At 32.2% G+C, this 68,666-nt stretch overlaps 1 protein-coding gene and 3 pseudogenes across 2 annotated transcripts; all 4 read left to right on the forward strand.

Moving 5' to 3' along the window:
* Positions 1 to 20,795: 20,795 nt before the first annotated feature.
* LOC134248468 (interferon-induced protein 44-like) lies at positions 20,796 to 26,133 on the forward strand. 2 transcript variants are annotated; one of them, XM_062730862.1, is made up of 6 exons: positions 20,796 to 21,321; positions 21,542 to 21,600; positions 21,982 to 22,179; positions 22,437 to 22,583; positions 22,932 to 23,103; positions 25,271 to 26,133. In XM_062730862.1, exons 1-6 carry the CDS (start codon positions 20,799 to 20,801, stop codon positions 25,573 to 25,575), a joined length of 1,404 nt encoding a protein of 467 aa, XP_062586846.1. In that variant the 5' UTR covers positions 20,796 to 20,798; the 3' UTR covers positions 25,576 to 26,133. The 2 variants fall into 2 exon arrangements, with proteins under 2 accessions (XP_062586846.1, XP_062586847.1); XM_062730863.1 differs by lacking the exon at positions 22,437 to 22,583.
* A 4,719-nt stretch (positions 26,134 to 30,852) lies between these two features.
* Positions 30,853 to 35,132, forward strand: LOC134248466 (angiopoietin-related protein 7-like; annotated as a pseudogene).
* Positions 35,133 to 44,138: 9,006 nt separating this feature from the next.
* Positions 44,139 to 45,369, forward strand: LOC134248469 (uncharacterized; annotated as a pseudogene).
* Positions 45,370 to 54,863: 9,494 nt separating this feature from the next.
* Positions 54,864 to 60,620, forward strand: LOC134248467 (interferon-induced protein 44-like; annotated as a pseudogene).
* The last annotated feature ends 8,046 nt before the right edge of the window (positions 60,621 to 68,666 follow it).

A 68,666-nucleotide genomic window follows, 5' to 3' on the forward strand; every position in this document is an offset into this window, starting at 1 on the left:
ATTATGTATTTTTTTTAATTTTGAAATCAGTGCTGAAATCGTTCTGAAATTTTTCTTTTTCTCTGAACGTGAACATCAAAACATAAAGATATCGTTCTTTGCAAAAAATATGTGAAGTTAGAGAGGCTTCGAATATAAGGGTATTTTTCGTACATTGTTGGATATCAGCCACTCAGAGAAATAGGAATAATTCAATTAGAAAATAAAAATTCCTTTCATGTCATAAGTTTATCGAAGCCCTAAACATGCTAAAATTCCTTTTCGACAATTCTCTGAAAATTGAAAAAAAATGAAGATCTGTATTGACTAAAAAATTTCGTACAGTACATTTGAAGCGGTAAAATACTGTTGTGTTAGAACTTATACATATTTTACTGTAACAAACTGAAATTCTTCATTATATTATAAATAAATCAACTTGGTTCAACCATCTGGTAACTTTTTAAATAACCCTGTGGGGAGCCCCTAGATTCCTTAAGTTCACATGGTAACATAGCAGTCCTGTGGGGAGCCCCTCGTTTTATTTTAAATAGAAATGTTGAAGCGTGCTCTGGGTAGTGCCCGGGAAAAACATCAGCCGATAGACGTGTTCGTCTAGTGCTACCAGCCGAGGGGCCTTTCATAAGACTACCACATGGGTCTTGTGCATTGTTTTCATGCCTCAAGTCTCTGTACAGAATGTTATAGAGTATGTTAACTGTCGGGTACTGAAATTCTTTATTAGAGAGTAGCCATTTCCATGAAATGGTGTGTGACAGAGACCATAGCGTGTGAGCGAACTATGGCGGCCCATACGACACATCTCTAAAACCAGTTCTGTGAGTTATATCATCGGGCGGTGACCCACGTTGAACATTTCATTATCTTATTTAAAGTCATTATCTGAACTAAACGTTATTAAAGTTTGAGAATTATAAATATTGTGAATTTGGAAATAATTCTGAATATATTATTTCATTGAAAGACATTCAAAGTGTTGAGCCTGGCGTCGGACCATTGTCTCTGGAACCCAAGAGGAACCCAGTGTGCCACGCAGCCCGTTATCTATTAACATTGTTCCGTGCAGCCATACAAACAAAAACTGTAAAATTCTATTCGCAAAGGATTTCCGCACTTACGGAAGAACATACCAAGGGACATGCACGCTTACTGAGGACCAGGACCAATTAACAGACATTTTCAATTTATTTAATTTTTGTACATTTTTCGGTTAATTTTCTTTCTTAAAATTTCTGTTTATTTTGTTCTTTAATTTTGTTAAAATCTTAAAGTTCTTTTGATTTCTGTAAGTTCATCAGGGTGTATAACCCACATTCTCACATTTGTTGATTTTAACTGGTTACCGTAATTTGACATCATTGTATTCTGAAACGAAAATAAACCGGAGGTTACTTTTCGGAGAACTCTTCATCGAGGTATGTCAATTTAAGTAATATCGAATAAATAAAAAAAATACACACCCCTTTCCATGTGACATTCTGTATCAGCCCGAGACACCAATCTCAGCCATAGGGCCCAAGGCCCGAGAGTTTATATTAGTCGATGGCTGATACAGGATGATATGCGAAAAAGGGTATGTTTTATAATAAATAAAAAAAAACCCCAGAAAAATCAACTTGAGAAAAAAATATAAATGAATAATCATAGTTACACAGACGTCTGAAATGTGCCTACATGTACAGGTAGCATATTGTCTAATAAGATTTGGGTACCGGTATGATTCTACTTCTTTTCAATGCGCCCGATCCATAGTTTAAAAAAGCCCTTTGTAAATTCGACGATCCTTAACAAATAAAATTTTCAAATATATGTAGTCACACAACACCCACAAAAATATACTAGGGATGTCCTGTACGGCTGATACGGTTGGCTGCTTTTCTGACATCAAGCATGACGTATATGCAAAAATTCTGTATTTATTACAAAATTACTAAGTATGTTTTAAGTAAAATTTAATATCTTGTTAAATCTAGATATTATCTCTGTCATACAGATTTATTTATCTTATTATTACGAGATTAAAATGAAACTAAAGAGACGCTATCAATAAGTAAAGAAATATAAAGTCGCATCTATCAAACAAATTGTTTGCAGTGCATTTGGATAGAATACGGATCATCATGCTCATTTATTGTCTAAGGCATTTCATGAGTGTTTCGTATTGAAAAAAAGATCAAATACAAACATCTTGTCCCAGGATCATGAAAAAATTTACATTTAAAGACCAATTTTTACTGTACGGTTAACGTAGGAGGGGGAGGGGTCTAAGTAATGTAGTGGTGTTATTTAACTGGAGAACTCCAATACTCTAGATGTCAAAAATCTACATATACGTACGTAGTGTTACACAAGAAGTCTGTGTTTAGTTATAAGGGTTAACATTACGTGTTTCTTGTCAAAATTTGAGTAAAACTATATAAAATGAATTCCTTATTTTAATATAAAATTTATTTGTAAACTTACCCATGTGAACACATTCATTTTAATCTTTTGAAGCCTTAGGAGAAAAAATAAATATATAGCGTATTATAAAATGTGTTCATTAAATTACCCCCCCCCCACACCCACCCCCCACCCCCCCACCCCCACACACACACACCAAAAAAGAAAAGAAATCACGAGAAAAAATTAAAAGCATGCAATCATATTCATATTTTATTCTTCAATAAAAGAAATTACTTTGATTAAATATGTATGAATATTTAAATAGATTTTTTTTAAATCCATTTATCTGTTGTGTAAACATTTTCCGTGTTATGATTTTTTTTCACTTACAATGTTGTCCAATGTCGTGTATTAACAAAATTTTATTGTTCGAAATTTTGGTGGGTTATATTAATAACTATTACTTTTCTTTACCTTTGCATTAAGTATATAGAAGACGTTAGAGAAAATTGCAGTATTCATTCTGATATTTATTTTAACATCATGTAGATTAATAGAAGTTTATTGTAGCCATTGTACAAAGATAAATCATCTTTTTAATCCATGCTGTTAATGCTCTATACATGTATTTCTTCTGATATCCCATTAAAACAATGATTCTAATCGGTGGATTTCCATTTACGACAAATAGAGTAATTTTATCTATATAACGCGTAAAAGTAAGAATTAACCATGAAGATTGAAAAGAAATATTTTATGATTTCAGTACAGTTCAGGTGACCAATAAAAATATCGACAATATTTTTTAATTAAAGATGCATTCATAATCGGGGCGGCGATTATTTTAGCATATTATTCATATTGGATAATTGTAATTTTGGTTGATAACTACATTGAATGATATTGAGGACAACTAGATTTGATATTTAGACTTCTCACGTGATGCAGCAGTCAGATTTTAGCACATTTGCTTTCAGTATTTAGGTTACCTTTAGGTTTCACTAATGTAGGTCATCACCAATTTAAAATGTCAGATTATGTTTAAAAATATTTTTTACATGCATTTAAGTTTCTTATCTTAAAGCTGAACATGATTCGTAAAAAAGAATATTTCCGCCATTTTTGTTCCCGGGACTCGCTACTCTGCAGACTGCTATAAGTAGGGCAGAATTTGGTCACTGTTCTGTGTAATCAGTCGACACCGGAAAAGACGGACGTATGCTATACAGAGCTCTGTAGCGAGAATAATAACGTAATACTTCGTCTAATGCAGGAAAATAAGATACCAAATTAGTTTACAATTAGAGTTGTATAAGTCAGTGCAGTAAACAAACAACATAGATGTACGTTACTGCAATAAAATATAAACAAAGGTAGTGCAAGATAACCAGCACCAACACGCGTCGCGATTCCACGCCGATACCCATGACAATAAAGCAGTCAGGTGTAACGAATGCGACGAGTATACCATAGTATTGATGTATCGTAGATAATTCTATAGAAAATGGCGTATGCCTGTTTACCAGTCGTGTTCAGCTTTAATTCTATATTAATTCTGCATTATCAAAATCGTTTTTGTTTTATCGGCTGCTGTATAGTTTGCTGGTCAATGACATGAAGCATTGACAATTAAAATTAAGTTTAGATCCACTCTTTTAATAGCTACACTAACATATGTCCTTGCACTAGACCGATTAATTATAAGAACTCGACATTACCCTCAAATGTAAATGCATACAAATACAATCACATAATTCATTAAAATCAATATCAATCAAGTATGCAATATAAAGCAAATGTATCAATAAAATTGTGAAGAAGACATTGAATCCGAGTAAATGGCCTTTAGAGTATCTGTATATAATATTTTATTTGATAATAGAATACATTTTTGTTGAGAAAATATTACTTGATCTGCCTCTCACTGCTTACAAACTACGTCAAGTTTTACGAAATGCCGTCATATCGACAAGTTGATTGAGATTAGTGACTTGTTTACAACTTGTTATATTGGATTTAAGTAGGGATGTCAACGAGTACCCGGTTCACCGGGTACTCGATCGAATGTCCGAGTATCGAATATTAGAACTGGTACTCGATTACTCGGAAGTATATTTTTGAATATTTCTAAGCTTATTTATTAAAGGTACTTGGACACAGATTTGAAGTTAATATTTTCTCATTTTTTCTGTATAATATCACGAATTATATATTTTAATAGCATTTCACACAAAAATTATTTAAAAATCTTGTTTCATTCAAAAGTTATCAAAACTTTAAATTTTTTGGCGGGTTTGATTGACACATCCTTGCACTCTCACAAATTTGAACTTTATTCTTAATCCTTAGGAAAAGTGGCAATTTTGATGTGTTTTAATGAGAAATATAAAAACTTTTATCAAGAAAAATAATTTTATTCAGAGTAGAAATGTTAGAAAGCAAAGCACCTTCACAAGTATCGTCATTCCGAACTAAGAGATGCGTACAGAGTTTAGCAAATCGAGCACACTCGTGTTATGTACACAGTTTTTGTAAACACGGCTCGAGTTCTGTTATTGTTTATATTTAGAATTCAACGGGTGCGTTTAATCTTCACAGTCTGCTTACCACAACTGCACGGACTGACAATATATTGTGTGTTTGTTTTGCTTTCGAGCGTGTCTACTCTGAATTTTCTGGATTATAGCATTAATATTTTTCATTTATACAAAACGAGATTGCCACTTTTCCTAAGGATTAAGAATAAAATTAAATTTGTGAGAGTGAAAGGATATGTCAATCAAACCCGCCGAAAAATTTGAAATTTCAATATCTTTTAAACGAAATAAGATTTTTAATTCATTTTTGTGTGAAATGCTATTAAAATATATAAGTCGTAATATTATAGAGAAAATAATAAATTCAAATCTGTGTCCAAGTACCTTTAAATGCATTAAAACATCGGTTTCGAATGGAAAATGTTCATTGCACTTGTAAGTACAGTAATTAGGGTTTCCTACCCCTCTAAATGACCGCTATCGCCTGTGGCAGTGTTTATACAGTAAAATTTTATCGTAACCAAGTCCCTGCTACCTGGCTTTTCTCATCTTTGGCTGTCTTCTACCCTTATTTTTGGTTTGATTTAATGATTTGTTTTCATTGAACATCATTTGACGTCAATTATAATTAAATATTATAATATAGATAAGTTTGGCAGTTCTCAAAGAAGCTGTAAATTCACGGGAAAAGAGACAGATGATATTACACGTGCGATTGTTGATATGGTTGTGTTTGTTTACATACCAATGCAAATGGCTGAATGCAAAGGCGTAAACAAACGATGTTCATCGTTACAACAACTTACAACAAACCGTCCCGTAGTACTGCGGATTCATCAATTTTCGTGGGCATCAAATTTCGTGGATTTTAATAAACAGATGTTTTCGAGGATACGTAATTACGTGGACAAAAGCATTGCCTATACAAGTGAATAGCCTATATCTTAATTCAATGAACATTTGAATTCGTTGATCTGTTAAACAACGAAATCCACGAAAATTGGTGCTCAAAGAATATTGATGAAACCACAGTAGTTTAAATTCTATGATCAAAAAAGTGTAAGAAGATCGCAAATCCGCTCTGTTTGAACTTGATAGTCGGATACTGTCGCTCTGACGACTGAAATTTGGAAGTCAAACGCAAATAAGAGTTACATATGTACATTACACGCAACTAAGTGTTACATTACAATTACGGAGCAGATTATTTTTCTAAACAAATACACTGTGAACCATTTGTGATTTAATTTCGTGTGTGTATCTGATAAATGAATTGAACTTAAATGTACTTATGTTATACATGTATTTAAAAAATTTCGTCGGGTAAATTGCTCATAATTGTTGCAACAGAAACACATTAACGGTAAATCTCCCATCAGAGCAAGTGGTTTTACTTCTACAAGAGATTACAATGTTTTACAGTTAACAATTTACTTGTTCATATCTACACTTTTACCGAGTACCCGGGTACTCGATCGGAAAAACGTCCGAGTAACCGAGTATTAAAAATTGACCGATTTGACATCCATAGATTTAACTGACGATAAAATAACATGCTGTAATACGTTTTGGTATGTTTTGATGCATTCCAACAGATAAATTAGCAAATCACCTCATTTTGTGGTATTCTAAATATATGCTAAATATATGCTGGTTTGTATGATGTCATAGTTAGATTTCGCGTACAAGTTAGGTTCCATTTCCTGTTTGTAATCTTACTGGGCTGCAATGTTAATGTTAATATTATATACTTTAAATTATTATTAAATTATTATTAGATTTAGTAAACTCAGTTGACCTATTGCTATCTCTTTCGTCCGTCGTCGTGTGTACTCAATCGTGTGTTAACATTCAGGGTTCTCCATCATTTGAAATGTTACTGTGTTGCAGAGTGAACGCAAAGAACAAAACGTTCGCGGTATTTTCGCGATCAAATTCGAAACTGAATCACTATTTGTGAAAATTACAAAAAAAAAAAAAAAAAAAACATGCACACACTTATTTAAAAATCGCTAATTAGTTACATATGGTATGGTCGTACAAATTGATAAAATTAAAAACACGTTCTGAAAAGCAGAGAAAATTCTGACCGATACAGTCGTACTACTTAACATTTTTGAAAGTAAATTTGCCTTGATTATTTATCAGTTTTCTTGATCGAGTTATCACATTACAAAAAACATAAAAACAAACAAACAAACAAACATCAGAACAGTAAAATATTTTAAGAGTTCCTTGAACATGTTCAAAATTTTATGCAATTTATTTATGTACACATCAATTAAATGACTTCGATACGACGACGTTATGTCTGACTTACAGTGCTAAAATAATTCTAGAGCCGTTGCTCTATAGAAAAAGACATATTTAAATATTTTTTAAAGAAATAATACAATGTATTTTATTGCAACTACCAATTAACCCTAACATGGAAGTGTGAAAACAATTATTTGTCTTTGCTCCGTCATGCGTAAAGTCCGGTGAGGGTCTAGAGGTGATAATTGATTATGTAAGGTGAAGCCGTAGTGTTTAAGTGCTCTTACTTTTATAATTGAAAGATGATATAATTGTTTAATTAAATTCTCAGAGAGAATTTGTTTGTTAAGATTTCCTAATTGTCACAGATCTTACTGTGTCGGCAAAATTTTTACTGTGTTGCATGCATAAAATTTGAATCGTTACTGTGTCGGAGAAAATTTTACTGTGTCGGGAGCAACACAGTAAAAGATCTCATGGAAAACCATGACATTTGACCATTTCCAGCTTCTTCTCTGAAACCACTGAACCAATTTCAACAAAATTTGGTGTACAGCATCTATGGGTGAATGGGGAACAAAAATTGTGACTTTTATTGTCCCCGCCTTCATAGGGCCTTAGTGTGGGGCCAAAACAACTACAATCAATGCAATCTTTAAAAAAAATCTTCTTTTTTTACTCCTGGACATCATGTAGTCAAACTGTTTGCATGATTGTAATCAGCATTGAGTCCTCTACCAAAATTGTGAAATTCATGGCCCTGGGGTCAGGGGTTCTAGTGCTAGGGCGGGGCTAAATAAGTACGTATATAGTGAAAAAGCATTATTTCTTTAAAATTTTTATTCTCTGCTCCTGGGGATGAAATAAACTAACTAAATACATAGTTATGATGCGCGAGAGTGTCTCTACCAAAGTTGTGAATTTATGGCCCCAGGGTCAGGGGTTCTGGTGTTAGGTCGGGGCTCTATTGATTATAAAGTAAAAAAATGAATTCTTTGAAAATCTTCTTCTCTGCTCCAGGGTATTAAATAAACCAACTAAATATATAATTATGAAGAGAAAGAGTACCTCTACCAAAATTGTGGATTTTATGGCCCCAGGGTCAGGGGTTCTCGTGTTAGGGTGGGGCTCTATTGATTATATAATGAAAATACTTGAATTCTTTGAAAATCTTCTTCTCTGCTCCTAGCTATCAAATAAAGTACATGTTAATACATCTCTCCTCTTCTAAAATTGTGAATTTTATTGCCCCAGGATCAGGGGTTCTGGTGTTAAGGCGGGACTCTATTGATAGTGAAATCACATGAATTCTTTGAAAATCTTCTTCTCTGCTCCTGGGTATTTAGCAGATGAACTACCTATATAGTTATGATGAGCAAGGGCCCTAAGAATAGTGCATTTCAAGGCCCCAGGGTCAGAATTACCATAGATGGGGGTACTGTAATTAAATACAAAAAATGAATGGTAAATGCTCCTTGGTATTAATTAAATATTTTGAAAAGCAAGGATGCCTTTTCAAAAATTGTGCAATGTGTGGATCTAAGCCTAAGGGTCAGGGGTTCATGTGTGGTAGGGGTACTACTGATTATAGCTGAATATTACTGATTAGTTGAAATATATTCTTTGTTCCCCTACCCTGCCTATGTGTATTAAGTAACCAAACTAAGCAACTGCTAAGTGTATAGTTATGATGATCAATGGTGCCTCTTAAAAAAGTGTGAATGCCATAGCATCTGGCTTAAAACATGAATCAAATTCAATCACTGGATAGTTGTTGCATAATTCTCAGGTGACCTATAAAGCCCATGGGCCTCTTGTTCCGCGTGTATGCTGTATACAAAGTGGGTGCATAAAAATGTCTTACGCGTGACTATGCAATTGCCCTCTAAACATGCAAACTCATATCATTAAGTATCAAAAGTCTTTCAATGCAGCAAGTTAACTCAGATTTTCAGGTAGCACATGGACCTGACCACTCAATCAAACCAAAGGCTTTTTTTCACGGATTAACAAGCGCCGCGATATTTTATTGATCTTAATCATGTAGATTTTTAATTTCAATTTTTAAATTTTTAAATTCTCAACCTTCGTAAAATAATTCTTTTTTTAATATCTAATTTTGAGGATGACAAGACTTTGCTTAATCAGTATTGTAAACTAGTTTGAATATAGTCTGTTTGTCTTCTACAACACTTTAGTACAACATACAAATTTTGACATGAAAGGCAATGGTTTTCAACCTGTCTGTTTTTCTCAGATACATATAAGTTTAGTGTGGAATAGAGCTCAATCTAAGTGGGTGAAAAGCCCTAAGGAAACGATGCTGGTTTGTTTAAATGCACAGGAATGTTACATGTTAACCTGAAATTTTTTTTTCTGCGATATAGTGAAAGGAAGTCTTTGTTTTTTCTTGTGTATGTCAATTGAAATGCTGACTGTAAAAAAACCTATATTCTAATAAATACATACTATTTGTTTTTATTTGAGACAGAATCCTATTCAACTATTTCTTTTGAAATTTTTAGATATCTTTCTAATTTGTCAATTTAGGTTACATGTTTACTGTGTGTTTTCAGCCCTCTTGTTTCGCGTGTATGCTGTATACAAAGTGGATGCATAAAAATGTCTTAGGCGTGACTATGCAATTGCCTTCTAAACATGCATACTCAGATTATTAAGTATCACAAGTCTTTCAATTTTTAATTTTTTAAATTCTCAACCTTCGTAAAATAATTCTTTTTTTAATATCTAATTTTGAGGATGACAAGAATTTGCTTAATCAGTATTGTAAACTAGTTTGAATATAGTCTGTTTGTCTTCTACAACACTTTAGTACAACATACAAATTTTGACATGAAAGGCAATGGTTTTCAACCTGTCGGTTTTCCGCAGATACATATAAGTTTAGTGTGGAATAGAGCTCAATCTAAGTGGGTGAAAAGCCCTAAGGAAACGATGCTGGTTTGTTTAAATGCACAGCCATGTTACATGTTTACCTGTAAACTTTTTTTTCTGAGACACAGTGAAAGAAAGTCTGTTTTTTTTTTTCGTGTGTATGTCAATTAAGATGCTGACTGTAAAAAAATCTATAATTCTAACAAATACATACTATTTGCTTTTATTTGAGACAAAATCCTATTCAACTATTTCTTTTGAAATATTTAGATATCTTTCTAATTTGTCAATTTAAGTTACATGTTTACTGTGTGTTTTTAGTTCACCTGAGCCAAAGGCTCAAGGGAGCTTTTCTGATCACATTTTGTCCGTCGTCCGTCTCTGTCCGTCTGTACGTCCATCTGTCCGTCCGTCCGTCTGTAAACATTTTCGACTTCTTCTCAAGAACCAATTAACCAATTTAACCAAACTTGGTACAAAGCATCCTTGGGTGAGTGAGGGGGGGGAGGTTAAATTGTTAAAATGAAGGGTCAAATTCTCTTCCAAGGGGAGATAATCAAGAAAAGACAAAAATGGGGTGGGGTCATTAAAAAATCTTCTCAAGAACTACTGCGCCAGGAAAGCTAAAACTTATGTGGAAACATCCTTGGGTAGTGTAGATATTTAAATGTTAAAATAATGACCTCCGGGGGTAGGGCGGGGCCACAGAAATATGTACAATAAATCTTTAAAAATTTTCTTCTCGAGAACCACTGGGCAAGGAAAGCTGTAACTTATGTGGAAGGAACCTTAGGTAGTGTAGATATTTAATTGTTAAAATCATGACCCCCGGGGGTAGGGCGGGGCCACAATAGGGAATCTAATTTTTACATTGAAATATATAAAATAAATCTTTAAAAATCTTCGCAAGAACCACAGGGCCAGGAAAGCTGAAACGTATTTGGACGCATCCTTGGGTAGTGTAGATATTAAATTGTTGAAATCATGACCCCCGGGGGTAGGGCGGGGTCACAATAGGGAATCCAAATTTTACATAGAAATATATAGAATAAATCTTTAAAAATCTTCTTGTCAAGAACCACAGGGCCAGGAAAGCTGACACTTACACTGATATGTGGAAACATCCTTGGGTAGTGTAGATATTAAATTGTAAAATCATGACCCCCGGGTGTTGGGCGGGGCCTCAATAGGGAATCAAAGTTTTACATAGAAATATATAGAATAAATCTTTAAAAATTTTCTTCTCAAGAACCACTGGGCCAGGAAAGCTGAAACTTATGTGGAAGCATCCTTGGATAGGATAGATATTTAATTGTTAAAATCATGACTCCCGGGTGTTGGGCGGGGCCACAATAGGGAATCAAAGTTTTACATAGAAATATATATATAGAACACATCTTTGAAAATTTTCTTTTCAAGAATCACTGTGCCAGGAAAGCTGAAACGTATGTGGAAGCATCCTTTGGTAGTGTAGATTCTAAAATATTAAAATCATATCAAGGAGGTGGGTAGGGGGCACGATAGGTATAACAAGAGGGGAAATCTGCTAAAGAACTGCATCACCAAAGTTACTCAGGTGAGCGATGTGGTCCATGGGCCTCTTGTTTTAAAAATAATTTTATATGTTATAACGAATATATGACAGAAATATGCCATTGTCAACTGCCGATACAGTGTTGATATCTATTACGTCAACTGCCATTTGAAGTATGCAAAACAGCCGGAATGTTTGTTAATTCAATAGTTGGTACGATCTCCAGACAAGTACAAAAGATATATTCAAGAGCAGAAACCTTAATGTTAATCAAATCCAACTATCCGATCCCAGATTATAGGCAGAGGTTTTAAGGTGGCTCATTACATCCACATGTTAATTTAGATTTTAATACAGCACCACTTATAATGTAGATGTCAAATATCCAGATGGGGGTATTGATATCATAAATATTTTTACAGATTTTTTTAGTTTTTGTATAATTTTAGTAAAATGTTTTATTTCAAGTTCATTATTAATATAATTTCAGAACTTTCAGTGTCAAATGATGGGCATCTTCTTAAGACAAGTACACACAGTGAAAATACCTCATAATGCCTAATAATAATTTTATTAGAAAAAATAATTTTCTTCTAAAATACAATTAATGTCATTATCTTTTTAATATATGCAAAACATTAAGAAAATGAGTTTTGGAGAGACAATGAATTTATTCAATGAATTACATGTGTCAAATTGAATGAAAATATTCAAATGAAATGAAAAATCCAATTTAAAAAATATTTGGTATAAAAAGTCCACTCTCAAGAGTTATCTTTCCTAATTACCCAAGACTCAAAACACTAAGGAACGTTTGACATTGCGTGTATATCTAAAATTCAGAACACAGCTTTAAATTGCCAGAGTATACATTCAAATCAATAAAGCAGATTAATAAATTAACCCAACACAGTAAATAGTTCAAGTAAATAACTTTTTAATTTTAACAATGTTGTAGATATTAACTTGAATTTCCTCCATACAAACATGCTTTTGATTGATAAGGTTCACTGCATGCATCGCTATGAAATTGACATTACTTGTTTGGTGAAGATTTGACTGTTGTTTTCCTTTTTTTTTTTGCTTAAAAGCTTTTCTTCTTGATTTATGCATAATGATTTCGTTACTTTGTTTTCACTGTTTATAACATGTTTCATCCATTTTTAATTTATTCAATCCCGAATGGGAACAAATTCAGTGAAATTGAATACATAACTGATATGTAGGCACTGAATACTCAGTTTATTTAAACATATTTCCCATTTATTATTATTAGTATGTATGATGGGATGTGTCCTAATATATGACCTTGAGTTTTGGTGAGAGTTATCTCCCCTTATTTTAATTATTAAAAAAAATCAATTAAAAAAATTTAGCCGATAAAAAATTGTTTTCAAGTACTATTTTTAATGTTTCAATGCATCTTTCCACTGCAGGATTTATTGATATTCAAATTATTTGAATCTTTATTTTGAAAAAAAAACGTTTTTCCTCCAAGACTTTAATACAGTCTTTGTTAATTAACTCCTGCACAATTAATGACATTTTTTAAAATTTCTCGCGGGCAATCCTTTTCCACTATAAAATGCTTTAATATAATATCAGTGTATTATGTACTTGACGGACATTTAAGGGTAGGAAATAAGGTCCCATTAGGGATGGAAATCCTTAAAGCGTTTTAAAAGTCAGGGTCATATTATAGAGGTATCTATACAATTCGGGAAACCGTTCGACATAATGGAGATTAATTTTTTTGTGTAGTACGTCATCAAAAAGTGGTGAAATGAGTCTCCTTAAGCAGCGTCTTCAAAACTACTTGGACTGTGTAGCCCTGTCAATCAAGTACATGAAGGTCCATCAATTGATGTTAGAACTCGACATCTACTTTCTAGTCCCTAAGCAAAAACTGTACACATTATTTGGCACTAGTGGGGACCGTTTTATTAAATTTGGTCCTTTGATGTTTACTGCACATGGTATAGAGAAATGGTTATGTTAAACTATGAAAATCTTTAGCTTGATACGTGTGATACGAATGATTAAAATGATTATTTGAAAGGATTGCATTATTATTTACGACAATATATATTTTCTAATCTTTTTCCTCAAATGAAATTTCGATGTTGATTTTCATATGCTTAACTCAAAGTAGAATGATCAAGTTTAGAACAGTACTGTATAAAGTAATTAAATTTAAAAATATTTATAAATGTTTCTAATCATTATTCACTTATATTTTGCTTTGTTATTTACATAATAATTTTCAATTACTCTTTTTTAGCATGTTTCATGGTGACAAATCCTAATTAAAGCAATATGAGCTGCATTTTTTGAAATTTTGTTTTGCTGGTATATGTAAGATGTGTGATTTTGATTGATTTGTATGTAATTTAAAACCCTCATGGTCAATAAGACCAAAATAAAGTTTTAAAATGTTTCAGAAGAAATATTTTTGTACAATTGAATATACATTATTATATAAGAAATAATTATTATACAGGATGACAATAATTCAATTTTGCTTCAATCAAAGCTGAATTAAAAAGTTGCAAAAAAAACCATTCCGATTTCAATCATGCAGCTTATATTGCTTTAAGATTACGATAAACCTATATATTTTTAATGAAGTGACAACTAAGCCCTATGATTAACGTGCTTACTTTAACGTTCCGATCGTATCCCCTACTTATGCAGCAATATAGCTTTATCACCTGCATATTGAAATTATGTATCTTTGTTAATTTTATACTCAAGAGCATGCCCAAGATATGAGAAATTTCTTAAACGAGGTAAATTATTAGCAATTAAGTTGATGAAACAAGAATATCAGCAGTCTCGTTTAGAGTATTCATTTCGTACATGTAAGTTTTATGGTCGATACAATGACCTTGTCAGCAAGTTAAATTAAGTGAATTGCTTACTCTTTCATACCAATTTTTAGCCAATTATACATGTATGTACACTGAATCGACGAAGGATTTTCCCGTTATTTTCCAATCATTACAAGGAGCACAAGGTGGGTGTGACCAGTCAACATTGGATGCTCACGCCTCCTTGGTACCTGATCCAACCTCTAACGTTTCGGAGGTCTTTGTTTGCTCTTGTCCTGTTTTGTATTGTTTTATGGACTTTTGATTTCGAATACTGTACGTTATCTCCATATGTTTCATGTAGCTGATGTTCTTTTTGCATTTGATGTATAGGACCCTGGGGATGAAGAACAAGTCTTATTCGGCTCGGTTTTTACTGTTCCAGAAGTATTTTTTAATTAACACATGCAATAACATTTAAAATAAAAAAAAATAGTTCTTAAATTTGAATATAAAGTATGATTTTTTTATTTGCTGGAGTGTTTTCAAATATTCTAGGACGAATAATACATATCATTAGGAACAAAAACTTTATTTACAACTTTTAACTTCTAATTTAAAACTGTGTCAAGATCCACAACACAAGTAAAGTTTGCCTTCTTGGGTTTTCAATTATGTATTTTAATAACTTTCTTGTGTATAGGGATAAGAGACAATTAACCAAAGGTAAAATGCTAGCTCCCAAGGCATCCACTCCTGAAAAAATAAGCCCCTCACTCACCTCTAATTTACCACATGGTATAAAATATCTGCCTTTAATTTCATATAACTTACAGAAATTCTAAGACCAAGTAAATTAGACGGAGGTTCTTAACCTTCCAAACCACCTTTAAGCCTAGAATATTTTACGATCCCGGGGTCTGATTGTTTACAAATTGTTTCCAACTCAATAATGATATACGAAGGACGTTCAATAAATAATGTCATTAGCTCGACGACATACAACATAAAAATCACATGACATAAAGCTAGACTTTCTCTCATTATTGAATATTTAATAAATTGATAACAGTTTATGTGACCTCTTTTCATCCCATAGTTTCATCATGAGAAGCTTGGAAACAAAGGCTATTCGAGACACTGCATTATAAATGAATCGTAAAGAATCAGTAAACTAGAGTGAAAATAAAAGTTCCATTAAAGCTGCTGTAAAACTTGTCAAAAATCCCAAAGAAATTTTCACTGAAATATGTGACATTTACATCAACCAATACCTGTTTTATAGACAAATAAGCAAGTGGTTTTCAATGATAAAAAATATATAATGGGCATCAAAAATAGGTACCGTCCCTGCCAACAAAAATTATAACAACTTATGTACTATTTGCCCAATTTCAACAAATCATATCTGATGATCTATGAATGACTTTAAGATACATAGCAAATTTGATATACATCATATCGGGAGTAGTTTACAATGTTTTTAAGAAACGTTTAACGGTAAAAAAGCTTGGTACTCAAAGATCACCCTATATTTTGAAAAGGAGTGAAAACGACAGCGTGTAGGAATGTCTTAACAATTATTTTAAAATATCAGTAACTGTAGTTATCCAAGTTTATTTCATATTCAAACAGATAATGGAACATGAATCTATTGCTTAAAACACTCAATACAAAATTTACAATAAGATGTACTTCATAAAAACAGCAATGGTCCGACAAGAGCAAAGGTATGCAAGAACACAAAGACAAATTTATATGCAATTTTCTTAAATATTAATGGTACTGTTGTTCAATTCCGTATTCGGAGAGACAGTTTAATTTTTGGAGAAGTCTAGAAAGCAATCTTTTTGCAAAAAAATCGAAAGGTTTATTAGAGGAAGGACCTAGAATCAGGAATCCACTACATTAAATTTCTTCATGATAGCGTCCAAACCCTGCACGCCCCTGAAGAGTAAAGGGGTTTTCGGGATAAAAAGAAAGTTCACATTTTTTCACATTAACAATATTCGCTAGATCTTTTACCGTTTGAAGTGTTTCTATTTCTAAATCATGAAGACTAAATCATTAAAAGGCGTCTTTTGCTTCTTTCTAAGCCCCGATTACATTATTTTTGAACATCCCTCCTACATGCCATGAATGTTTACATTTGCAAATGTTTTCTTTTTTATAATAATATTTAAGAAATACATATCTATATTCCATAAACAAATATTTCTCAGGTCGTAAATGTTGGATGTAATGTTGCAGTCATCGGATTAAATCGCAAATGGCCATATAACTCAGTAGATAGAGCACCTTTCGGTCTTGTCTATTTTTTTTCCCCTCTCACGTTACATTGATGATGTTGTGCCGTTGAGGTTTGTAAAATAAAACATTTCATACAACGCAAAGATATCATATTTTATAAATAAGTCAGAACTATTGGTATTTGCAATTGTGTACACGAGCAACTCGTATTTATATTTCCCGTTATTTGTTATAATAACACCTTATACATGTATCTTAAGGATGTATTCTTATGATACGCGGAAAAAACGTGCATTAAACTTTCCAAATGCCTATATTTTTCTGAAAGTGTAATAGCCAAGGAATTATTTAAAGACAAGAAAAGTGTACGAGGGTTGTCCCAAAAAGTCGTAGACAGGGAAAGCAGTTTATTTTCTCTTTGCTGAATTAAATTTCTTTTCTTGTCATAACTAAATATAACATTTTATGATCATGCATTTCAAATTTCATGATGATATCACATTTAATAAGAAAATTATGAAAAAATAAAGAAAGCATATAAGCGTACATCGGCTCACGAAAGCAACGTCTCTTTTAGCGTCTTGATCTCTTTTTCTGCTTCACATGCGTCTGTTAACAGTCAATATATTTTTTTAAAGTGAAAGACCACTCTTGACTAAAGGACTTATTAAAATTAATTACCGTCCGGTGTTTTGTTGTTGTTTTTTTTTTAACAAGCAGATTCAAATTTTAGTCAAAATTTAGTCGAAAGATCGCCATACCCTGTAGGTAGCAGAGAATACATATTGTTTGACGTCGTTCGTGGTCAAGTTTGTTCCTCATTGTCTGCGTACCTTTACAAACAGTACTCTACTTCTTACATTCAGTATAAATTTTCATTGAATCTCATGCCATTTAAAAATAACTTCCATATTAAAATTTAGTGTGTAATGTCACTTCTGTACTCTTTCTTTCTGTCTCTGATGTATACAAACCTTATTCAAAACTATTTATTATGCGTCCGTGCGCCTGGTACGCGTTTGACAACGTCATTTTTATCAAACTCAATTCCAACAACACTTTGAAAATCATGACACCAATTGTCTGTTTCTAATGCTTTTTATATGAAATTTTGACATTTTATTAAGAATTTAATTCTGATTTTGTTGATTTGATTTTGAGTTAAATGTATTAATTAGTACTAAAGAAATAAAAGCAAATGTAATAATTATATGCGTAAATTATTCCAAATTCTGTCCGTGCGCCGACAGACCTTATCGGCCACCATCTAAACCGCCCTAATATTATTAATATGAAAGACCTATATTTTAAAAACCTACAATTTTTAAGAACATTGACTGTATTATGTCTATGCAAAATTTGGTTAGTATTGGTTGCATGTTTAAAAAGTTATAAACATTGTCTTCGACTTTTTGGGACAACCCTCGTATGTTAGTGAGGTTCAACCCTTTGAACATAGGCCAAAATAGAGCACGGGAAATTTCCTTAAAAATGCCACTAGACCATAAAATACCTCATAAAACTTATAAATACAGTGAATTAAAACTTAATTTGGCTTAAATTTACTTGAGAGTATTGCAAAGTTGATTTTTAAAGCAAAATATGAGCAAATAAATACCAATTAGATAACTTGTACCCAAAAATGTTGTTTACCCATGTCAAAATCAGGCACATTTTTCCCTATAAAATTGCTCGAAAAACCGAAGAAAAACATATTTCTACAATTAAACTTTTTAAGAAAATTGTTGTACAGTTTCTATATGTATTATGGTTTCTTTTCATAGAATGAAAAGCCGGGGTTAGTGCACATATAAGAAAGTTTTGATATTTTTTATATACCCACCCCCTGTTTCTTTTTCAGTATTTAGTGAAAATAAATCAAGCATTTAGGCGTCAAAGTATGTGTTTTATTCACCAAATATTCAAAATTAGTGTGATCATTTCAGGTAATAATTGCAATTTTGTTAAGAAAAGATTTTTTAGAACAAAAAGTAATCAATTAACACATAAAACTTCATGATAGTCTGTTTGATGTCCTCTCTTTCTCTTGCCCTTGGGGTTCCAGATTGTGTCCTGGTTTGTGGTGCAGGATGGTGGCTTCACAGGGATTAGTCAAATCCAGTCCCACTTTCTCAATCTGATTTTCATGATTTTCTCCATCTAATTTTTCTGGTTCTTAAACCCTGCTCTCTTCTAAAGGCCTCCATTAGTGATTATTGTGAAAACAAGACATACCTGTAAAAATTAATTTTAGAAAAAAAATTAGATTATAATTTACTGATAATATCATTGTTCAAAAAATGTAAAATCATTATTTTGTCTATCTGACTTTGTTTTTATGAGCCCAGGCCTGTAGTTTAGACTAAAATAATTTCTACATGGTCCATGATGTTTCAGAAATATTCCATTTTTTTTAACCCGCATAGGCCGCCATGGAATGAAGCGACCATGTTTCTCACCGAATGTAAACAGCTAAAAATTATAGAAGTTGTCTCACTATTTTCTTACGGTATGTCTATAAATTTGAGGTAGAAATCTGCATTTACAATATCCAAGCTAATTTATCATATACTAAAAGCTAAAGTTGCAATAAAAATGATAATACGAATGTTGTCGTCTGCACACCTCTGGAGACCTTAGGCCTAACGTTACGTACATGTAACATGTTGTTTACGATGTGGCAGTATACTATGTATTTTGAAATCTTTGTATCTAACGCATAAACATTGCTATTTTCAATCAGTTTGAAAGCATTGTAAACCTACATATTCGCTTTTCCACTGCTACTGGAACGTAGTCAATTAGGCTAACACACACCGGCGTTCTTGGCTGGCATTTTTGTACCGCTTTCGAGAATGTTCCTGTAGGCTTAATTGCGATCTCGATAATTTTTTAATGTTTTAAAATTTTTGCCGGTTTCTGCTCTTTTAATGGAGTGCCATTCGGCATTCCTTTCGCTTTGAAACGGGCGATCCCGTCTTCTTGAGTCTTCCCCTCTCGATCATGTCGAAACCACTTGTCGACTTTCTTAGGCCTATGTCGTAAATTTATATCGTAATTTTGCACACGTGTTGGTCATTAATACAACATAGAAAGATTTTTTATTTAAAAATAAATATAGTTAAATATATAAATCATAAAAACTTTAAAAACTTGTTTGTAAATTGTTTTCAGTTTGAATTTTACGACATGTCTAAGTACGAAGACCCACTTGGGGTAAATTGATCAGAAGAATTCATCCTTAAATGTGTTTGCTTGAAATATGCTTTACTTTTCTAATCTTATAATATTGACGGCAGATGTTTCAAGACTTAATCATAAAACTATCAGTTTAAAGTTATATTCAACTTATAAGTAGCAAATTAAGCGATAATATATCCCAGTACTTTTTGTGTTATAAATTTTACACCTTCTCAAATTTTGCCTTCTAGTTAATATATAATTAAGAAATAAGGTACGATTCTTAAACATCCATCGGAATATACATGCAAGTACGGCTTGGTCACGAGATCAAATTCCATGAAGCTTGAAGGTTTTGTGATAAATCCCGTAACTAGGCTGATATATTTTTGAAACTTAAAGTGATACCTTTTTACTTATATACTAGAATTCCTTTGCGACTTATTCATAATTTATTTCTGCCTAATTATGACTTTTAGTACAATGATGTAGACCTAATTTTCAGCAAATAATGTTTAGTAATCAATGTTTTCCCCTCTTTTTCTTCTTGATTTTATTTTTAATTGGTTACATGTACAGAATACTTGTAAAAAAAAAACTAACGATTTTCTAATTATAAGGAAAATATGAATAACCAAATCGTAGGTAATTTATAATTATATATTATGTAATGATATAAATATACGGCAGATTTTAAATAGGAACTTAATTACTTGTACATATATCAAAATAATACAAAGTTAAATCTTAAAATCCATTTGACAGCACATACATGTATATGTTCATTTTCTCTCTGATAAGGGAAAGAACAGACTTCCTGTCTGTGAGTTATTTCTATTTACATTTAGTTTTATGTTACCTAATTATAAGATAAGATAAAATATTTAACTTCACTGAATCCAATCTTTTTCCAATTAATATTGTAAGCTTTCATATAATTTTAGCGCGATTATGTTTGGAATTTGCAAATGCAATATACAAAACCAGATAGCGGAATGGATCGAAAAGGAATGTCATTTGGAGCTTCTGTATAGGAGTAGTCTTCATGGATGTACCTCCCAGAAGTTCCATGAGTTCTGTGACAACAAGGGGCCTACAGTGATTGTCTACTACAACATAGATAACAATGTGTACGGAGGATACACGTCACAGAGCTGGGATAGTAGTAACGAATGGATAAGAGACGAAAAGTCATTTCTGTTTAAGATTATCAGTAACGATAAATGGAAACCCATGAAATTCCCTTTAATTAAATCGAATGCAGCTTTAAATGTTGCAGTGTACAGCAATAATGGACCCTGGTTCGAAAATTTAAGATCCTTTTATGGTTCTCGTGAGAAAACATCTGGCCATTATTCACTGAACACAAGCGGTTTATTTTCCGGTAGTCATTATGATGTTGGTGGAGAGAATCCACAATCAATAGCGAACGGACATAATAATGTCTTTGATCTAGAGGTGTACCTCGTGAAAGGTATGAACAAAAACATTTTTTCCACGTATTATATATGACATATTGTAATATAATTACTATTGATATTATTATATTTTTGGATAAATTATGTCAGCGTATCTGGTAAACATTTAGTTTTATTTTATATTTTCTAATGCTTATGGGCAAGATCACCACAGCATGTAATATTGTAAAAGTCAAATAAAACACTTTATATTTTAACTGTTCATTCATTTTATAGATGGTCCGGATACTTACACATGTGATCCTTGGAGAGATCAACCAGTCTGGGAATCAGCGGTAAAAATATATAAATTTTGAAATTCAAAAATCTTTTGAAGATATTGAAGACTATCTTTTTCGAAATTTCAAGAGAAATTTAATTTAAAAAAAATCCTCAAAATTTTTATATAAAATGAAATTCAAATGATTATTTAAAGTTTTACTATGTTAAATATGTTATTTATCAACTAAATTCCTTGAACATTGGTTACATTTTCAACAAAACCTGTTTCTGTATTTCTATATCAATATATGTTTTATTACTGAGTCAAGAATCCCTTCCATCAACACAATACAAAGTGGTCATTTTAAAACTATTACGAAAAGAGTTGAATACCATTTACTTTTTCTTCATTCATGAAATCAAGAATTATTCACTGCTTCCTTATTCTTTTTTAGACATTTCTTGAACTTAAAAACTACGTAGTGGACTATGATCCTATGGAGGAAGTTGAAGTTCCGGAAGCAAATATCCTGCTTGTTGGACAAGTTGGTTCTGGGAAATCAAGTTTGTTGAATACCTTCAACTCCATATTTAAAGGAGAAATGACATCACGGGCCTGGACAGGAAGTTCTGAACACAGCCTCACTACAAGTGTAATACGCTTTAAATTTTCCCTCACGGTTTCTGTCGATTGATGTTAAAAATTGAATGACTCACCAAGCTCTATTTGTATCTTTATACATTCATTTGTTTAAATGAAATTTACTTCTTTATATATATATATATCTCCAGATCTTTCATGCAATTGGAACTTAATTTCCTGATTTTTAGTAATAAATAACTATTACATATTCTTATATTTTCACCGGTTCTCTATTGATTTTCTTGAATGAAATACGTTTTGTTTCAGTTCAACAAATTCCGTATTAGAAATCCATCTACAAAGAAATTTTTAAACTTCAGATTATGCGACATGCGAGGATTGGAAGAAAACTTGTGTATTAAATATGAAGACATGGCTTTCGTGTTGGACGGAAACCTACCAAATAACTACAAGGTTTCTTTGCTTAATTTATATAAGTATTTTTTTTTTATTATTCTAAAATAAATTAAGTGTAATTTATAATGAAAAAAGACGAAGTATGTTCTCGTTCATGCAAGTACCACGATATGTTTTAAATGCATATGTTAGTAACGTGTTCATTCGACTTAGAGTGCAATTTGTAAAAGGTAAATGCATGTATTATCTGAATATTAGATACACATGCATGATTAATTTTATTTTTTAATGAGAACAGGACATCAATATTTGTACCAATCTATGGTGGATGCTATTCATTTACGTTAATGATATATATGTGACTAGCTTACATTTCTAAGTAATGAACGTCTTATCAATTTGAAGTTTAATCCTGTGGCCCAGGCCTCCTTAGACAGCCCTGGGTTTCAGAAGCAGCCAACACTGAAGGATAAAATACATGTTGTTGTTTTTGTTGTGGATGGAAGCACGCTTGAAGTGATGCCAGAGGGAATTCTAAAGAAGCTGAAGGAAACAAGAAGCATGGCCATCGATAGAGGTAAACAAAACAATGCTGAAATATGTTTTTATGATCAAGTTAATACCGCAAATAGTCGTGGAGAAGAAAGTCCATTCTAAACCCCACATCTCCGAATCCCCGTTTTCAATCTAAGCAAGGGCGTCTTGAATACGTATTTCGTCACAAATGATATTCATTAAACTTACGCATCATGAATACATGTACCATAGGTGAATCAGGCTCATTTCATTATAAAAGCGATAATTTTATGAGGGGAAATTCTTTATAAAACGCTTATTTTTCCTTTGTTTGTGGTGTTTGAAATGTCCCTATTTGGATAAGATATATAACTGTCTAATATGTATACTTACAGAAACTAGTTTAAAAACTAACGCTTTTCAGTTCCAAATGAGTGCTGTGTAATAGAATGTACTGTGCATAGAAATCTGATAAATCCGAGTGTTAGTCTAACGGTTGTATAGTACATGTTGGTAGCTAGAGTATGTTCGGTTTATCCGTTAAAATGTTATTTTTGCAGTTGTGCCTCAGTTACGCAATGTTATTGTGACTGAGCTCATAACCGTTATTATCAGATTATGGCGTACATAAAGTGTTAGTGTACTGCAGGTAAATCAACCCTTTTCATCTAATCTTTACATTGTTTTGCGTTATGCTTTATTGTCATTGGAAAGAAGTGTGGATGGAGAGGGGTATTGAAACCAAGCCAGGTCTCTAGAAATAATTTGATAAAATTTACTAATTATTTCATTTACAAGTAAGGCATGTTGTACAATTTATCGAATTGAAAATGAAAACTTTGTCTCCTTTTTACTAGAGATAATATTTTCATTTTCTTCAAAATGACCGAAAACAATACATGTACGAGGTTCGTCCCGTAAAATCATGGACAAAGCTTTTTTCTCGAAAAATAATGGATATGATACGCTGAAATTTTTAGTGAATGTTTATTTATCATATTTAATTATAATGTTTTGGATATGATATACACAAAAATATAGATTTTATAATGCTTGAATGTGCACAGGGTAAGGCCCTACGGCGCACGGTCAAAAAAACGAAGGTTTTTATTAGAGAATGCAGGAGTATTGATTTGAAACAAAAGTTTTAAATAGATAAGATTAGGGTTAAAATTATCCTTATTTAGTTCCACAATTTATTTTGTTGTCTTCTTAAAATTTTCAATGCATTTGGCCAATTTTTGACAGTTTCCTGAGCATTTGAAAAGGGAAAGTGGTAAACACAACACACGAAAAATGGTGACGTTACGGCGCACCGGATATCAGTTCGCTATGATTTAGATGAAGTAATAACGCCATATAAAACTTTAAATGAATTGAAAGAAAAAAAAATCTAAAAAATTGCCAAATCTTTAGCATATAAATGAAATGGGAGTTTTCTGAGTAAAGTCTTTCTTGATCGAGTCCCGAGGTAGTACAAGACATGTAGACAAATTACAATTGTAATAGCTAAAGACACTGTCAAGTTGACAGCGTCAATATAAGATTGTCTAATTAGTTGTATGATGTTGGAATATTGTCCGTATCTTTCTAATAAATCATCAGAAGATCGTGCATTTGTGCCAGACTGGTTCCTCAATTGTTTATGGAGACTTAAGTATGTGCTTCAATGAAATTTCGAAATTTAAATGAAACTTATCCATGTTTATTTTTAGTGCAAAGATGAAACGAGGTACCTGACGCTGTTTTAGGCACTTTGACGTTATCATTCGTGTGCCGTAAGGCGATACAATACATAGTATTAAATCTCATAATTCGTTTATTTATGCATATATCTATTTGAAATTTGCTATATTTATTCAGAAAATATGTACTAAGAAGTAGTGAAAATTTCAGAACGCAGTGATGATTATAATTCATGCGAGACAACTTGTCCTTGATTTTACGGGACAACCCTCATAATTCAAGGCTGCAACAAGAATAAGATTTATTTCTGGTATCAGTTTTGATAGCATTCACGTCATCCTTGTTGCTGGCATATTTTCATGCGCAAGAAAATATGGCAAAATAAATGATTTAATCACTTCTTACCTATTAATTAGCTTTTCGCAAAAGTTATCTTATTGCATGTCTTATTTCTACTCTATGTTCACTTGTTCCCAGTTTTTGAAGCTTTTGCAAAAAGTCGCTTTAAAAAAAATCTTATGCCTTAATAATTTTCATTTGAGGAATTCCACTTCTTGTTTACGTAACGAAGATTGACAGGATGTGTCCGTTGGTTGACAGAGAAATCAGCGACGTATTTTTCAGCAAACCCGTTGAGGAAATTGTAAACAAAATTGCGGATGTAATTGCAATACCAAGAGCACAAGTGATTCCAGTGAAGAATTATGAAAAGGAGGATCGCTTGAAAACCAATATAAATATATTGGCATTAAAAGCTTTGCGAAAAACATTGTCCTTTGCCGACGACTTTCTGGAAAACCAATTTGAACTACAACAAGAAACCAAACAGCTTAATATCAAAGATTAAATTCCTCTTTAATTAACAATCAATGTAGATGTAAATTTACCGTTGAACCTATCTTCTTGAATTGACATAAATCTAAATCCGTAGAATTATTGGATGAAACAGGAACTGTATTTTATCTTCATAACATACGAGTGATATTTGAATAACTTTTGTAATTCTTAGAACAGCTAGCTTTTTTGAGAAAAAACTATATGATTGAAATTTGTTCTGCGAGTTTTGTCCCCTCCACAAGTTTGGTCCATATGGGTGTTTATTATTCAGAAAAACTATAATCGAACATATATAATTCCTAGCTGAAAAACAAAAGCTCTGCACCACTGCACCTCAGACTTTTGATTCTGGAATTTACATAATAAAAATTGATTTCTTGTACGATTTCTGATTGCATGCAACATATTGATAATCCTAGGTCTGATGTGTTATACTTTTACAGTATGTTCAATATAAAAAATGTCCTTTTTCTGCTTCCTTATATGCTCCATGGTGCTAATATCCACATCATGAGAGTTATAAGCAGTGCAACATTGAAACTAAGAACAAAAAGTTTGTATTTGTAGTTGAAAAGAAATCTGAAAGTAAAAAGGAAAAAAAAAGAAAATAATGTGTTATTGTGTATTTTTTCCTTCCTTTTTGTTAACAGACGATTTATATATAAAAACGAAATCTTTCAATTTTAAATCCCATGACATGCATCTAAGCATTGTACCTGTACAGCAATATAAAGAATGGACTGTATTATAAAGAATCAAATAAATAACAATGTTTTTTATTGAAAGTCAACATTTAAGAGAGGCGATTTATAGTGATTTCTTTGGGTTTTTTCATATTTATTAATAATATACATGACATGTATTTTGAGCAACTGCATTTCAGAGATATATCATCTTTCATTTTTGCAAAAGGTCGGACGGCTCATTTGAGATTAAGGTCTTAAAATACATTTGACTTTTGGGATTCAAGATCAAATCAATCAGTAAGCGGATCCAATTACCCCTTAAACTAAGTTATGAGTACCAAGAAATCGTAAATACACATATTTATACAAACCATGTTTGCTTTTAAGTGAAACAGAAAAACCTTAACTTAAAACATTCCGAAATCTTTTATTATTAAATAATTGAATATGTAGTATAATAACCGTGTTTTTGATCGCTTAAGGACAGATGATATAAACATCCTTTTTAAAGAAAATTTGAATTGTAGGTATTTTTATTTTTCATCTATTATAATTGGTCCTTGGTTCAATGATCATTAAATATAGTATACTATATCAGAAACGATATATATAAAAATGCTACATAATGCAACAACAACAAAAAATAAAAGGACATAGCATCGTGTGGTCGCAAAGAACACAACAATTACTACATTATCCTCGAATACGATATCAACAGAATAATAATAGGGCAGTATGGAATACTTGTATATTTTAAAATAAGGAACATTAACATTATTGCTTTGATGTCATATACATATACATGTAGATACTTTGTATTTTAAAATTTTATGTTAGTACGGTATTTAATGTTCCTTGTTAATTAAAGTTCTGCTGAAATGTAGTCATGCATTTGTGATATAGACCTTTTGCCTATATAGACTTTTAATGCTTTTCAGCTTTTACACAAAAAAGTTATACAAGCTTATACATAAAAAAGCGGATCTTATTTCCTTCATCATATTTCAATTAAATATTTAAGCAGGCAGATAAATTTTGGGGAAATATATAGTATATTACAGAAACAAACCTAGTTTAATCTTATGTCTCCTTTATAATAATATCAAATGATTTTAATGAGCATGCCAGGAATTTTAATTTGATTGATACCCAACTACTAAAAATATTTTGTGTAATCCCCCAAGATGAATTATCTTTGTACATCTAAAAGGCTTATCCAACAGTACTTATATCAAAATCGATCTTTAATAGTAAGACCTTGTACTATTGCTGCATATATATAATTTCATAATTTAATGTTGAAGGGTATTAATCTTTTAATATGCAGATCGATATAAAATTAAATGTTGAACAGAAGTGCTTCTTGTGTGCAAAGTTGTGTTGTTCAAATATATATATATATATATATATATATATATATATATATATTTTCAATGTTGCCTCATGCAATCGATACATTATCATACTATTTTTTTTTCTTTTTTAAATGAGACGTATCATGTATGTGCATGAGATACAGTAGCTATATATCTTAAATCAAATGCGTATCAATTTCATCTGCGTGTTGCATGGACAAAGGCAAGGTAAATACTGTTTTTGAATACATTTTAAATGTGTTGACAAAATATGGCTGAATTTTTAATTGATATTACTGTTAAAAATGTTGATTCATTTGACTATATTGGTGTGCAAATAAAAACAAATGATGGTTATTTAAACAGTTCAGCAACTATAACAATATTGGTAAACCGAAGAAAATTTAATTATAATTAAAAGGTAAATTACACAACGATCAATTATGAACAATCTCAAAAAATGTTAAAGCAATACAAAACGAAAACAATATGGGAACATGCACCCCCCTTAAAACCCCGGACGTTGAAATATGATCCTATATGAAGAATGATCGTTCATCCCTTAGAGGCAGATGCTAGCTACTACTTTCAGCCAAGTGTATATTTAAGGGAGAATTTTCAAATAAATAAAAATAATAAAAGGAAATGTCGAAGGATTTACTTTAAACAATTCTCTGAGAATTCTGTCGTACGTTTCAAAAAAAAAAACATTGCTTTGTAAAGAAAGCTTCGCCAAAATAGCAACTTAATGTCAACAATTGACATGCCTTGATTTAAACATTGATCATAAACGTGAAAAGCAATTAATCGTAAAGACTCAGATGAGATAGAAATACCGTCAATCTGTCTGAGGGAACGCTACATTAATATACATATTGGAATTTAAGTATAGAAAAAGTTTGGATTTTTGGATGGATTTCCAACTTTGCGAGCGTTAGCTTATTGCAACGTAAACATATAATATATTAAGAATTAAAAAACCCCAAGACAAATATTTATTAAAAATGCTGTGTATTTACATAGATTTCTGTAAAATTCAGCATAGTATATAAAGCAAGTTGTGATAGTAAAATTCTGCAAAATGATAAATGTATGATCAACATGCCTAACTTATGATTTAATTGTACATGAATTTTAAAGATATAACAGTGTAAAATCGTTCGGCTTCCCATAGCTCACAGATTTGACTGATTTTTTTTTGCACGTTGATTTAATAGCGTCAATTCAGTTAGTGATTTTTGATAATAGATCGTTTGATTTGCAAAGGATTTCGTTGATCTTATCATTGAGTCTATTGAGTTTATTTTTTAGCTTTTTGGTTTCAGATTTTTTGAAAAATAATTGCTCGTTTTTTATAAATGACTTTTCTAGCCTTTTCCTCCCCACTTTTTTCATGTAATAATCGATCAAATTGTTTTTGAGGATGAAAGGTTTTTTTTACGTTTATTTTACATTTTAGCACTGATTTTTTTTTCTGGTTAACTAGACTGGAATAAACTGATGCACAAAAAACATTACTAGAATGCAATGGAGAGAAAATGCATGGATACATTGTTTTGCTTGCGACAGAGGGACAAGTTTTTGTTGAAACAATTTTTTTAGTATAATCAAGTCATTAATTTTTACTTCTCAAGGTTATACAGTTGCTGTACATATAGTAGCATGATTGTTTCAGCTCCTAACTATCTTATTACAACTCCCTTCGTTCTTTGCGGGAATCCCTGTTTCTCCTTGTTGTTGATTGGTTACTTGATTTATGATATTAATCATTGTTCGACATCTACACTTTTTAATTTTTATTGCACACAAAAAGAAGGAATTTTCATGCACTGTGTAATACTGTGTAATACGCGCACATATTCAAAATAGATATGTTTAAAAAGATATCCGTATATGGAGGGCAAGTAACATTAAAATACGGTTAATAGTCCTTTTCTTGTCAAATAGCTGAACAGGGTTACGATCATCGCCATCAAATAAAGGAAGGTTTTGAACAAGCTGTAGTACAAAAATCTATTTTGAATGTTAAAAATTATTTCTTTAAATACATATTCGAAATATCTTGATTACGAAGAAAATATTTCTATTAAAACGAAAAAGGCCTTGGGAATTAAGAGGGCTGAGTGGCTACGTTCATATTTAGACTATATTTATCTTCTCTAGAAGAAGAGCTCCATGTAAAAAAAAAAACAAAAATAAAAAAGAAAAATAAAAATCATATTGAGTCATTTTTTTTTTCTTTCTCAAAGGATAGTTTTCAGCTAAAGATATATCTAAAAAAAAATGGATCTGATGGTTTATTTGTTGATCCCCAGCCTCTTAAATAGCCACTACTGGAGTATTTCAAACTATTTTAAGTGGTCAACTAAAAGTGCAAATTTGAGTGTTAGAGGCAAATCTTAACAGCTGCTGTACTTGTAACAGATTATCTCAGAATCTTATCCTCAAGTATCACTTCCTTATTCAATCTGAAAAAAAAAATCGAAACGGCTTCTATCAAATTACTGTGGTAAATAGGAATGTTAAGTATTGTTCTTTAAACTTTTACAAAATTCAACTGGAGAGAGAGGAACGTTCCACAAATGCCATTTTGGGTTTTTTATGCACAGGTTGTAACCTTTCCATATTTTGGACTTATACAGCTGTGATACCGAAATTGAAATCGTTAAAAATTCTTTTGAGATACAGAAGTACTTTGCAACTTTTCGAGATATATGTTTTTTTTTTTATGTCCAACAATAAATTTATGATTGTAACATTGGTATTCTGGCAGTTTCATACACCTTAACCATAAAAACATAACACAGATGTTGTGTGAAAATTTTCATTAATTAGATAAAAAAAAAAGTCATTCTATAAATTGTTTACAAAATCAAACTAAGGGGAAATCTAGAAAAAACTTACAGGCCACGTTTCTTTTATAAAAAAAAAAAATAAGTGTATATTGATAACGTTATGAAAAGATTGCGCTTGATACAAAATTATACGTGAAAATCAAAGGTTTGTATCTGAAAATTTATTTCAAGAAGGCAGTGAATATCGAAGAAAGCCACAATTGACCAGTCGACATTTTATTTCATACATGCTTGGTACACGCGTCCTAAAGGCATAATATGTTACTTATTTTTCCTGCACTACACCAAATAAATAATAAGTACTTAAAATGCAAAGTGTTTATGCATATTAATTGTTTTGATAGCCAATGAAAATTTTCTTAACTTCTTTAATAAACTAGCGTTAAAACATTACGCAATACAAATAACTTATACTTGTGCACATCACGACATTTTGCGTGTGGGATTTGGAAGAACGTCAGCGTTTCGAGAATTTTAACGATGGTTTTTTTTAATTGTGCATATCTGTGCATCTTATTTGCCTTGGTAGATTCCCACTCAGCGCTGACAGGAAAGAAGGCAGAAGATGGCTTTAGTGTAAAATTCTCGTGCAAACCAAATGAAATTGTTTTCAACAATCTGCAGATAAACCAAGAAACATTGATAAGGGTAGCATTGCTGAAAGAAGTGTATTCAATGGTCGGTGATATAATAAATTTGAACAATGAAATGTCAGCTATAAAAACCAAAGCAGAAGAAATAAAAAGAAGTACAGATAACCTTCGCCATGAAGATAATAAAATGTTGAATGAAATAGCACAGATGAAACAGAACCACAGCGACACATCTGAAATGATAATGAATGAGCAGCATGAGCATGACAAAATGTTGAGTGAAATAAAACAAGAGATGAAAATTAACCAAAATGACACATCAGAAAGGATCATTAACTACAAGCGGGAATATGAACAGATTTTAAACGAAATAGAACAGAAGATAAAAATTAACCATAATGACACATCTGAAAGGATAGTGAAGGCGCAGCTTGAACATAAAACGATGTTCAGAAGATTAGAACAAAACATGGAATCCAACCAAAATGACACATCCAAAGAAATAGTTAACATACAGAATGACTTACTTAACGTTAATAATTCTGTGGGACTTCTCCAGAATTATACCGAAAAATTAAAAGCTCAGTACGGCATTCAAAGTATGTACATCTGTTTATATCATGGTCATTATAAGCAATAATGTATTTAATAAGAAACAAACATTTGTTCAGAATTATTTCTGGTTCGTCCAAACAATCAGTGGCATAATAATTGACAAAATCGTTCCTTTTACTGCGCAGCACTGTTAAGGGTTACTATGAGAAATCACCGGAAAATAGAATTGCAAAAACGGGCATTGTTTTTAAAACTGAATTTATTATTATTCAGATGTTTTATCATCACAGAACTTTGATTCTTAAAAATAGAATAATATAACCTACTCTGTACTGTATGACGTTTTGTCCCATTGATGGACAGTCACGTGATGAATGCACAGTACGTGTACTGAATGTAGGTCGTTAACTAATTTCAATACCGCCAGGTCATACCCTCTTTGATTTTAAAAATTCAAGCTATTAATTGTTTTTGTATTCTTCGTACTTCCTGGAAAGAACTGCTGCCTTGAATAGAATTCGCATTTTAATAGTTAAATATCAAGTAAATAGGCCAAGTTATAGAACATATCCTTTATTTATTTTCAAAAAATGGTTAAGATTTATTTAGTGTATGCCCTTGCAATAGAACAATTTTTTGAGGCACCTCGATGTAAAGTATACCTAACCTGAACACATAAACACCCACACAATCATTTAAATACATTCTCTCGAAAGTTAATGAATAATCGTAGAAAACAAAGGATATACTTTGGTATTAATAGCCTATTTAAAACCTGTATATTATATTCTGTTTTTTTAATGAAACGCATTTTTCATTGTTAAAAAATTCCTCATTCAGCCTCTCAGTCAGCACATGAAATGAGTCATTTTTACCAAAATGACGTCATGATTGAACAAGTTCATCGATATCAGTGATTTGTTTAAAACCAACTATATGGGATTTAACTAGCAACTTTTTTTAATGCATTGATAAGTTTTATTGTTGTTTAATATGCTAATACAGTTTAAACTTGCAAATTATTTCATTTTCTGGTATTATGAGGAATACATAAAAGTCGTATTTTTGTGTGACATCGAAGTAAACTTTTCCCGTATTTAGGCCCCGCCTCCTTTTTTCAGCCTTAACAATGCTGCATGCTTCGTGAGTTAAGTTGAATTATCAATGTTTGGACTTGTCAAGGGTTTGATGAAAGAGCTATCCCACTCACAACCATGGGATAAATGTTTTATTATACTGATGTAAATTATAATTTCTAAGGTTTGAATTTTCATTGGAGTTAGATAATACTGCAAGAATGAGCCGAAATCCTGATGACGTCACAATGCTACTGAAGTCATTATGACATCATTAGGCTATGGTTTTATCTCTGGAAATCAAAATTGCCGTCAAACATTGCATGAAAACTTTCCGAGGGGTGGGTAGCAAAAACTATACCCCGGGGTATAGCTTTCTATGCGGGGAAATTTTCCGACTATGAAGAATAGTTCTTTTACCCTTAATATAGGAAACATTTTAACAGAAGTATAATAATAGATACTAAGCCGATTGTTTTTCGCAAATATATTTTTGTGGCATAACATTTCATTAAACATGAACATCTTTTCCCTTTTAACCTTGACCTTGGATATTTTTGTACTTATGAATAAAAGAAATGAAATGTAGCATATGTACATTATCCCTAACATATCAATACCGTTAGCTAAAATTGAAAAACATATTTTTTAATTGAAGAACTGATTTTTCGTTGAGATAAACATGAAAACATGATAAATGGATAGCATTGCCAGATTTGAGAACAATCTGCTTGAAAATAAATCTGGAACCACTTTATTTATTAAACGACTAGAGCTGATAGAATTTGTCTTCGAAATAATAGGTAAATTCAAAGTAAAAGGACTTTCTAAACTTGATGCGAAGTTGTTCTGTGAGCATAGAATTATGAATTGCAATGATAAAGCATAATAACACATTTAATCATAGGCGTACTTTGTTTTTAGACTGCGATTGTAGAGCTGTCTCGCCCTCTGTAGGCCAGTTTTTGCCATACACCGTGCAAGTGGACGGCAAACAGTTTCCTGCCAATTGTATGTATACAGCTGGTCATATTTGGACGGTAAATACACAAATACAAAAGTTCAAGTAATCAATAGTTCTGCAAAAAAAAAAACTTTCGTTTGATTGCATTGACATTAACTCTTATATAATACTAATGTGTCTTAGAGTTTGACATGTCATAAATATGTTTTTTTTATCAAAGAAATATTTTTTAGATGATACAAAGAAGAGTTGATGGCTCTGTCAACTTTTACAGAGGATGAACAGAATACAAAAACGGATTTGGTGACCTTCTCACTGAGTTCTGGATTGGTTAGTTACGACTGATAAAAATTATGTAAAAGAATGTGAAAGACAATAAAGAACTTGATTTGTTGCAATTGAAAACCGTATCATCATTTTTGTCAAATACTCTATTAGAATTAAACTAGTCATATTTGATATCAGTTGCTGGTTTCGCAATTAATTCTATGAGAGAATATTATATATTTTTCAGAACTTCATTTTAATTTTCTATAGAAGTGACATACTAGAAAAAGTGCATTAAATCATTTAATTTGACATAGCACAAAATAAGCAAAACAGCCCTCAAAGAGTAACACAATATTTTGATAATGTCAGATATGTTACGAATATTTAATGATCAATTTTTTATGTATTTATGTATGTATGTATGTTATGTATTTTAAGGACTTGACAATATCCGCCTACTTGTGACCAATGGCTATACAGTTCTTCGTGTGGAATTGGAATATGGTACAGAATCGGTGTACGCTGAATACAGTAGCTTCTATATAGCGGGGGAGGAGGAAAACTACCGAATCCATGTATCTGGGTACAGCTGAACAGCTGGTACGCTTACCAACCTTTAAATTTTCTATATGGAATTCTAATTAATTCTGCAATGGTATTTAAATTGCCATAAAGTGTTTAAAAATATGCTATATTAGTAAGTCACACATTTTTAAAGAGCTCTAAAAAGGACATTTGTTCTTTTTACAGGAGACGGGATTTCGTGTACAATTAGACACTGCAACAATGATGCACAGTTTTCTACATTTGATAATGATAACGATGGTGAAAGCACTTGGCACAATGCGCAGGCGTGGCGGGGGGCCTGGTGGTACAATAACGGGCACCGGTCAAACCTTAACGGTGAATACGGCAATAACAATCACGGGCAAGGGATCAGCTGGTACTTCTTCAAAGGCTGGACTGTGTCCTTGACACAAACTAGAATGATGCTAAGACGAACATAAAACGTCCATGGGTGTAGAATAACAGTATAAGACGTTTTGATAGATTTACCCCACCAAGTGTGGAAAAAGATCTTACTTTTGACATAAATTAACCAGAGTCTTAATTAGGTCTTTCCATCTTTTTGTGGAAAGACATATTGACATTGTTTTGTTTATTTTTATTAGGTCTTTCCACTTTTCTGTGAAAAAAAAAACTATTGATTTTCTTCTGTTTCTTATTATTAGGTCTTTCCACCTTTCTGTGGAAAGACCAATTGAAATTGTTCTGTTTATTATTACTATTTTTATCTAATTAGGTCTTTCCACCTTTCCACCTTTCTGTGGAAAGACCTATTGAAATTGTTCTGTTTATTAGGTCTTTCCACATCTCTGTGGAAAGACCTCTTGAAATGCTTATGTTTATTATTATTATTTTATTTCTGCCGGACTTTTGAAACCGCAAGACATATCTAAAAACTTTATAGTCCATGATTCTTGATATCAAAAGTTATTCTGCAAAACGACCCCCCATTTTTTAACTTTGACCCCTTTTAAAGTTATTGCCCCTTTCATCTTAAAGCTTGTTATAGCTATTCCTTCGAAACGGTTAACCGTAGAGATACAAAACCTTCACCAATGTCATATACTAATTTAGGAGACTTTTCAGTCTAATCATTGTGATAGTTTTTCGATCCCTTCAATGAATTATTGCCCTTGAAAGTTTCTAAATTTTACAAAAAATTAAAAATGTTCAAAACGAGAAGTCGTAGAGACATGAAGCCAACTGCATAAGATTCATTGACCTTTGTCCTGCCAATTTATATCAAGGTCAAAGGTCAAGGTCATTCCAAATATGAAAAAGAAATTTCTGTCTATAGCACATATGTCCTTAAACATATATTAATCTATCTTTTGTCCTTTATATGTACTCTTAAAACATTTTCGAGGATTTCATTCTTGTTCCCTTTTAAAAGTTATTGCCCCTTGCGCAAAAAACCTAATAATGTCTTAGGCGTCTTCAGATACAACTTTTGAGATTCAGTGAAAATGGTCATGACCCTTTATATGAGTTATCACCCCCTTAATATATATGCTTAATATTAAATCTTATAACTCTATAACTATACATTATAGAGGCATGGAGTTAATTGCAATGTGACCCTTGACCTTGAATATTTTCTCAGGGTCAAAGTTCAAGGTTATTTTCATTTTTTTTAAATTTCATTTTCTATCCTTTAAGACAATTTAGGCGTTTATCAAAGTTATTTTCCCTTTCGCAAGAAATGCTTGTTATTGCTATTGATTAAGGGGACTCTTCAATCTATTCATTGCGAAAGCATTCGGTGACTCCTTCAATGAGGTATTGCCCCTGAAACTTTTTCAATTTTACAAATAATTAAAAAAAAAATCAAAACGAAAAGTCGTAGAGACATGGGACCAAGTGTATCAGATTCAGTGACCTTTGACCTTCAAATTTATGCAAAGGTCAAAAGGTCACTCCAAAAAATGAGAAATTAAGCTGTTTTTATATCTCTTATTTCTTTTAACATATACAATCAGTGTTTGCATCTTTCATATGTACTTTTAAATCTATTTCAAAGATTTCATTCTTGTCCCCGAGGACTGACCCTATTAAAAGTTATTGCCTCACATATTATGCGAAAAACCTTGTTATCGCTACTACTTCAAAACCAAAGACCATATATAGAGACACCAAACCTTCACTAATGTGTCAAGGGTCTTTAGGCCTAACTTCACTTTATAATAATAATAATAATAATAATAATAATAATAATGCTTTATTTAGAGAAGGTTACCCGATTAGTACAAGGTACTATTCTTCCCCGGGGCCTTCTAATTTCAAACAACATATTACATAAAATGATACAATCAAAGATAAAACATGTAGAGTTCGTTAATGTATGAATAATTAAATGTAATGTACAGATAAAGAGATATAGATTCAAAATAAAGAAATCAATATTAATTGTTCATGAGACATTGTCTTAAACAACAGTAATAATCAAACATCTTGTACAAGGGACATTTTCAAACATTTATTGACAGACGTTGGCTAATTATAATTTTTTCTACATTTCGTCTAAAAATAGGTAAGGTTGGTGATAATTTTACATGTAATGTTAGGTTATTCCATAAATTTACACCTGAATATTGAATAGAATTCGTAAATAAAATTGTTCGATGTTTTGGTAAACGAAGATTATAATTAAATTCTGAACGTAAGGAATAGGAATCATGGCTATGAAAAACAAAAAGGTCCTGGAGATATTCAGGGCTCATACCATAAAAAGTTTTGTACAATAAAATACACTTATGTAGTGTGACTAATTCAAATACATTTAGCCATCCCAGTATTTCAAACAATGGTTTTGATGGTTCATCGGGTGCTGCATCAAGAATATTTCTACGCAGGTAGGTTAAGGTTACAACCAAATATTCTTCTTGCCTATATGCTATGACGTCATAGTAAGCTATATGATGTGAGGTTTAGAGTTAACAATTTCCTTATAATCGATATCTAAGATTTATTTGAGGTCGTAAAAATTAACTAAAATATATATAGGCATAATATAAACAGAAATTTGTCATTACTGGATCTCTGTAGTTATCACAGGGGTTACATACCAAACCCGTGACGTCATAACTGTTGATCATGTAGTAGCAGAGTGAAAGTGAAACGTAACGAGAATTCATATAAACAAACACTAGAAATCGGAGATTAAAATAATTTAGAAGGAATATCATGTATGATTCATGTGGGAATAAAGCTTATAAATAAGGTATGGTAATATAATTCTTCAATTTCTTCGTAAAATTAAAGCAGGGAGGGTGTTTACTTGCCGATCAGCCTTTCCTCTGTCGTTTGTAACAAAAAAAATGCAAAAGTTCAACACTACGCCGCATACCTTGAAACTTAATTTTTGTTTCCATTTAAAGTTCTTGTTCTATTGTTTTTGGAAAGTGCTGCTAGAATCGTATGCTTTACGGGAATTGATGCATTTTTTTCGATGTTATGAACAAAATGTAAAAATTTTGGGAAGGTTTGGTCCGAAAATGTTTAATAATTATTTCTGTGATAGGACAGTCGGATTCTAGCAGCACTTTTCATGTTACAGAGATTACATAACTATTAATACAAATTGAAATTTAATATCCCCGGGGTAGTGTTGAACTTTTCACTTTTTCATTAAGGCATATTTTCTAATTATAGACATCACGTGGTGACGTCATGGTGAAGTGCTTACTGTAGTATAAATTCCATTGAAGTCATAGAATGCATAATGATAGCAAAAGTTTTATTCTTAACTCTTCCGATTTATTAGTGTTACAAAATTACCAAAAAGTGTTAATTTGCCGAATTCTGATCCATGTGCTGCCTTAACATACCCGCGTAGAAGCCCGTTTCTGAAGTTTATGAATTCTTTCAATGCTAGTTTTAGATGCATTGCCCCAAATAGTAAGACAATAGTTTATTGAAGGCAAAATGTATGCATTATAATAAAGTTTTCTGGTATTTAATGGAAGAAATTTCTTAATTTTACGGAGTGTAAATAACTTGTATGTTAAGGATTTACAAACTGAATCTACATGATAAGTATAATGAAGATTTTGATCTATATGGACACCTAAGAGTTTTTCAACATTAACATTTTCAAGCTTTTCTCCAGAAATTTCTGTGTTAAGTTCTGGAATATCTAACTTTGACCTCTTTTGTTGTGTACCCATAAGCATAGATTTTGATTTGGTCGTGTTCAGAATCATTTGGTTCTGTAAACACCAGTTTTCAATTTTGCATAAATCATAATTCAAAAATGTTTCAATATTATGTACATTGTTATCAGATAAATGCAGAGTTGCATCATCTGCAAACATATCAATATTACAGTGATTGACACATAAGGGAAGGTCATTTATATACAATAAAAATAGCAGTGGACCTAAAATAGATCCCTGGTGCACCCCTGCTGTGATAGGTAAGATATCAGAAGAACATGCACCAATTTTAACACTTTGGGTTCTTTCATTTAAATAAGACTGAACCATTTAATTGTAAGTGAATCAAAGTTATAGTGCCTCAATTTCTCAATTAAGAGATCATGGCTGACTAAATCAAATGCTTTACTGAAATCTAGAAATGCTATGCCAGTGAGATTCCCTTGGTCCATTGCATGCAACCAGCTGTCAGTAAGTTTGGTTAGTGCCGTTTGGCAAGAATGGAATTCCCTAAAACCACTCTGTGAGTTTGTAATGAGGTCAAAAGCTTAAAGATATGATGACCGTTTACACGAGTTATTGCCCTTTAACTTCTTTGTACTTAGTATAAAACCTTATAACTTGAAAACTTAAGTTGTAGAAGCATTGCGTCAATTGCATTGTGATTCTTGACCTTTGACCTTGAATATTTTTTAAGGTCAAAAGTCAAGGTCATTTCATTTATTTTTAATTTTCATTTTTTCTATCCTTTAAGACAATTTTGGTTTCTTATTCATGGAATTTAATTTTAAGGAGTCATATATGAAACAAAATTGAAAAATTCAAAGAAGGTGGTAAGACCTCTTATTGTTCTGTGAACAATAAGTTTCCTTGTTTATTTTTTATTATTTTTCCGCTGCATGTGTTTTTAGTTTGAAGATTAATCGAAAAGATTTATAGCTCATAAGAATATACGCTATAAAAGATTATTGCAGTTCACCCTGCGTAAATGAACCTTGACCCCTTTCGAAGTTATTGCCTCTTTTGCAAGAAATGCGTGTTATCTCTACTCCGCCGAAACCGTAAACCATAGAGGTATGAAGCCTTCAGCATTGCCTTTGACAAATTAAGGTGACTTTTAAATCTATTTATTGCGAAAGTCCTCTGTGACCCCTTCAATGAGTTATTGCCCCTGAAACTTTTTGAATTTTACAAATGATTAAAAATCTTAAAACGAGAGGTCGTAGAGACATGGGATCAACTGCATAAGATTCATTTACCTTTGACATTAAATTTGTACAAAGGTCAAGGTCATTCCAAAAATAAGAAGTTAAGCTCTTTTAGTACCCCTTACGATTATTTCAATGATATTGAAAGGTTTATCTTTATAAGCTTTGACATTTATAATTGTAGTAAAGTTACGTCAATGAAATTTGGTTATCAACAAAATCTGAAGCACTGAGTCAGCCTTTCCCAGTGATATATCTTTTCTGTATTTTGCACGTGTTGTAATTCTATATGCTGAAAATGCAATTATAATGCTGTTATATAGAAATGCCTGTTATCAATAAAGTTAGTTGAAAGTCACAGTCTCATGTGGTTTTATTACATGGTGTCAGAATGGACAAACTTAACCCGCCGCCAATTCTCTCACTAGAAGGGAACTTAAAAGAAAATTGGAGAAAAGTTGAAAAATTATTTCAAATTTATCTCACAGCGAGTGGAATTGACGACAAAGAAGACAAATTGAAAACAAATATTTTTCCTCATCTGATCGGTCCAGATGCTGTGGAAATATATAACACCTTTGAATTTGAGGACGCCAGGGACAAACTAAAGCTTAAACCTGTCCTGGATAAATTCAAGGAATACTGCAACCCAAGAAAAAATATAATATTTGAACGACATATTTTCAATTCAAGAAGTCCAGGTCCAACAGAGCCTTTTGTAGCATCCACAAGTCAAGTCACGTCATTACGTAACACTATGTGACTCTTACCAAAACAATGCTTTTTCAAACCCCAAATTTTACTGTTTTTCCGCTCTCAATGATTATTTCAAGAATAAAGAAATGAAAAAAAATTATTAAACTTTATTAAATATATTTTATTATTTTTATTAACCTCTCTTATAATTATATTTACATAAAATGAAAAATGCGTTTGAATGCAAAACTTACACCTGAAATATAGTAGGTAGTAAATGTCACGCTTTTTTATTCCGCTGTTTCCAGGACAACAAAGGTGCGTGAGATTTATCTTTAATAAAAACAGACGCTGGAGAATTTACAGAATGATGCCAAAAATCCATTACAGATGCAAATATTACCATGATAGAAGACTGCATAAAGTGAGTAGTTTTTAGACAAAATTTTCACCCTTTTCTAGAACAGGTTGCATATGTGTAACAACATTAGATCGATTCAGAATTTAATCCTCTTCAAATTAATATGCATGGTATCTTAATAACCCCCGCGCTAAGGAGCGCTTTTAGAATAACCCCACACATGTTTTGAAATTCATTAAGGATTTCCATCTCTAATGGGACCAAATTCGCTACTCTTAAATATTCCTGAAGTAAATACCGTATAACTGGCTTTTTCTACGGGGTGCTATTTTTAGCGAAATTCTGCGATCAAGTCTTAATCGCAAAAAATTCAATCGCAAAAAAAACGTAAATAAAATCCGTAATTTTCAGTTGCGATCATCGAAGTTCTACTTTTACAGATACCGGAAGTATATGTAAAAAATTCCAATTGCACGTACGTTTTCAATCGTATTTTACAGGTAATTTACTTGATATCAACAATGATTGTTTTTCGAATTAATAAAACAAATTCCTAAAGATTCAATATTTATTTGTTCCTGCATTGTATTTCATGATTTATTTATATGAAACCCGAAAAGCACTATTGTCGGTTTGGCTATTCCGTGGCTTGATCGGGTCCTTCACCAGTGTTTACCAGATTTTTCTCAATCAGTATTCTGTCCTTTAGAAAAGAATTTCTTGTGTAATATTTCCCAAACTGGTATTATATAAACTCTTTATAATCATAAATGAAAGTCATAGTCTATGGGAACTTACTGAAACGAACTCCTATTTATAAATTAATTTCAAAGAATTGTCGTCTCGGTTTCAATTCAAAATAATTGTGACTTTGTTTCTAATTTACCCTGTGAATAATAACCCATTAATTATAACAACACACGGACGACCCACAGGTGTAGTTTCATCTATGAAAACACCCAATTAACAGCCCAAAGCCTTCACTGTTTCCAGGTAAGTCCAGACTGCATCTATTTTACGCTTGATTGGCTTGTATACAAGTGCAATCAAAACTTCGAGAGATAGAGAGTAAAATTCAGTCTAGTAATAAAATTCAATACAAATAGACTTTATTGTCAAAGTGAAATCGCAAAAATTAGAATCGCAAAAAATAAATATACCTTTTTCAGGATCAAATCGCAAAAATTTGCACCCGGATTAAAAACCAGTTATACGGTAATACTCTCATATTATATTAAAGCATTTTATAGTAGAAAAGGATTGACCGCGAGAAACTTTAAAAAATGTCATTAATTAAGCAGTAGTTAATTAACAAAGATCGCATTGTAGTCTAAGGGGAAAAGCGTTTTTTCACAATATTTTTTTTTTAAATAAATATCAACAAATCTTGCGGTGGAAAGATGCATTGAAACATTAAAAATAGAATGACTATTTCAAACAATTTTTTTACCAGCTAAATTTAAATATTTGATTTTTTTTTTATTAATTTAAAAAAGTGGAGATAACTCTTACCAAATTTCAAGGTCATAAATTAGGACACATCCCACTATACATACTAATAGTAATATATGGAAAGTATGTCTAAATAAACTGAGTATTCAATTCCTACATATCTGTTATGTATTCAATTTCATTGAATTTGTTCCTATTAGGGATTGAATACCTTAAAGAAATTGACGCAGTCAACGAAGCTGACGAAATCGCTAGCTTGAGTTACTGTGTTTATTTACAGTATCCAAGATTATCTTACGGGGAATAACTCTTCATCGCTTCAAAATGGGGTGCCCCATGGGGATCTTTTTTTTTTGTTATTAAATAATGCCTTATCAAATTCTTTTAATTGATATTGTCGCCTCTTCAATGATTTTGTATAAATCAAATACAATAATAGAGTGTATTACAAGAAGTTTTTTTTTTTTTGACAAAGGAATTTAAAAAATAAAATGCTTCAATTAATCAATAAAAATTTTTTTTTAAACAGAAAGAAAAAATAATTTAATTCATAAATTCAACAAAAAGCAAGATGACAAATAAAATTAAAAAAAATAAAAATAAAAAAAACCAAAAGGTACGTGGATTGATTATATGAATTAGTAAAATTACTCTCACTTATGCACTATTGAAAAAAGAGAGTTAACATGTAAATTTTAAACATTTTCAAATAAATAATAAATACGCAGTTAAATGAAATATTTAATATTTCAGAGTTAAAGTAGCCTATAATGCCAAGAAAAATTAAGGTACAATGTACTCATGGAAGTGGAAGTTTTCAAAAAGGAAAAACTCACCATTTATTTAATAAATCATGAAAGTTATTTAACTTTTCTTTCTTGCAAAAAAATTTTGTTACAGTGGTTCATTGAATGTATTTTTGGATTACTAAAAAAAAAATAAATGAAGAATATGAGCGGGAACATGAAAGTCGTCTTAGCACTTTGAAGAAATCCTTACAATTCTGATTTCATTTTTGTTAATTAGAGAAATAAAGTTAATACTACATACGCATCTTATTATAAAAATATTTTTAAAAAATACAATATCCTTTTAAAAAAATTGGAGTATTGAAAAAAAAGTATCTGGAGAGGGTACTTTAGACTGGTCGGTTAAAGTGCAACAAACATTTTTTTTAGGGGGGGGGTATGCTATGGGGGTCTTGGTAAATATAGATGTTGTATTATAAATACGGAAGAAGATACATTTTTAAGTAATACTTATTAACAGACATATAAGCATTTGATATCATTTTTACATAAATATACGAAAAGGGTTTTTGATTTATAAATACGCTATCGATGAGATTCTTTTTTAAAAAAATGTTGTTAATACTCGATTATCCTTTCGAATAATGGAATCCTACTGGAATTTCTACTAAGGAAAATAAATATTTTGAAATCCCTAAAAATAAGGTAAATATTTTTTAGAACTTGGTGGAAAATTTGTCTCATCGCTATTATTATTCAACAAGCTGACCATAAGATGTCCTATACTACTCCCAGGATTTTAAATTCTGATGTTATTTATTTTAAAAGAGTATATGGCCTATCCGAAACTGCCCAATGGATTGTGTCACATTCTGATAACTGTAACCCGACATCAATAGGAGTAGCTATTCGGCGACTGTGGTCAGAATATGAAAAATTCAGAAAAAACAAATCTAAATCTGAAGGTAGCAGAAGCTTACAGAATTCCTAGATACAGAATTTGCTCCACCTAAAGTATCAAATACAGTGACTCCCAAAATGCCCGAAGCTACATATCTGATCAGTTTTAGCGGTGATGCCTTTTCTACTGCAATGTCCATTTCAAACTCAGTGTTCATGGAAAACCAGAATCTGACTAAGGAGAAAATAGCACTAAAGCCTGAGTTGACTGAAACAATATCTCACATGCAGACACTCAACATAAAATCAGAAGATGTAATAAAGCAAAATAGAGTGCTACATGAGAAACTGAAATCATCAAATCAAGCTGTCAAACGCACTAAACGGAGAGAGGACTACTGGAAAACTAAGTGTACAAAATTGGAAACATCAGATGACACATTTAAAGAAGACTACCAAGCACTTCTAAATGAGCTACAAGCTGAAAATAACCAGCTCATAATCACTGTCAATGAGCTTCAGCACACCCTTAAGGAAAAGGATGATGAAATTTCCTATCTCATGGAGCAGCTGCATGATTTGACTGACACCAAAGTAATCAATCTATTTGACAAGAAAGAGAAAGCATTCACTCCAGAACTTCATTTGTGTGTGTACTCTCTTCTCGAACACAATGTCCCATCAACTAAAATTGTTAAGTTTTTTTTAAAAATCTGATTGGTTTACTTGATGTATGCATCAACATAAAGTAAATGCACATTTTACATAAACGTTCATATTTTGATTTAGAAACAACCATAGAAACCTGTTTGAAGTTTGCAGGAAAAGAACCTGACCGACTACCATCCCCATCAACAATTGTTAATATGAATATCCAAAGACTCTGTTTAGCTAATTAAAAAAAAAAAAAGAAAAATTGTCAGAAAAAATCAACACAACCTTGCACACGGATGAGACATCGAAGTTTGACATTAAATATGGTGGATTTTCTGTTCGTGATGAAGAATGTAATTATTTTGCATTAGGACTTTGTGAAATGGCCAGAAAATCAGCACATAACAAACTGGACACATTTAAAGAAATTTTACAGGATATTTCTGACAACAACGAGGAAACCCAGAAGAATGTTGGAAACAAAGTTATCTGCAATATCCAAAATACGATGAGTGATCGTGCCGCTACAGAATTAAAGTTTAATGAGCTATTAGAAAGTTACAGAGAAGAGCTGCTACCACAGATACAGGAAGATTACCACGCAATGGATGATGTTGAAAACGAAACAGTTAGCAGACAGAACAATTTCTTCTGCGGTGTTCATGGCCTGGTAAGTATGGCGAAATGCGGCACAGAAGGGACTATGTGAAGCAGAAAAGGGGAATTTCGATGGAAACCCACCAATTTTTTATGAGAATTTCTCTAAAATTGATGAATCAGGTTGTTTTCGCTTAATAAGAAGTGCATGCAAGGCTTTTGCAAGAAGAGGTGATGAAAAGTGTGGTTGTTATGGTGCCTTCCGAAAATACATGCAGCCATTTCTTACTCAAAACAGAATGATCTCACTTCCTCTGCAACCATTTAAGGGCCATAGATTCAACATTTTATTTCAAAATGCTGCATGCCTTTACTTTCTACATCCTCACATGACTGAATTTCTGGAGAAATCAGATATTGAAAACAAAAGACTTCTGAAGTCTGTTCTCTCAGATCTTAAAGTTTCTTTTTATGTTGCCGGACTGAAAGACCCTGGGATTGATTTCAAAGATGATAACAACACCCCTTTTAGAATATTCTCGAGAACAAGAATACATCAATTGAAGACATGACACAAAATTATCTCCATCTATCAACGTATTTGGCGGATGTAACTGAAAATCTAGCTGATTTTTTAAAGGGAACCTTTCCAGCTTTAACAGGAATAGACTTTAATGGCGACAGAGTTTTTGAATTCCTGACCAAAGAGTCTAAGTATGATACTGATATGGAACTCATTATACGTGTCCTGTTACCAGCGATCCGGAAAGTAGCACTGCATGTCTATAGAGACCACTTGCCAGATGGTAAATATGAAACTTTTACTGAGGAGCTTTCACTGGCTACAAAGAGTGTGGACAAACATAATTCTTATTCCGAGCGACTGTTCGCGTACATGGACCAAATTTTAAGAGCTAAACCTAATATATCAGATCTAGCTCTTCAGGCTTACACACTTTTTCTAATGAACAAGACATCCACATGGATAATAAGAAACAAAGAGGATATGGAAGACCTTATTTCGGAAGCTAAAAAATCCGTTTCCGGATCCACTGAAAGAGATTCATTCTCAAAAAGAAAAGGAGAAATTCAACGACATAGAGAGGAGAAACAAGAAGAAGAGTTCCGAAAAAGAGCTGAAAAAAGAGAAGAAAACAAGCGCAACTGGTAAAACAGAGTAATGACATTATTTTCTATGGTTTATGGAAATCAGCCCGCGAGTGTAAATTGAGAATAAAGGAGTTTGGACGCATATCAGACAAAGTCAATGCTTTGAAAGCCCAGCTCCGGTACCGTAAAAATGTTTTAAAGCAGAATGTTCTTGAACCAAAACTGTTCTCATTTTCTAGAAAGAGTCATGATGGGAAATGACAAACATTGACACACAAGTAACTTTTGTCAAATCTATTAAAAGTTCTGAAATCTGTTTAAATTAACCATGAAAATCAAATTACTGCATTTTTTACATTGATTGCCTGTGTTATTTGATTGTTTTAATATAATCTAAACACTATTACAGGAAAAAGATTAAGCTTTTGTATTTTAACTGCTTTTATAACTGTCAAGTGCCGGAGATTACTGGTAGATACCATACATTTAAAACATGTACTTTTAAACATTATATGCAAGAGTACAGAGATATTGTCAAAGATTTTTAAAATAATTATGTTTTAAACTTCTATTGCACAAAAAAGAATTCAACTAAAGTGCATTTATTTGATAATTTATTTTTCCATACATCCTCATCATTTTTAGAGTTAAAAATTTTGACGTCATTTTTGTAAGTGTTAACGTTGGGGCAACAATACGCATTTTTACTTATGATGCATTGTGGTAGAGGAAGTGAAATTAACAATAAAACAATTAAATGTGTCATATTAAAGTGTCTTTTACAAACAAACATATTATTTTGATTTAAGATCTAATTTTTCTAAGTATTTGCTGTTCATTCAAAACCAACTTCTTTGAAAAACAAAATGGACACACAAAAAAGTGCAAGCATTACTTTTTAGTACTATATTTTTAGTAACAACTGATGATTAGAGAACCAAAATGTTATATTTTCTTTTTCTACTCTCCGTATGCTTTAAGACAGTAAATAATACATGTGGTAAATATCAAATTAAAAAAATGACTTGTGGATGCTACCTTTTGACAGTTATGTTACGGATCTTAAAAACAAGGGTAAGTCATGCGAGTTTTGCCAGATTAAAGATTCGTTAATCCGAGATAGAATCGTACAAGAAATTAAGAGTGTCATTGTTAGGAGTCGACTACTAAGAACTCCGGAGCTCACTCTGGAAAAAAATCGTGGAAATTTTAGAGCGGCAGAAGCAACGGAAAACCAAATGAAGCTCATGACGGAGAGTGGCACAATTACGGAGGGCGTAGACCTCATAAAGAAGCAGAAACCAAAAAGAGACGTGCACAGGGAAAATAAATCCGTACAGATCTACTCACTTAAATATTCTAGTATCATTTAATAAAAACTCTTCATTAAATTAATGAGAAATATTTTTCAATACGCAGTTGTATTTATTTCTCCGAAAAGCTTTGGGTCAATAAGTTATGCTTTAAATGCCATATCTAAGAAATATTTCAATTAGGTTTGTGGTGAAGTTTGAGACTGTACACATGGCTAGAAGATATTTTTAAAAAAAGAAAGACGTATAAAAATTTATAACAACTTTAATTTTTACCTTTCTTGTTGATATACTTGGTACAATGGAACAACCTATTGGTCCAGAATAAAAAAAATAGACATATAATTTTCAAAGCAATTTACATGTATAAAATAATATGTAGTTAAGATATGTTCATGGAATGTAGTTTGTAGTCGAACCAATGTCACTTGAGCTCGTTCCTCCTTTTTGTATTAAAAAATTCAATCTCCATCCATAATCCAAAAATTTGTGTTAGAGCATGCCATCATTTTTTTTAATCAAAAATAATTTTGATGTCATTTAAATCATTTCTTTTTTCAGTATTTGTATTACACATACTTTTTTCTTCTGGAAAAGTGGAAAAGTATACAATGGCTGATGATTCTGAGGCCAATGAGACGATTTTTATACCCGAGGAGTACGATGAGCCCAAAGCGCGAGTTGAATACTGTATTTCGAAGGTAGATGGTTAAATCATCCTATTGACTTAAAGAACAATTGCAATCGTTTTATTATATGATTCAAGGACTAAATCACCCTCATACCACCGTACATTTTTACAATTGCTGATTTGCTATAGATCTATATTATAATTATATAAATGCAGTTAAAGGTCTCACACAAGGAAATAATTTCACTATATATTACTATAAAGCTTGAATTAAATTATTTAATTTATTAGACTCTCAGCAGAAAATTCATGAAAGAGAAAATAAAGATTAATGCTTAAACAAAAATTTGAGATCAGAAAAAATATGCCTTATGCGGCTTTTAAGAAAGAAAATCGACAGTAAACATACCTACCCCGAAATGCACGTGGGATTCACATGTTGACAAACAGCCTACACACCATCCAGGAAGTTGCATCATGCGCACCTGAAAAAAGAGTTCCTTTTAATTCAGTGGGATAATTCTGCTAAAGAAATGATATTCCTAGTACATGAGTCCAATTTTAATACTGTAGGCCTAAAACAAATTGCCAAAAATGAAAAAAGAAAAAAAAAATTCTCTATATATATGGAACTTCAATTGACTAAGTTCATTTTGATTGGCTATTTCCTTGCGTAAGACCTTAAAGAAGCAGGGTTAAATTAACTGAACCAGATGTGTTTACTGTATACATGGTTATTTTCGCCCCGTGTTATTTTCGCCCTTTTGAACAGTTTTGCCCCGTTTTAAATTCGCCCAGTAATAGTTCTGCTTAAGAAATTCTGAGGTGTTATTTGAATTCACCCCGTTTTAAATTCGCCCAATCAAGGAGAGGACCAAAGGGGCAAAAATAAAACGGGGGCGAAACAATTCCTGTATACATTATTTGTATCTTTAACTCCAGTCGCTTTGAAGAGAATAAAAATAATATAACTTTTACGAGCCTTGTCTCGGATAAGTGAGTTTATTTCAGTAACCCTATGTCCCTCCATTCTGGATATCTCAAGTCCTTTCAGATTTATAATACATTCACCCTTAGTCACAACCTATCATTCCGGATAATTTATGTCCATTTTTATACAGTCTCATTTTTAGTTGTTTTCTCCTCTTCCTTTCTCGATAAAGCGATAAAACGGTAACGTCATGGAAAATTTTATGAAGTTGAATTGTTGCAATGTTTTAATTTTTCCCAGCCACCCTCCTCTTGTTTTAGAACAAATACTGCTGTTCTTGTTATGTCATTGTAGATGAAGACTGCTGGCTTGGTCCTTCATCCACAACAGCCTATGTCGTAGTGAGGATCATGTGCTCCAATATTCCTTAATGGTGTACTGCTTGATCTAGCTTCTTCATCAACTGGTGTTGCAAAGTGAATTCTATATGGTTGCGTATTCTGCAAAGACTGCCTGTTGGGTAAAGCGTCCACATTAACCAATGTTGCCGTGATGAGGTCTACGTTTTACCTATACCCTAACAACCGCCTGTTGAGGACAGCGTCCATTTCAGCCTTATTGTGGTTGGAATTCTTAATGTTTGCGTACTCCGTCGCACCTCAACGTAATTGGACGAGTGCAACAGATATTCTTATGCTCATTCCACTGTTTATTGACTTAATTGATGTTTTAATTGATTGATTGACAGGTAATTGACTTGATTGATATTTGAATTGATTGATTGACTGATTGATTAATGATTGATTGAATGAATTTGATTGATTATTGCATTGGTGACGTTCATGCACTTGTCACCTACCCAGTGCATGATGCGCCCGATTTGGGTCGTCAGATTTGTTTTTTTTTTATTGTTGATTGTGGGGCAGCCCTGTGGTAACCCCAGCAAATTATCACCGCAACCAGAATCGCCATATTAAACAAGCAAAATAACATCCATATTGTTTGTTTGATTTATAGGGATTCTGAAATAATGTAAGACTATTTTAAAGGATTGATATTGAAAGGGAAGGGGGATTATCAGAGATAGTAATGACAGCTGTACAAAGGTTAGCTAGCTGAAGTTTGGTGGGCTTAGGGGTTGGTGATTAAGATCCATTGATGGGTGACCACTGTTTCAAATGAATAAATATTTCTAAATATTTCTAGTCTAAATCAAAAGAGTAAAAATTAACGGTTAGTGATGGGGTCCCCTGCTAACTAACCCACCCCATCACAAATAAATATATTCCTTATCCTTATGTTCACCTGTGTATGGAAGTACATAGCAAGTGCAATAGCTTCTTAGATAGCGTTTCAAATCTATTTGAATCAATTTGGAATTTCCTTATTTATTCTTATACCAATGCAGAGAAAATAAATCCTATTATTTACTGGGGAAGTCATGTGCAGGTGAATATAACAACACTTTTCGTACAATGTTGGATCTTAATCAAAGCCCTAAACTTCGACAATTTTTTTTAAAAATGGAGAAAAGACAGTCTGTATAACCTTACAATTTATGTTCAGGATATGCTTAAGCATTTAAAATAAGTCCCCTCGTGATAACTGCGACTCTACTCTTTTGAATTGCAAATTAAAAACATTTGGCTATAGATACGAATTAATGAAATGACGTATATAAGACAATTAATTTTACATCATATTTCACCGAAATATATCATTTTGCTCCGCAAAAGAGAAGTACCACAATTATTGTGAAAGGGTCTGTTGTATAACTCTATATCTGTATCCAAGTTTTGTTGATTTAAACTACATACCGTAAATTGATATCCATGTATTTTAAATCGAAAATAAACCAGTTGTTTTTCGAAGAACTCTTGACTTTCGCTCTTCATCAACAAGGTATGTAAAATTCGTTAAGTAAATATTTCGTTAAAACGGGTCATTATCTTGTTATTACGAGTTTGTTATCCCACTGTATACCAATTAATCTATCTTATCAATTTTATAACGGGATTAAAATTGATCGTTATTCGGACACAAACAGAGTCGCGTCGATCAAACAATATATATGTAATATTGATTAAAAAACTGAAAAAATATATTTTTTTTCAAATGACACATTTTTTTCTGAAATGTGTTTGCCTTATATAAGAGTTGCTTTACTTATAAAATATTACCATATCAACAAGAAGATAATTGAAGGTTTTATGATTTAAACATTAATTACTAGTATTCATTTTTTTGACTTAATTGTGAAAGCGTTAACTTTTTTATCCGTTTTGAATTGTGTTTTGTATATTGTTTTAATTTTCAGCGTCTTTTCATTGTATGAAGTGTAATTGACTTTTTTTTTACACTTATTTTGCATTGTTTTAGGGCGTTTTATATGATTTATAATGCACTCGATTTCATTCATTTGATTTTTTTGTTATGAATAATATCTACAACAAAAACAGCGCTGTAAAGTATGAGATATAAATCTATCGATGTAATAGTCTCGACATGAAGCAATGCATGCACAATAGTTATGTTTATTTATCCTTTCTGGGGAAAAGGTGTGACAATATTATTCTCCAATTAACTTCCCTGTTGCAGGAATTTTATATAGTAGTCACACATCTGGATTTTGGCCTGATCTGTTGACAATATCAAAAATGAAATTATAGTTGTATCACAGCAAGTGTTAAGAGCTATACACTTCTAAAATGCGTCAAGATCTATACATTTTTTCTTTTATAATTTTTAGATTTAAATGTCAAAGTCTTATCAACACCAAATATTTAATGGCTCCTTGTTAATACACATGCATTTCGAATTGTATGGAGGTGTTTTACAAAACTTAAAGGACCTTTTATTTATCTTTTATACAATTGATTCTACTGCTATAAATTTGATCAATTTAAAAAGTATTGGTTTTGAATATATACTGGCACGCAAAAGAAACACAACAAGCAGTAATCTACAAATGTTTGATATTTTATCTTATGATTTTCAAAAGCGAATAAAGTAAGGCTAAACTCACTTTTCAGAACATCAGAGACTTGATAATAATGTTAAATGTTAATCTCTTTACTTTACTAAGTACTGTATACAGGGAAATTTTCGCCCCCGTTTTATTTTCGCCCCTTTCGCCCTAGCCTCATTTGGGCGAAATTAAAACGGGGCGATTTTATATAATACAGTATAAGTACTTAAACAAAACTTTCACAGGGCGAATTTAAAGCGGGGCAAAATTGTCAACAAGTGTGAAAGTGCGAAAATAAAACGGGGCGAAAATAACCCTGTATACAGTAATATATGATTGTTAAAACACCCCCTCCTTGCCATTCAAGTAAAACGTGCAAGACTGCCCTAAACAACAACTGCAGCTTAATTTCTACGATACAAAAGGTTCAAAAGTATCCAGATCTGAGCGAAGAAATTATTCTTTGACATTCTTCACTGCCCGTTTTTCATATGATTAGGTCGAAAATTTTCTACCTTAGAGCAGTGTAGCCACCCTTCGACTTGCGGTACAAGGACTTTCCGTAATGAATATAATACGTAAGACCCTGTTGAGGCCTAATGTAGTGAAATTTTGCATCAGCAACTCTAAATCACCTTTACATTGAAATTTTCCAGCTAAAGCAATGGAATTGCGTACATAAGCCATTTTCAAGTAGCCTTAGCATCGTTACGGGAAACGATATGAGAGTTTATTTTTTGAAATATTTGCTGAATTACTTATGATGAACAGTAAAAAAAACCCTTAAAACTCCATAATATTGCCTAATGATTTATTAAACATTCATTTTTTGATTTCTGTTAAGCAGACTTTAACTTGACTTCCGGTTATGGTATGGAAATTGTTCAACCGTGAATTACCGATATTTACCAAATTGAAGATATTCATAATTTTAAGAAACAAATTTCTTTACTTTACATATTTATTTCCCCTTAAAGTAGGGTATTGCGTTACTTTTGCGTGTCAGTTGTTGATAATACAAAGGATAAGAAATTATTTCTATTAACAACACATAGTAATTGTCATGCATAATAACAGCAAGAATGTATACAAATAAAAGTCAATAAATTAAATATAACAAGCTAAATCTACAGGATTTATTTTTGGGTTGATGAATAGCGGCAAAAATGCAAATGTTTAATTCAAATGATAGGTTTTCGTTGCCCCAGGGCAGATGATACAATCAATAAATGGATGCCTGGATTTGTATAATATCGTACACTTGTATTAGATAAAAAGGATTGTTTCGGAAAGGTAGAATTTTGAAGGTTTACAATCTCTTTATATTCTAGAAATTTATTATTTGCATCATTTGCAATGAAATTTAGTATAAAATATTATACATGTCCACTACTATTATCATTGCATGAAACACCATGTTAGAGATCCTATACAGCTAAAATATATTTACTTAATTTAGGTTGGACCTCTGACGAGTGGCAGACCCTGGAAAATCCCTTAAATGTTGCCGAAACACCGATTCAGGGGTCAGGTCCTCTTCTGTCGGCACACGTAGTGCAGGGTGGCAACTTTATCGTACACGTTGTATCATCAGTCCTAATTTAGTATGAATAATGTTAGTGATTCGTTTACCAAGCAAAAATGAGAAGGTGCTTTGGGATTATTGTCACTTATAATCTTACATAAAAATTGACAGTGTTGGCTTCTCTTGTATCTGTATTCAATGAATTCCCTTTTAACAGGATCAGTAACAAATAATTTATTAAATATTTCTAACCTGCCTCTTGGTATAAATAATTGATCTTGCTTTAATGCATTGTATCTTGATGTCTGCAGATAAATGATTTAAGGTAGGACACAATAGATAGATCAATCTGACTAACCTTTTGTTGATTGGCTACACTGAAGCACATATTATTTGATATTGTTCTAAGTACTTAAATTAGATATACGTAATGGGCCAATGTTTGAACATTCTATAATAATTCACTGTTTATACCATTTTTTTTAATTCGGGGAAGGGGTGTCTAGACTGTTTAGATTTATTATATGATGAAGAAGCATTATAATCACAGGGAGATAAAACAATATAACAGAGTGTATAGTCAGTGTCACGATGTAAATGTTACTTTGGGTTATTTTAAAAAAATGACTCGAACAGTATGCACCTATGAGTGGAGCATTAAATGAATGGGTTGAGGCAGGGTGTGGGTTGGATGGGGTTGGCTGCTGTAGCATTTTGGTCACAGCAATATTTAAGACCGCAGAACATTAACTGGCAAGATTGAAATATGCAGCTTGCGTCATTTCTATCTGTTACAATCAAAATATTCAATGAAAGACAATGAAATGGGCGGGTACAATTCGACACGGACGTGGGGAAAACGTTGGATTGGAATTCGAGTTTAAAATTCAATTTCAATTATCCCTGTTATAGCCTTTTCAATCAGGGTTTTCTCTATAGTCGTATAACAAATATTTGACACTTTATACTTGGTGCATTAGATATGTACCGTCCATGACCTAAACATAATATGACGTTTCATTAAAATTATGTAAACTGAATGATTTTTTTTTATTTCAATTATCTTAAATAATAATTAAGGTAAAACATTTATCCAAACAATATTTTCCCAATTATCATTATAGATAAACCTTTTTCAGCGAGCATTATGTTTGGGATTTGCAAATGCAAAATCCAAAGCCAGATAGCGGAATGGATAGAAAAGGAATGCCATTTGGAGCTTCTGTACAAGATAAGTTTTCATGGATGTACCCCTCAGAAATTCCATGAGTTGTGTGACAACAAGGGACCTACAGTGACCATCTTCTACAATACAGACAACAATGTGTATGGAGGATACACGTCAAAGAGATTGGAAAGTAGTGGAGGATGGTTAAGGGACAAAGAGTCATTTCTATTTAAGATTCTTAGTGATGGTAAATGGAATCCTAAAATGTTTCCAGTTTTGAAAACAAACACAGACCCGAATGTCTCAAAACACAGCAATCGTGGACCTTGGTTCGAAAATTTGGCTTCATTTGAAGGTTCTCTTGAGAAAACCTCAAATTACTATTCAATGAGCACATACCTTTTTTTGGCGGTAGTCACTATGATCTTGGTGGAGAGACCGCTAAATCCATAGCGGGGGGACATAATAATGTCTCCGACTTAGAGGTGTATCTCGTAAAAGGTAATGACTGGCCAATGGATCTCTTGAGAAGCTGACTGTTACAGTTTAAGGCTAAGAACATTCTACGGAAGCTCTTTTACGATATAAATATTTAGCTCAACATTTAATTTCAACTAACATATCAGGCTTTTCAACACACGGATAAGATGTCCTTAAATAAATGACAACTACCGTTTCCTAAGGTTCCGACCGTCACATTTTAGTGTCTCTAACAACATAAGCAGTCCTGTCTATGTGCACCCGAAAGAATACATAACCGGCGGGTTATGTAATTTTTTTCTGCAATAGCTGCGACTGTTCATTCCAGTAATAACAAACAAAGAAAGACATTTTATTGTTTATATTTTTATCTGTTTAAATAATCAATTAAAGTAGGATCAAAAAGATTAATTTCTGTATTAATGATGCGAACGTCTTTATACGTTTCATTGATGGAACAGCCACTGATTAAGAAATCTGTACAGGCGACATGCCTACTGTAGTTTATGCAGTGATGAACACAACGGGGTTTCTTAGGAGAAAATATTCAGTGGATGTAAATATATGTCAAGTAAACAGTCAACTGTAAAAGTCAGTGCTTCTCGCAAAAGTCTTTTTACGTATTATATTTATCTAAAAGTATAATTTTTTATGCTTCTTTTAATGATTTTACATTTAATGATCCTATAATTTTTTATCTAAATTACCAAATATATATTATATCAATTGTGACATATTACAAAGTTTACGGTTAGCAATTAATTAAATTGCTTGATCACTCATTCTATAGATAGTCCAAAAACTTACAGATGCGATCCTTGGAGAGACCCACCAGTCTGGAAATCATCGGTAGTGATAAGTATTTAGAATTTTATAGCTTTTGTGGAAAATATTGAAGAATTATTCAATTTTGAATAATGCTGTTATACATTTTTTTTAGAAAACTGCCGATACAAACATCTTTGACCCTTTTACCTTGACCTTGGAGTTTGATCTTCTTTTAAAGACTTTATCCTTGACAATAACTTTTGAATGATCAGGTCTTGGACTTAATATACTTTACGAATTTCTCCTTTGTGACAATTCCTTCCATTGGATACCAACAAGTTTAACCCTTTGATCCTAACCTTGGTGTTCATCTAGTAGTTAAAAAAAAGAAAGAAAAAACTGAATCTTGGACGATTAAGGCCAAGGATTTTTTTCATACTTTACGTATGTAATTCATGTGGCAAGACCTTTCATTTGACACCAACAAATTTGACCCTTTGACCTTGGGATTTGACCTACTTTTCAGATCATTAACCATGGTCATAACTTCTGAATGGTTGGGGCTTCTGAATGCTTCAAATATGTAAACTTGGTGACATCTCTTAAAAAACCAACATCTTTGACGCTTTCACTTTGACCCTAGAATTTGACCTACTTCTAAAAAAACTGTCAACTTGGTCATGCATAACTTTTGAACAGGTTTATTCTTTCTCTCGTCTGAGAATCTCATGTCTTTTTAACGGTTTTTCTTTGTAGACATTTCTTGAACTAAAAAACTACGTAGTAGACTATGCTCCTATGGAGGAGGTTGATGTTCCAGAAGCTAACATCTTGCTTGTTGGACAAGTTGGTGCTGGGAAATCAAGTTTGCTGAATACTTTCAATTCCATATTTAAAGGAGAAATGACGTCACGGGTCTGGACAGGAAGTTCTGAACACAGTCTGACTATAAGTGTAAAACGCTTTGAAGTTTTATGCCCCCGTAAACGAAGTTTGGGGGGTATATAGTTTTTGTCGTGTCCGTCTGTCTGTCTGTCTGTTTGTCTTTCTGTCTCTGTCTCTCTGTTTGTCTGTTTGTCCGCAAAAACTTTAACCTTGTCCATAACTTTTGATTTAGTGGAGCTATGACTTTCATATTTCACATGTCTATTCCTTTTGACAAGACATTTATACTTCACATATGTAATCTTCGTTGAAAGACCTTTCATTGGAAATCAACAACCCTGACCATTTGACCTTGACCTTGGATATTTCTGTACTAATGAAAAAACTTTAACCTTGGCTATAACTTTTGAACAGTTCTAGGGCTTTCAGACTTCAAATATATAATTCTGATGAAAAGGTCTTCCATTGGATACCAAGAACCTTGACCCTTTTGACCTTAGAGTTTGACCAACTTTAAAAATACAATATTGACAATAATTTTTGAAGGGTTAGGACTATGGCAGTCATACAACAAAAATTTAATCCTTGTGACAAGACCTTTCATTTGATTTCAAGAACCTTGACCATTTGACTTTGACCTTGGTGTTGACCTACTTTTTACAAACTTTAAAACAATTGGGGCTAGAGCTTTCATATTTCACATGTGTAATCCTTGTGACAATACCTTCCATTGGATATCAAGAATTTTGACCTTTTGACCTTGACCTTAGAGTTTGACCTACCTTTTACAAACTTTAACCTTAGCCATGACTTTTGAACGGTAAGGGCCAGCACTTTCATACTTCCCATACGTAATCTTTGAGACAAAGTCTTTCTTTAGAACACAACAAACTTGACCCTTTGACTTTGTCCTATCTTATAAAATGTTAACCTTGGTCATAACCCTGTAACAGGTATAGCTAGTGTTTACATTTCACAATTCCTGTGAAAAGGCCTTACTTTGGTACCAACATATTTGATCTGCATTTAAGAAAGCTTAACCGTCGCTATGTTGCCATACGGGGGCATCGGTGTTTCACAAACACATCTTGTTCTCCTTGGTGCTGCTGCGAAAAAAATGATTAAAAATTTTCTATATAGATTTACGACTTGCTATTATAAATGGAATGTTAATATGAAGTTGATAGCATTTTTTACGGTAGAATATTTTATTAAAAAAATGACTAGCACCATATGTAAATTATTTTGAATAAATAATTATAGCATTTTCTTTTATCTTAATAGGTTACATAATTTAATACCCGTAAAACGTGTATTGACAAAAAAAACGTCTTAATTTGTTCCAGTTCAACAAATTGCGAATCAGGAATCCTCCCACAAAGAAGTTTTTAAACTTCAGATTGTGTGACATGCGAGGATTGGAAGAGAACTTAAGCATTAAATATGAAGATATGGCTTTCGTTTTAGATGGAAACCTACCAAATAACTACAAGGTTTGCTTGTGTAATGTGAAGAGAAGATTTAAAGAAAAAACAACCGAAATTTATAATGAATTTTTTTTTTTAATTAACTACCTTTCAAAACAAATGATGCATTTGAGCTATAACTCTTGATTTAATGTTAAATAACAGATGTTACTTCTACTAAGCATGCAAATTTGAAGAGTAAATGCTATCTGAATACACATGTACCTTCTTATTTCTAAAAAAAAAAATCATTTAGTCCATTTGTACAGCATCATTTCGAAGACTTTCATCGGTCTAAAGTGACATACTGTTTATTCTAATTAAAATCAGAGACATATGAAAAATGTCAACAGTTTATAAATATCATACAATTCTCATATATTAATATTTGACATCAAATCTTTTATTTTAGTTCAACCCTGTGGCCCAGGCCTCTGTTGACACTCCTGGGTTTCAGATACAGCCACCCCTGAAGGATAAAATGCATGTAGTTGTTTTAGTGGTGGATGGAAGCACGTTTGAAGTGATGCCAGAGAGAATTCTAAAGAAGCTGAGGGAAACAAGGGGCATAACAATCGATAGGGGTAAATATAACAATATTCAAATATGCTTTTATGATCAGATGAAGACAAAAGAAACAGTTTTTGGTATATAGAGAAGACTATTATAATCTTTTAATTACGTGATGTATTTGTTTAAATAATTCTTCAATGGAAATATTCATCAAATATTACTAAAATTTGTATATTCAAAATGAAAACCCATTTCCTCTTTGTAGAGAGAGATATAAAATATATAGCTGTGCTTAAAATTAAAATTACGGTAGCCTCTCTCGCTACCACCAAAATTATATCCTTGTAATTTGCATATTATCATGCACAAGAATATTTTGTGCATGTGTGTTACATAATTATGCATTATTATGAAAGTGTCCCCTAAATGCTTATTTTTTCATATAAAGATTTAAATCTTAATCATTCTAATAAGTTTAAACTTATATACAAACTATATGCAAATTTTAAGCATGTGCACAAACCGTGCAGACCTGACTCAACCTGACTCAACCTGACTCAAAGCAGTCTCAGAGAAGTACCACATCGGTCCCAGAGCATCCCAACAGTGGTCCCAGAGTGGTTCAAGTTTTGTATCCACAAAGTTACCCGAGTGGAATACTAAAGGACTGATGTCTCTAGCTAGTTTTGACAAGCGAAATCCCGATCTGCGACCAAAGGCTAAATCAAAATAGTTAAATTAATATCATATATCAAAAAAGAAAGTATATATAAATTTTTTCTCCTTCAATTAATGTACAATGTACTAAATCGAGAGAGAAATTTTTATTGCTTAAAGTACATGTGCCTTTATGTTGAAAAAGGCCTCGGACATTCTATTTGTTTGCCTATTGCTTTTCATGAAACCTTTTTTTGTCTTGTTCTTAATTTTGAATTTATCGAATTAAAGTAAGTGCAAAATTAGAAGGACACATCTCTATTTCTACGTTTTGAACTATTTACCTGTGTTTTCATATTACTAAGTAAAACATTTAAAGGGCTTAATATAGAATCATTTAAAAAAATTAAATCAAAATTAAAGCATGCTAGCAAATTTCTTTCACTGGGTACCAAAAATTTATTGATTTTGTGCAAAAGATCTCTTTATTCAAATTCTTATGCCTAATTCAATTTTGGTTTAAGGTATTCCACTTCTTGTTTATGTAACGAAGATTGACAAGATATGCCCTTTGGTTGACAAAGAAATCAGTGATGTATTTTTCAGCAGACCCGTTGAGAATATTGTAAACAAAATTGCGGATGTAATTGCCATACCAAAAGCACATGTTGTTCCAATTAAGAATTACGACAAAGAAGATTGCTTGAAACCCAGCATAAATATACTGGCTTTAAAAGCCTTGCGTTGTCATTTGCAGACGATTTTCTGGAAAACCAATTTGAACTACAGCAAGAAACCAAACGGCTTAATATTAAAGACTGAATTCTTTTAAAAATTAGCAAGCATTATATAGGGAATTTATTGTTGAACCTATCTACTTAAATTGCCATAAAGATATATCCGTAAAATTATTGGATGAAAGAGGAATTCTATCTTATCTTCATTACAAACGAGTAACATTTGAATTGCGTTTTTAATACTAAGAACATAAGCTTTTTGAGAAAAATATAAGACTTAGTGTATATTGTTCAGATATCTATAATCAAACATTTATTATTTATAGCTGTAAATCAAATGCTCTGCATCACAAACCGCACGCTTTTGATTCTGCAACACACTTAATAAAAAAGATTTCTTGTACGATTTCTACTTCCATGCTTTATATTGATAATCTAAGGCCTTATGTGTTATACTTTCACTGTATGATAAGCATAAAATATGTTCTTTTGCTGTTCGTTATATGCTTCAAGGTGCCAGTGCTAAAATCAAGAGAGAATTAATGTAGTGCATTATTCAAAATAAGAACCAAAGGGTTAGTAATTGTAGTTGTAATTTTAAAAAACAAATTTGAAGGATTGAAAGAAAATACCAAAAAATATGTTATTTTGAATATAATCCTTCCCTCTATTCATAAAAAAAACATGATCATTAAATCTAAAATCCAATGCCATGCTTTTTAGCATTGTATATGTACAGCTATGCAAGGAATAGACTTGTTGATAAAGAAACAACTTAATGATATGACAGATGATATTTATATAAACGTTTTTTTTCGTTGGAGGAGACGTAAATCATGTCACAAGTTTAGAAAAGTAAAAGACGATGCATTTTCAATTACAATTGTAATTTTTCCTACGCCGATACGATATATCCTGGTGAACTTCAGATAAAAGATACCACAGAGATTGACACATCTGTTTCATACTTTAATATTTCACTTAAAAAAAATGTTACTGTTAATCTAACAACCAAGCTATATTATAAACGTTATGAGTTTAACTTTTCTATCGTCAACTTCCCTTACTTATGAAGCAATATACCTTCATCACCTGCATATGGAGTGTACGCTGATTTGACACGCATGCAGTTATGATAAGGCTGTCCGAAGGCTTAAAATGCCTTGAAAATATACACTTTATTCCGAGCTAGATATTAATTTTAATATGTAATCTTTGTTTTGATTTGCAGACAACTTGAGATGATAGTTTAATCCTGTTTTATTTTAATGCATTTCCGTGACGTCACATGACTGTGTTGATCACGTGACGGAGATTTGTGATATTCCTAATTGTTGCACAAAAATTGCTTCGGCACAAAAGCAAAACAAAAATATTGTGTAAAGTGTAAAGTTTGTTACATAGATCAATTTATCGTGATCTCTAGTACATAGAAAGTGCTGGGGGCAGGATTAAATTTTACTCGTTAAGAAAATATTCTACGAGAAATTCAACTTGACAACATAAAAAGGGGTACTCTTTATCGCGATTTATACAAAAATGGATAAACTACACACAATCCCCTAGCAATATTCAGTTAGAGGACATACTTCTCTTGTAGATTCGCACAGAATATCTTTAATTTGTCCTTGTTTATCACTTGTGCCAGTCCAATATAAACACGATTCACAAATTCTAACTTTGTCTTCGGACGTGTAAGGGGACGTTTCACACATAATTTTTTGATATTGTTGGAATATGTGCATATCGGGCAAGCAAAAGGAATAAGGATATTTAAAGTTCAAATGTTCAACATCATAACAGCACACTCGAGCGAAATACAATCCAAACACTTGAATTAAACAAAATGTCCCGAAAATAAATCTACATATGTCCGTGCCACGTAAAAATTATGACACTTTCCCCGTCATGCCAGCTCAAGTATGCAGTGACTTGACGTCATACTCTATTATGACGTCATATCTAGGTAGTTCAGAAAAGTAACTATGGTTTGAACAGTTTGATGGGCAGCCTTATCCTAGCTGCACAAGAGAATGCTCTACGAATGAGTAAGCAAGAGGATGCTCTACGTATGAACAATTTCTAAAATGAGGTAAATTATTGACAAACAAGTTGATGAAACAAGAATATTAGCAATATCCTTTAAAGTCATAATATTGTAAGTTCTATGGTCGATACAATGACCTTGTCAGCAAATAAAATTTATCATTGAGTCAAAGGCTTACTGACATTTTTTGTACAAATTGTTAGTCCATTATTTATACATTTTGAATTGATTTTTCTATTATTTCCTTATCATGACACGGAGCACACGTCGGGTGTGACCGGTCAGCAAGGAATGCCCACTTCTCCATAGCACCTGATCCACCCTATGATGTTTTGGTACTCTGCTCTTATTTCGTAATGTTTTTTGGACCTTAAAATTGAATACTGTTCGTTATCTCCATATCCTTCTATTAAGTCTTTACCAAAGAAAAAATGAGTTTGTATCATATGTCCTGGATATATCACCAGCAGATATCACCTATTTTCCAGAAGGTTGAAAGACTCATTCAGGATCTGGGTCTCAAAATATATTTGACTTTTTGCGATTCAAGATCAAATCAAAAAGAAGGTGGATCCAAGATTGAATTGCTACATATCGTCGTTGTAATATCAAAATGTCGTAAGTTGATTTTTGGCGCGAAATTTTTATTGCTATTTTGGAATCTGCAATATCGAATACATGTTCTGTCAAAACGTCATGTCTCTAGGCCAATTAGAAAGTGAGATACAGACGTGTGATAAAAGCGCGTATGTCCATTGGATGCATTTTTTTTCTGACAAAAGGTCGTATGTCTCTGGGCACTGACAAAGATGTCACTGGCAGTCTGATATAAAGGGAAAAATTATAATATTAATTTAATCTTTTATAATTTTTACTAAAAATGTGTTCAACATACAAAACAAAGTACATTTATTTAATTAACAGAGAAATCAATAGAAAGATTGATGAAAAGTTAGATGTAAGGTTACTTCATGACAAACTGAATTGTTTTCGCAGTTTGTAACTGCAATCAATTTATGGGTATGTTAATTCATATAATATATTTTAGAGCGTTCTAATATCAGATTCGTACGCTTACAATACATTGCAAGGGTTTGTTTCAATGCTTTTCTGGAGATACGACAATTTGTACTGAAAAAACATCCAGGACAGAAAGGAAAACACTAGACATACGACATTTTGAAAAAATATGTTTTTTGTCTCTCCTGAAAAGTTGGGATTTTTGACTTACGACAATTTGATATTACAGCGACGATATAACATTTGAAAAAGTTTGAATATCAAGAAATCATATTTACAAATTTATCCAAAACATGTATCTTAAAAATTAAACAGTGATAAAACATAAAAACCTTCCTATGTCGCCCAATTAAATGATTAAATGCTTGGTATAATAATCGTGTGATCGATTATTTAAGGTGTCAAACGGTATTTCAATTAACTTCACGTCAAACGATGGCTGACGCAAAAATAATTCCCGAATCTCCCCTTCCGATTTGGGCATTTTAATACCATACTAGAATTGATTTTTTTATGAGATAAAACAACACGGAAGCTTCCTGTATTGACCAGATTTGTTAAAATGTAGGGTCTGCTGATTTTTTCTTCATACTGTGTTTGAGTGGGGAATGATTAGCCTCTGAACTACATTTTCAAGCACCTGCGCTGCTCGACTTTGTCCAAAACAAACTTGAAAATAAAAACATTTATGATTCGTTGTCATATATACTGAAAGGAAAAAGAAACGCACAAGAACATGATATGGGAAAATTTTTTGACTATGTGACCGAAAATTATGAATATTGGTCAGATGTTTATTTTGGTTACTTTGCACTAAAATCACTAGTCAAAACTACTAAACCATGAAATGTATGGCATCACATAGGGGAAATGATAAAAAGTAAAAAACACGTGCATGTTAATGATGATAATTTTGTAATAAAATTTTGAACCACCATAGTATGCATTAGAGTTAAAGACATCGTTTTTGCATATTTGCAGTCAGTATAAATTTCTTGCAATGGTGGTATGGCTGACGGAAGCTACTGTGGGTTTAGTAATTGAATTCAATATTGCATAAGTGAATAAAAAGGCAAAAACATGCTGCTGTAGAGATTGTTTTCAACTTTTCAACCAAATAAAAGTTGTTTTGGTTGTCAGAGAGTTAGGTTAAAAGGTTTCCATCCAACCATGACGGTGACGTTCGCGCGTACCAACGTCACAACAAGATAGGGCTTTTCATCACGCCACCTCGGTTATTGTCAAGGCATTATCACCGACACTGATATTTATACAGCAGACAAACATTCTCACTTTTTTCACCCTAAACTGCCAGAAACTCTCCGCTCTAACTTTGGCCGCGAGCTTGGCCAGCTTACGTCGATTTTTCTCTCAAACGCGCTCGTACGCGTCATTTGCGTAATGTTTTTAGCTTGTTTACACTAGAAAAATGTAGCTAATATTTGTCGATACTTTTTTACAAACATTCACAAGTACCAAACCTGCTGGGCTCTGTATATTCTATCCTAAATCGAAAATTCGCAGGATTCGATTGAGCGGGGGGATTTGTTGGCTTTGGAATAAAACAGCAACTCTAAGCCATTAAGACTACCGTCGGAAGGGTTGAATTATAATCCGATGAGAAAGATAAATGCTCTGGTGAACTCAAAGCGCAGGAAAATCAAGTCTATTACTGATGCGAAAGGGAGAGTATGAGAATTTTTAGTTTTATTTTTGAGGGGTGTCTCCATATTGATATCAATACCTCAGGAACTATCACTCAAAATCGCACAAAATTTTGGTAACTTGTTGATTAAAGATGAATTAAAATGTATGATAAAAATGCTGAAAAACATATTTGAAATAATTGTTTTAATTTAACTCAAAAGTTTAAAATGCGTTTCTTAATCCTTTCAGTATAGATATACATATGGATATGTTGTATTTAAACGATGATGTTTGTACCGTATTAAATGAGGTCAGCTGAATTGCATCACGTTATTTAATAAATAAGATATCATTTTTAGAGTTTCATTTGGATGTGACATGAAGTCGGTCGCGTGATCAATTTCTATAACGCCCGAAGGCGTTATATTTATTTTTTATATATTTTACTTTTATTCGTGTTACAAGGAATAATAGGCGCTATTTGGAAATTGTTATAGAAATGCAACATTACGTATCTACGGCATCATATGACTTCACAGTCAAGACTTTCTAATAGTCCCGTGCGGTTTGCACAACTGCATCTCATTGAAAATTGAATGTCAAAGAAGAAGGTATGGTTTTAGCTTTATTGCGCCCTAAAAATGTAATGACATCAAAAAGATTTGAAAATGGCTTAAATATTAGTTACATAAATGACTCTGATAAATCAGGTTAAAATATGGCACAAAGGTTTACCATTCTGCAAATATGACGTCATAAATGTTAAGCATTTCTCTATTTACAACAGAAAAAGCCTCAAAATGGCACATTTCAAGGGTGATTTTCCTTTAGAAAACCGTGTCCACAGCCGTCGGCCACGTTAATTTTTTGATATTTTGTGCAAAATTCAATAACAAATCACATATCTCAAAATCTTTGTGGGCGATGCCTGTGGACCATGTTATCTGAAAAAAAATTCCATTGAAAATTGGTGTCTTCTGCAACCTTTTACGAAAATACGGGAAAATGCACGTTTAGGACGTCATAATTAGCATTCAAAAACACATGTGAGAAAAATGACTTGTATGATTTTTCTGCATTGAATTTCTATAATTTAAAAAGCACGAGTTTTTAACTTTTACACCAGTTTCATTTCTAAGAAAAATCACACGGCAAAATTTGTATGGAAACTATACTTTCTTCTTTATTAACATTGTTATATAAGGAAAAACATTAGCAAATGTAAATATTGTGATATACAGGGTCTGGCTAGATAAATTTTTAATGCTTTTCAGCTTTTACACTAAAAAGTATACAAGCTTTTACATAAAATAGGATGGTTTATTGTATAATATATTAATTAAATAGATTAAGAAGATAGATACATTTTGGGAAAAAAATATAATGGATACAACAGAGACAAAATTAGTATACGCAGTAATCTTTCATCTCCTTTATAATAACATCAAATGGTTTCAATGGGTTTGCCAAAGTTTTTATGTTGCTTGATATATCGATATCTCCCAAAAAGTGAAAAAAAAATGTGCAATACCTTCCCCAGGTTGAAATACGAGTATCTTTATGTAGGCATAGTACTGTATGTAAAAAAATATTTCAAAATAGATCAGTAATAGTGACAACTGCTTGTATATTGCTGCACATATATTATTTATAAGGTAGAAGAGTAACAGTCTTTATGTACAGTCTGTAAATCAATTTGATATTGTATTTTATATAGAGAAGCTTTTTGTATGAAAATTGGTGTTGGTCAACCAAAGATTTTTTTTCAATGTTGCCTCATGAAATCGATACATCATAATTCTTTTTTGTATCTTTTTCAATGCAACATATCATATACATGTATGCGCCTGAAATTTTAAACAGTTCCAATTACATGCATATCGATATCATCTGCGTGTAGCGCGGACTAAAACAAGGTAAATAATGTTTTTAGAATATATTTTTAATGTGTTGACAAGATGAATCTTAAATTTTAATTTTTATTCAAAATTAAAAATATATTATATATAATGACTCTTTTGATCTACAAACAATACCAAATGAGAGTAATTTGGAAAGTTCACCAAATAAAAGGAGTTTTCAAAATTAATATATAGAAAATAGTTGCATTTTTGTTGTCATATTATTGTTAAAAAATGATAAATAAGACTAAGTTGAATGATGATCAATCTTATAAATTGTATAAGCAATACAAAAAAAAGAGCATGCACACCATTTGAAACCCCAAACTTGGGAACGCGATTGATGAGGATTGATTGAAAAAACTTTAAAGGCGGGTCGCTCCCACTTTGGACCCAGGGTATTTTTTATAAGCTAAACGGAGAATTTCGAGAGATCACGAAATATTTGTAATACATGTAGCTACATTCATATAGAACTTCTTCCTTCGATATATACCTCCGGACCTTTTCGACTTAAATCCAATCAATTACCCTTCAATGAAATATTTGATAAAATCTATACCTGCCATTTGCAAAATTACCTTAAACGATCATCTTACGAAATTTACTCTTCTCTATATCTGTCTCTTGAATTCATAGAAGAGATTACATCATAAAATTTCCATGTGTCATCTATATGTAATTGATGAGAAAATATCCGAAAAAGCCATTTGGGTCACTAAATTTAAAGAAAGATAATTCCCATCGTTATCCTTATTACTCAAGAAATATGAGGAATATACATTTTTAAAACTTGAAATACGATTTCAATTAAAAGTGGCTTTGAATAATTTTTAAAAATCTAAGCATCCATTTTGCCTTATCAAGTTTTTTGTGTTTGTGTCTGCTAGTAGTATAAAGGGTCTAGATAGAGCGGAAGTGACGTCATAACCGGAAGTGGGCAAACCGGAAGTGGCCGGAAGTGGGCTAACCGGAAGTGGCCGGAAGTGGCCTAGCGGAAGCGGAAGTGGCCGGAAGTGGACGGAAGTGGGCCCTAGCGGAAGTGGGCCCTAGCGGAAATGTCCTAGCCGGAAGCCGACTGGATGACCGGGTCAACTGAGTGGAGTCCTAACCCTAACTAACCCTAACCCCCTAACCCTAGCCCTAACCCCCCTAACTAACCCTAACCTATTCCCCCTTAAATACTGGAGTTGTTTACACTGTTTACATGGGTACGTAGGTACTACGTTTTTTTGTTTTTATGCTGACTGCACAGGTAAAAAATGCGCCGTGTGCAAAAACATTTCAAGAATGTGATTATGACGTCACGCATTCATTCACAGTCTAAAGCTCAGCCTAGCCTAACCAGTTTGAACTGGTTTTAGTGAAAACAAGAACACAGATTTTGATTTTTCAATTTTATTCAGAATGAAAATACAATCATACACTGTCTTCTTAATTTTTTCCCTCTCCTTTTTCTTGAGATTGTTTTTCTTCAGGCGATAAAGGGATGCGACAATATACATACACTTTATAAATAGGCCTATCTGTAAAAAGTCCTTGAAGGCTGTTTTCTTTCCGAAACCTCTTTTCTTCCAATTGATAAAAACAATCCGCAAGTGTAATTTTCCAGGAACTCTTCTCCAGTATTGTATAAGGTTCA

The sequence above is a fragment of the Saccostrea cucullata genome, unplaced genomic scaffold (genome assembly GCF_032062105.1).
Source record: "Saccostrea cucullata isolate Sc308-1 unplaced genomic scaffold, CSIRO_AGI_Scuc_v1 ctg1942, whole genome shotgun sequence".
Lineage (NCBI taxonomy): Eukaryota > Metazoa > Mollusca > Bivalvia > Ostreida > Ostreidae > Saccostrea > Saccostrea cuccullata.

Bases quoted from the DNA above. Each gene is read 5' to 3' on its own strand.
- LOC134248468 (XM_062730862.1), top strand. From the start codon at position 20,799: ATGTTTGGAATTTGCAAATGCAATATACAAAACCAGATAGCGGAATGG. The intron at 21,601-21,981 runs GTAAAAATATAT...ATTCTTTTTTAG, and splicing joins AACCAGTCTGGGAATCAGCG to ACATTTCTTGAACTTAAAAA. The intron at 23,104-25,270 runs GTAAACAAAACA...TTTTCATTTGAG, and splicing joins AAGCATGGCCATCGATAGAG to GAATTCCACTTCTTGTTTAC.